Raw genomic sequence first — 62802 nt, forward strand, 5'->3', positions numbered from 1 at the left:
AAGTATTTAAGTTGTATGTTAATGTTTATTTTAAATTTAGAAGTCTACTCTTGAGGTTAGTAAACAATTTTAATGTTGTGTTATTTTGTATTTGTTTGGATTTCCTTAGTGGCTCTGTACTAGGTCCTTCATAAAATGACGGAATTATTAGATGCTTCCTGTGTTGTATTAGATAATGTATATATGATCCTTTTATATAGACCTGAAATGAAATAAAAGGTGAGATGTTTATTAATGAAAATGATATGTTTAATTCTTATTACACTCTACAGTACTGTAAGGGGTACTGTGGAGTATTACAATTTCATAGACAAGAATCTTAATACTTTGTGTATTGACCGTCCATATACTCCACTCCATCAAAATACTTCCTCCTCCGCTAGCATCCTTGGTTCCACCGGCTGAATCCTCTCTCCATAACTATCTCCTTCTATGACATGTTTCTCTTTTTTTTGTTTACATATCATCTGCAATTATCCTATTCTACCTTACCCAAACAATCTCAGCATTTGTTTAATCCACCACAAGATTTACCTCAACCTGACCATCTTTTTCATCTTCCATCCTTATCTCAACTAGTTAACATATGTCTTTATCATGCCACATTTTCAGAAGGATGCTAATGGTACTTGGCATTTTTGCATTAACTCTAGAGCCATTAATATATACCATTCAAGATAATTTTTCAATTCCAATAGTAGATGAATTTTTAGATGAACTACATAAAACTTTTTATTTTTCAAACTTTATTTTCATTCTACCTTTAAGCAATAGAAATTAAATTTTTGGATGATGTCACATGAAAATTTTGTGCCACCCTCTCTTCATCTTTTCCTTCTCTCAACCTTGGGGACAAGATTCCTTTCCATGTGATAAGAGTGTTATGCATCAACAATATATCTTTAGCCAAATAAAGTGCAAATTAAATAGTAAGCACTAGTTTTTTTCTTGTATTATATTGTAAGTTTGTCTTAGGTAGACCGATTATATATTATAAACTTAATCTATTTTGTAAACTTGGTTTACCTAAGCATTATAAATACCCCTCCTATTATAAGAAAATTGTGGGCTCCAAAAATTCGGCCCCGGCCTCCCCGCCGCGCAACTGATTGTTTTGCTTTTTGTTTTTGGCAAGGGAGTTTTAACGGAATTAGTTCCGGGGTAAATTTTGGAAGGCATATGGGTTTGTAGATAAGACACTACCTAGAGATTTCGCCCTCATTTTGTGAGGACTTTATGATCTGAGTTCTGGTTTCCTATAGGCGCAAGCCCCTATAGTTAATTACCCCTCCCGATCACGAGAGAGAACTTTCTATTAAGGCTAGTCGTCAATCAGATACATTGAATATACGTGTTATCTGGCATATAGTAGCAGCAATAAGTTTAGATTTGGAAATTCAAAGGGTTTGGAATGTTGGAAGTTGAATGTTTGATATTTAAAATAACAATTTTTACCATATTGTACTTAAAGCAGATGGTGGGGGAATGGATGATGGGCCCGATCAAGATCTCATGGTTCCGTCGTCCCAGGCCATCATGGTCCATGATCTACTTAGTCATAGGAGGTAGTCGACCTAACCTGACAGAAGGATCCTTGTCGGCAGCCATGGGTTGCTTCGTCCAAGGGGATCTTGTAGACCTGGGATGAATGTTTGTCTAAAGGGACAAATTTGAATCCACCTTAGCTAACAGAGGGCTTTGTGCCTTATCGATCATATCCTATTGATTCATATCTCAAGGATTTGATGCCACTAAGGAGCGTATCGGCTCTGGCCATAACCGGTATTTCGTGGTGCCATTTGGCGGCAAAACCACTCGGTTCAGAGGGCCTCGGGTCATAACCGTTTATCCTACGGTGTCATTGGGCGGCAAAACTGCCGGTTAGAGGACACGTACCACGTCCTCCCTAGAAGGAGACTGTTTGAAAATGGATCATAGTGATATTTTCGACTAGGCATTATCTCTTTGTGAGCTGAAGTAATTTTCAAATTTATCCACCTTGGCAAACTGTTGCGGAGGGTGGATGGATTTTGCTTTAAGTGATTAATGGTTTGATTTCAATTTTAAACATTTGGATTTGGAATTTTTTGGGATTTTGGATTTTATGGGTATTTGTGTGGAGTTTTGAAAAGCATTTTTAATGGACCTCTCCAGTTGAGATTTGCGTTCAACACGGCCATCATCGGGGTGTTATGGGTCATTTGAAAATATTTATGTCTTGAACCTTTTCGACCCTATCGACTTGCCGATAGGGGATCAGGTTTTGTAGTATTTGTGCCTTTATTAGTGAATTCATATTGTTATAGATCTTGAATGCCTAATATGAATGTATTAATACAAATATATCAGTCGCCATAATCGTATATTTGTTTGAAGGTTCGAACCCTGTTGACTCCTATAGATCCGTATAAAAGGATCGGGTTCGAACTTGAATTCACTTATCGACCCGCGCAACATCCCTAGACATCACGTGTGTACTAATAACACGCTCGCTGGGGCCCATGCATGTGTTTGGGGGTATTTTGTAATCATTTGCTGAACCTTATCAACTCCTACCTACCTGGCTTAGGAGGATCGGGTTCAACTTTAATAACCCGCACAGCATCCCTAGACATCACGTGTGTACCAATAACACGCTCGTCGAGGCCCATGCGGGTGTTTGTTAATTTCATTGATTTAACATACCCTTTTTGTGTACCTATGTGTATACAAGCTACGGTGCACGTGCATGGATATTTTGAAAGTATTTGTAGACGCCTTCTGTCCGCTTGTATAAAAGTTGCGGATCTGGTGGCGTGGCGTTGTAGTTGTGGACGCCTTCTGTCTGCTCGTACGAATGTTGTAGATCCGGTGGCGTGGCATTGTAGTTTGTGGATGCCTTCTGTCTGCTTGTACGAATGTTGCAGATCTGGTGGCGTCGTGTTGTAGTTGTGGACGCCTTCTATCCGCTTGTATAGAAGTTGTGAATCTGGTGACGTGGCATTGTAGTTGTGGACGCCTTCTGTCTGCTTGTATGAATATTGCAGATCCGGTGGTGTGGCATTGTAATTTGTGGACGCCTTCTGTCTGTTTGTACGAATGTTGCAGATCCGGTGGCATCGTGTTGTAGTTATGGACGCCTTCTGTCAGCTTGTATGAATGTTGCAGATCCGGTGGCATCCTGTTGTAGTTGTGGACACCTTCTGTCTGCTTGTACGAATGTTGCAGATCCGGTGGCGTTGCATTATAGTTTGTGGACGCCTTCTGTCTGCTTGTACGAATGTTGCAGATCCAGTGGCATGGCGTTTTAGTTGTGGATGCCTTCTATCTGCTTGTACGAATGTTGCAGATTCGGTGTCGTGGCATTGTAGTTTGTGGACGCTTTCTATCTGCTCGTACGAATATTGCAGATCCGGTGGCGTGGCGTTGTAGTTTGTGGACGCCTTCTGTCTGCTCGTACGAATGTTTTAGATCTGGTGGCGTGAAGTAGTAGCTTTTGGATCAGTTATTTGCTGTTTTGTACAGGTAGATTGTCGTGCACTACTTGCATGATTTGCGCATGTAGATTATATTGCATTAACTAATCTCCTGCCTTCAATTGTAGATGCTTATATCTATTGCGATTCTTTCACATTTGCCCACAGACAGCATGTTGAATGTAGAATAAGTCTTTGACAATTTGTATTTGTTATATATTCTCTATTTTTGCTAGTTGAGGACAGGTGTGTTTGTTTGCGGCTGAATAATATTAATTGCATGAAAGCTATATCCTTTTTGAATTATTCAAAGAGGTCATGCCCTTCAATTCAACACATGTTGAATTTCCCTTGCTTCTAGGAGATATGTGCATCTTCTCGCATTGTTCGTTGGCATTTGCATTTTGATGGGCATTAGTGTATATAATGCTTACTGGAAGCTTCATGTTTTTGATTATGAGCATACTGATTGGAGTGTCATTTCCTTTGTCACATATCTCTGCCTTCTACTCATAAGCATGTTGATGTATTCATAAAGAATCCCTCCTTCGTAACATCTACAAATCATTTATAACTTGGTGGATTGAAACATGCGAGCCGATTTACTGTTCATTATCCACTATTCATACACATTGGGATTTTACTTTCCACTTGCTCATTTGCATAATGACACCCGCCTATGAAAATGTTATTGTATTTCTCATGTTTGTTTATTTCACGAGTCTTGCACTGCTTCTAGAAATAGCTTGTAGCTGTCATGATAAATCTGCTCGCCATCATGTGCGCACAATCAAACTGCATATGCTTTTCAATCATTCATTATTTGCAAGATCTCATTTGCTTGTTTAGGTGATGATATTGACTATAAAGATATTATCATATCAATCATGTATCTTTGTAGTCGTTGCAACTATCTCAAGTCAATTCATTGCATGAATTCCATTATCATTTGTGAATGACTTGTACTTGCAAGAGTTTGGTATGTTAACTTGCAAGCTCATGTTTGAGGACTTGTTCATTACAAGTTTCTTGTAGTTTTGTAATGTTGCTTATAAGCACATTGCCCCTTTTATTACAATTCTTACTGATTGTTGCTTGGGAATGAGTCGTGTCTAATATAACAAGTCAATTATCATGACCCCAAAAAGTCTCTATCTCATGGCTTTGAAGTCAAGCATGTCTTTCAAGCTCTTCTTGTCACTTGCAAACAAATGATAATTACAAGTTCTTTATTTTTAAAAGCAATTTGTAATTTATATGGTGTGCTTGATACTAAAATTCTCAATATCTTCATTCTAACCAAGGTGATCATCACAAGGCAATTATTGTTCTTCAAAAAGAAACTCCATGCCAAAGCTTGTAATTCATATTCATTGCTTATTTGTTCATTTCCTTTTGATTTTATAATTCTTATAATTCATAAACTTAATTTTCAAATGTTAGGATTTTGGCTCAAGTTCTTATTAATCTTTTCAAGTTCTGTTCATTTAATGTTCAAATCAAGCTAATTCAAGTCCCCTGTAAGTATTTATTCAAGTTTGGATTCAATGTTTTTCAAGTTTGATTAATATTCAATTTGAATTAAAGTCCTTTTATTAGAGTTCAAGTTTGAGTTCAAATTCATGTCCAAAATTGTCCAAGTCAGGTCCCCAATTCACTGAAAATTTCGGCAGCCTCCCGGCATCTCCCCTGTTTAGGGGAAAACTAAGGAAAATTGAGCCTCCTGCCACGCTAGAGAAAAGCGTGTACGGTAGGTGCCCTCGTACGAGGACACCGCGGCCGTGAAATCTTCAACCCCACCGCGCCAGAGAAAGACGTGTATGAGTCTTCGGTACCTGTTGCAACACAATCATTTCCCCGCGAGCGGGTACTTATGAATATCTCCGTCTTGCCATAGGCGTCGCACCAGGTTCCCATCCCACCACGCTAGAGAAAAGCGTGTATGGGCAGTTTTCCGGTGCGCCACGAACGCCAAAAAAGAGATTTTAGATGATTTCCGGTATCGTCGTAGGTGCCGCACCGGGTTCCCTTCCCACCATGCTAGAGAAAAGCGTGTATGGGCGGTTTGCCGGTGCGCCGCAAACGTCGAAACGAGAATCTGAGTTGGAAATTCATACCTTCGCGAAGGTTGGCGACGATGGTGAGATGCACACAAACAACTTTCTTTCCTTCTTTTTTTATTTTTTTTGTAAACTCCACTCTTTTTTTTTTGACTTTCCACACTTTTCAATTCTTTTTTTTTTTGAAACTTTTCTTTTTCTTTTTGAAACTCTTTTTTTTTTTTTACTTTCTTTCTTTCTTTTTTACATAAACATACATACACGTATATTTACACATTTACATATGCATAATCATTGCCAACAAAAATAACAAGTGTTAATAGATACATCAATTAACAATCATAATCAGCATATCTAAAAGAAGTAAAGTATATGTAAAAGGGAGCTCATTTTTTTTTTTAAAAGGGATTGGATATTTGCTGTTTGGAAACGTAAGTGGAGTTTCTTGGGCTTGAGATGAGTTGTGGGAGCTGATTTGAAGGTAGTTTAGTACAGGTTCTAGATTAGTTTTGATGGGTATATGGGCTGTTTGTAGCAGGTTTAGAAAGTTCATGAAGTGGGCTTTAGATGTTGGGCTAGGTAGGCTGATTTGAGGTTTTGGGCTGATTTTGATGGAGTTTGGGTTGCTGTTTGGGCCTTGTAAGTATGCTGGTTTCAAGTGTATCTTAGAAGGGTTGTAGTGGGCTGATTTGTAGATTGTTTTTTTGGCTGGGCTTTGGGTTATGAATATGGGGTTGAAGGTAGTGGACTTCTGAGTGGTGAATGTGGGCTTGAAACAATATGCTGATTTTGGGATAATGGATGGCCATATGAGAAGTGGAGAACTACAGGTGGGCGGTTTTGAATATGGTTTGCTGCAGATTTTTTTTTTTTTTAATTTATGAGTGGGTTAGAGATGGATTTATTGTGGGCTGATTTTGATACCACAGTGGACTGTTTTTTTTTTTTGAATTGCTGTTTGGATGAAGAAACCGAGTAAAGGTGGACTGATTTTGATGCTTTAAAGTGGATTATTTTGATGCCCCAAAGTGTGCTGTTATGTGAATGGATAAATGGAGGAAATGGCTGCAGTTTTGGGCTGTTTCCATTGGAGATTTGGAAGAAAAAAAATAGTGGGCTTTTGAAGTGGATATTCTCTTTTTTTTTTTTGTTTTTTTTTTGTGTAATGTGCTGTAGGTGATTGTTGGCCTTATATGGTTGTGATGCAAGTAACGGATGGGAACCTTGATTATCAGAACAAGACAAATGATAATAAAACAAAAACCAAAAGCTGCTGTATGGATGATTTGAGGCTATTGGAGCAGTAAGTGGAGGTTCACGTGAGGCATTTCTGTAAAGGAATAGAGAAGAAGACAAACGGCGTGATCAGGTATTGGAAACAAATAATATTAATAAAAAAAAATCATGCTGCAACCTTTTCTTTTTTCTCTTTAAATAGTGGGGTTCCTGAAGACCTCCACGGCAGCAAGCGAGAGGAGGTAGACGGACAAGTGGAGCTTCACGTACAGGGATTTGTGAAATACCGTCTGGAGCTCTAGAGCAGGCAACGAAAGTGAAGTGAGAAGGAGGTTGGGTTTTGCCGTAGAGAGTAGGGATTTGGCTCTTGTAGGTGGTGCGGTTTGAAGATTTCAAACAGGGTGGGAGCTTTTGTTTAGAGCAGGAGTTCTTCTATATGTTGGGAAGCTATTGGCGGATGAGAGGCTTTTGAACGAAACAAAAAAAAAAAAGGCTCCCCCAACCATTCATTTTGTTTTCCATTTTAACGAAAAGTCAGAGAGTTCAACTGAGGCAAGGCCAGCTGTTAACAAAGATTTCTTGATAGACGACTTGACAAAGCGACGTAATACAATCAATGCGTATTAATCTGAATTTGACATTTTCCTTATTCGGCACCTGATTTCTTCATTATAATTTTATAATTTAGATGCCAAATTAGTGATATATTATAGACTGCATTAATTTAACATGATAACACTGCACTACGAGAGTCAAAGACTACCTCGATTTGCGTGCAACTTTCTCGTTTAACGTGTCGATCGCCTCATTAAACGTGTCAAATTTGCCAACTATCAAAATTATACAAATTAACAGTGCAATTAGGGTATTGTTGATGTTCCGGTCGCAACGACGCAGTCTGTTTCGAGATCAGACGTCGTTTGGGTGACGCCGAGGGTAATTTTTACATAGGGCCGCCTTGATTTGCGTGCGCCACCTCAATAGAACAAATTGATAGTGCATTTAGGGTATTTCGATGTTTCGAACACAACGATGCAGCCTGTTCATCAATCCGACGTTGTTTGAGCACTGACGAGGGTAATTTTTACATGGGACCGCCTCAATTTGCGTGCACAATCTCAATTAAACAAATTGATAGTGCATTTAGGGTATTGTCGTGTTCCGAACACAACGACGCAGTTTGTTCGTCAATCGGACATCATTTGGGTAGAGTCGGGCGAACTTTTCTTGAAATTTGTGCTTTGCCTCGGGATTCGTGCCACCAAGATCCAAATTGAACAAACAAAATGTAGTTTTTTTAGTTTTTTTTTTAGAGGTTCACAACATCCCAGATGCAATGATGAAGTCTGTTCGTCGATCCGACGTCGTTTGATCAGTCTCGCGCTTTAATTTCGAGTGTCGGTCATCCCTTTTGATCGATCTCATTTGGTTCAATTGCGAGGGGCCTCGACCTAACAGAATTCGATGTCCTGATCGTAATGCCACTGTCTGTTTGACAATTAGAGGTTGTTTGACCCTTCAAGTGATGAGTTCCGTTAAAGTGTGCATCGCTAAATTTGCCGGTTTCGCTTCCCTTGAGCGTAGTTTGAGTGGTCAACAAAAATATTATGGAATGAAAAATTCTGGTTTCTCCCTCTCTAGTCTCTCTTCTCCCCCCCTTTTTTACACCTACTCAGAAGGTGTCTTCCCCTTCATGTAGATCAAGAAACATAACATAAGCTTACTAGTTGTCTCATTTGTATCTTTGTCTCTCCAAGAAATTGCCATTCCAAAATATAATTTTAGCTTCATTCTAAACAAAGATTAGTTATTCATATCAATTCATGGCAACTTTGAAGTAGCTTTCTAAATGTGCGCCAATGTTCAGAACATGGTGTAATTGTAGCAGGCAATTGCATTATTCTTCTCAAAATCGTTAAGAGTAATGAGATTGATCAAGTTGGACAAATGTTGCATTGTTTAACTTGGAGGTCCTATCCATCCGATTATATGTGGTGCTAACAGAAATGGTTGGGTGTATGGCAGTCGACTAACATTGGTTCACGCCTAACAGATATGATGTGTTCTATTTGGTCGTGATTTTCTTCATACATAGGCGGAGCGGATGATCGTTATGGTGAGTTAGTGCGAGAAAAGTTTGTTTGTGGCCCGCAATGGTTATAGAGGCACCTATAATTGGCCCCTTTTGTCTAACCTCATAAATATTCACTATTCAACAAGGGTAGGGATCAACCATCTGATCATTAAAGAGCTGCAACTTTCGAGAGAGAATTGAGCTCCAAAGCCTTGTCTGAGTGGTTCTTTGCCATGCTCAACAACAATGTGGAGCTTTGATAGTTTTTGGCCTTTAGTTGCTTAATTTTTTCCTTTCTTTTGCTTCCATTTTCTCTCTCTCTCTCTCACTCTGTCTCCACTCTTATCTTCAAGTAATTAAAACTTGATTTTGTTCTTTCTCTTGCTCCAGTTCCCTTTTTTTACCTGACTCTTGGCCTAACAAGATCTTGAGTAGTTTTAGGTTTCTAAGCATGTTGTGCTGTTCCACCATTCAACGTATCAGGAATATTGGAGTAGGATCTTTTGGTGCACTTACAATCAAGTCACCATAATTATTTTCAGTCATTGAGATTCTCTATATAAGCACCAAAAGAAGCATGAATGTGAGTTTTTCTTGATTATGAGATGGAAATGTAGAATAGTACATGTTTGGTGCTGTTAATAAAATTTATACAACTTACTTCTAGTTAGTGGGAGAGGAATGAAGAACATATGAAAAGAAAACACAAAATAAGGAAATAAATTTTAAGTGGGTTGCTTAGATTATTTAGTTTCCATTGTGGATAGTAAAGGTGATGTCACTATATTGAAGGAATATTTTGAAGAATTGTTTCTATAGAATAAGAATAATAGAGTTTAATCTCCATAAGAAACTTCAAATCATAACTGAAGAGTGAGAGCATTGTAGAGGACTCCTTCGAGATCCCGAAAATGACATATAGCCAATTTTATTCTGAGTGGCATGAAAATTTTTCATGTGATGGGACATCTAGATGTAACAGTAGAAGATAGCTTGGATAGCAAAATCATGACATGCAAGATAGTTAATGCAATGTCAGAAGCACGATCATTCTAGAATTCGACATGTAGAACCACCAAAGGAGTGGTAAACAAATCTTTTGGATGATAAAATGCTTTTATAGTGGTGATTGGATAAGGCAAGCCTCCGGTAGAGGCAATTAGTTAAGATTTGATATCTGACGTGTCAAGCATGTATGAAACTTTCGTAGAATGGTAGATAATGGCGTAACTATGATTTGATATGGCAATAATGACTTGATGATAATTGTGAGACTCACCATGTCATAGTTTTAGATTGGACTACTTGGTCGAATAAAAAATATTGGTGGCCCAACTTAATAATTTGGGCAATGTAGTTGTTCTGAAGATCATCAAAGTGAAATTAAAGTATTTGATTTGGCTAAAATAACAAAAAAAAATCTCATTTAAGATCAAACTTACATTTTATCAGGATACAGAGGTGGATTCCCATATAACTAAGGGCAGGCAAATGTCCACCCTGAATTATTTTAGTTAATCTTGAACGTATCTATTCTCTCTATCCTAATTTATGAGACTAAATATTGAATTATTAAGTAAGCTAATATATGTATGCCATTTAGATTAAGGAATTCTATTTTTTTTTTTCATATTAGGAGTGATTAGAAGATTGTTAAATCCCAGCTATTCCTTGACATTTTTATCTCACGGCTATGGGAGGCTCACTTGGATTGCGCCGATCTCTTCCGTCCCTTAGCATTTTGATCCCACGGCTAGGATGGTGATCTGTGGGAGGCTCACCTAGATTGCACTGATCTCCTTCTATATTTAGGTGGCTGATCCAGGAATGATTATATTAGAACAATTATTTATGATTATGTAATTCTTTGTTTCTTTATTTAGATATATTGTATAAATCTATAAATAGGGACAGGTTTGAGCAATAAAATTAAACATTTTCCCTCTAATTCTCTGAATTTAATATGATATTAGAGCCTAAAGAGATACAATCCATGAGTTCCACCACTCGCCTTCATTGTAGTTCTCGTTGAGAGACTAAAGAGAAGGAAGCAGAGAGGAGCAAGCGGCCTTCATTGCTGGCCTTCTCTTATTATTGCTACTACTCTTATAACCAACACAACCTTCATTGTTATACTGCACCTTGCTGGCTTGATTAATATAGCCTTCATCGCTATCCTTTGCCACCAAAATGTTTGCAGCTAATTCCTCCCAAAGCTCTATGAAGGATTTTGTGGTGCACCAAGGAAGATGAGATTTCCAAAATATGCAACATTTCTATCGCTTAAATGGAAAAAAATACTTGAAGTGGTCTTAATTTGTGAAGACCAATTTGAAAAAGTGAAAGGAAATATGAATCACCTCCTTAAGGTTGGACCATAAGAAGAAGATCATAATTTTTGGGCATTGTATGAAGCAGACTGTGGGCTTCGAAAATTCGGCCCCGGCCTCCCCCGCAGTGTTTTTTTTTTTTGGAGTTTTAACATATTAAGTTCCGAGGTAAATTTTGGGAAGGCATCTGATTTGTAGATAAGACACTACCCAGAGATTTCGCCGTCATTTTGCGAGGACTTTATGATCTGAGTTCTGGTTTCCTATAAGCGCAAGCCCCAATAGTTAATTATCCCTCTTGACCCAATAGTTAATTATCCCTCTTGATCACGAGAAAGAACTTTCGATTAAGGCTAGTCGTCAATCAGATACATTGTATCCATAGATACATAGTATCAGGCGCAAAGTAGCAACTTGGGCATTTGAAAATTGAGGATTTGAATATTTGATTGAAAATTGCACAATCTTGCACTTAAAACGGATGGTGGGGGGAATGGAAGATGGACCCGATCAAGATCCCATAATTTCGTCGTCCCGGACCATCTTGGTCCTTAGTCTACTAGTCAGAGGAGGTAGTTGACCCAACCTGATAGAATGATCCTTGTCAGCAGCCATGGGTTGCTTCGTCTAAGGGTACCTTGTAGACCTGGGTAAATATTTATCTAAGGGGACAAATTTGAATCCACCTTAGCTAACTGAGAGCTTTGTGCTCTATCGATTATAGCCTATTTATTCATATATCAAGGATTTGATGTCACTAAGGAACATATTGGCTCTAACCATAACTGGTATTTTGTGGTGCCATTTGACAGCAAAACCACTCGGTTCATGGGGCCCCAGGTCATAACTATTTATCATGTGGTGTCATTTGGAAGCCAAACTGCGGGTTAGAGGATACGTACCACGTCCTTACTGGCAGGAGATTATTTTAGAATGGATATTCGTAATATTTTTGATTAGGCATTAGCTATTTGTGAGCTGAAGTAAATTTTAATTTGTCCTCCCTGGCAAATTATTGCGGAGGGTGGATCAGTTTTGTTTTAAGTGATTAATGCTCGGATTTCCATTTTAAATATTTTTGAATTTTGGATTTCCACGGGTATTTGGGATGATATATTGAATCATTTGGAATTAATCCCTCCGGTATGGGGTCATTCATTGACTAAACCTTGTTGACCCTATAACTTGTCGATAGAGGATTGGCGTAGGCTTTATGATTTTATTAATGAATTTTTTTTTGCTGGAGGCCTTGAAGGCCTTATATGAATGCATAAAATAGATATTTTTGTCAACACTCTAAACGTATATCTGTTTGATAGTTCAAGTCGTGTCAACTCCCATCTACCCGCATAGAAGGATCAGACTCTAACTATGTTGGTTTATTAACCCATATAGTATCTCTAAACGTCATGTGTGTACCCATAATACGCTCGTCGGGGCCCATGCGAGTGTTTGGGGGCATTTTATAATCATTTGTTGAATATTGTCGACTCCTATTTACCTGCTTAGGAGGATCAGGTTCAAATTTTATTGACCAGCGCATCATCCTTAAACGTCACGTGTATTCCTATAACACGCTCGTCAGGGCCTATGCATATTTTATGATTGCACTCACACTTTTTGTATACCTATGTGTATACAAATTACAGTGCGTGGGGGGTATTTTAAGATGTTTGCATGCAATGCGAAGGGGTTTCCAACTGAATAAGTGATTACTGAATGTGTGGGGCTTTATTTCAGACTTTGTTAATGCCTTTTGTCTGCTTTTACGAAGGTTGCAGATCCGGTGGCATTGCGTTGCGCTTTAGTAGCCCGTGGTTCTTACTATCGGTCCCCTCCTTTTGCTTACAAGTGAATCATATCGTTATTATCTGGATGTCATGAGGCACCTCATTATCGTGAATTTGACTCCCTTTTCTCATTCACTGGAAGGTCTTTCTTGAAATCAGTGACTACTACCTTGAAAAGAACTCCTTTCAAGATCTACAGTGTAGTAGACCTCTACAACCACATAGTTGGCCTTCAAAATGAATATAGGTATCTGGATGCACTTGTCATTTCCAGTATTCATGGATGTCATAACTGTTTTCTTCCCAAATATAGAACTAAGAAGAAATTTTGGAATACCAGGAAGTTTAGTTCGAATTTGCTCAAACATCTCTTCCATTTTGCCAGGAAGAAGGGTGTCGTCCTCATACAAGGGTTCTCTCCGAAGAGTTAGCCGATGCTTATATTTTTCATATGCTCTTGTATACTTTTGTGTGCACAGCGGTCTTCCACAATGTACCCACTGTTGTGGATCACGTTTACTTACAGGGACTGGTCACATTCAATACGATCTCCTAAAAGTGTTTGTAGAAGAGCCATTGTTCCTACATCATATCCACCTTTCACCAATCTCAGGTGGTCATTGATTGTGCTTGTTTGTAGGGATGGATTTTCCACTATCAATTGCCAGTGTTGCCATCTCATTGTACAAGCAAACTCTTAGGAACTGTTGTGGGAGTCCGTTGTATTCATCCGTATGCTGACACCGACCGTTGTAGGTTATTGATTGTAGGCACACATCTCCAACAGTTATTTATAGGTTTTGTGTGTACTTGTGTCCACGGGGGATTTATTGTACTTATGATATACCCACTGTTGTTATCCACAAGCGTCATATCAATTGTACTTGTTCGACTACTCATTATTATCGGCTACAGTGGTGACTTAGCACCTACTATGAGTTGCTTCGTTGTCGTCCGTAGTTAAATCATTGTAGCCTGACAGACTTCCTATAGTCGCTTGTAGGTGTTTTATATTTGCTGCGAATTAACCATCCCTATTTACAGGGTATTGGTGTGCTTGCTTGCATATGATTATAACTCCTTCAGATGTACTTGATTGGCCATTCGGTACATGCTCGGCTATTGCTGTTTGTACGGCTGAATATACTTGTAGGGTACTATCGTTGTTGGTTGTATGGGCATCCCACTATTTGCTGCATGCTACATGTACTTGAATCATAGCCACCTTCACCATTCACAGGTGGGTTTTGTGTACTTCTCGCAATAGCATTAGTTACATACAGGTTGTTGATGTTGACTTCAAGGCATTACTATACTCAGCGCCTATTATATGTTTTGTAATCGACTGATGTCGGTTCCAAGTCAATCACGTATGAAAGTTCTCCACCACGAGTCCCCTGTTTGTTCATCGTATTCATTTGAATGCATCATGTTATTATTTGGCACTTGAATTTTGATCTTGATTGTGCATTTTAGGATTTAGAGTTTAGTTTCTTGTAATTCAGTTCAAGTCATGTTCCCTGTTGTTCGTATAAGTCCTCTGCACATTTGATTCAAGTTATATGCATTTCTGTACAAGTACGGGTCCTCTGTATTGCTGCTTAAGTGAGGTCTTCATATTGTTCAAGTCTTGTATACTTCAGTATAAAGTTCAGCAGCATCCCGACATATCCCTCATTTGAGGGAAATGTAGGGAATTGGGCCATCCCACCACGCTACTAGAGCGTGTATGGTAGGTGTCGGGGGGACACCAGGCCGTACATCTTTTCATCCCACCATGCTACAAGAGCGTGTATGGGGTCTTCAAAGTACACAAGCGGCTTTCCCACCATGCTACAAGAGCATGTATAGGGCTTACCCACCTCGCCGTATGCGTCGCACTGGGCTCCCTCCTACCATGCTATGAGAGCGCATATAGGTTGTTCTCCGGTCTGCCGCAAACATTGAAAATGGAATTTGGAACATCATACCTTGAATAGCAGTGTCGGCGGTGCTGATGTTGATGTCGAGGATTGAGGTCTTGTGGTACTTGAGGTCGTTCCCACCACGCTACAAGAGCGTGTATAGGACCTATCCGTCTCGTCGCACCTGTTGCATCAGATTTGCCCCCACCGTGCTACAAGAGCGCATATAGGGGGTCCATCGGCTCGTCAAGCACGTCAAGGATGGGATTTAGAACTTTATACCTTTGCAGGAGTCGTCGGCGGCTGTGTCGGTTCGTGGATCGAGGCAAAGGAGGATCATGTATTATACTAATTAATTATAATTAAGATTAATTAGAATTAATTATAATCAATGATTAATTATCTTTAATTTATTATATTTACTTATAATCAATTATAATTACTTAAAATAATTAATTATAATTATTACAATTATTTAAAATAATTAATTATAACTCATTAATATTAATTAACTTTAATTAATTATAATTAATTAATAATAAACAATTGTAATTAAAATGTATGAATTATAATTAGAATTATTTAATTAAAATTAATTGTAATTAATTATGATAATTATAATTAATTAAAATAATTATAATTGAAATTGATTATAATTAATTAAAATTAATCTTAATTAAAGTTAGTTAAACCCCTCCCTCCTCTCTGGTTCGGCACATACACGGGATTTAGCCGAAGAAGCACAGGAGAGGGGAGAAAGTTACCTTTACAGCAAGGGAGTTCACTTCCTTGCTTCCGATCAATGTTGTAACTTACGATCCCACAGGAAAGGAAAGTCGTCGAAGGAGGATGCCGACCAGCAACGAAGAAGGTGAAGAAGGGATTAGGGCTGAGAGGTTCGTCGGCTTTACGGGATTCGGCCGAAGAAGCGCTCGACGGGGAGAAAGTTACCAGTGAGCTAGCTCCCGTCGCTCCTTCCGATTAAAATGTGTAACTTCCAATCCCACAGGAAGGGAAAGTCATCGAAGGTGCGAAGTCGAATGACCATGAAGGAGTCGAAGAAGTGCTTGGAATGGAGAAAGTTACGTTCACTGCATGCGAGCTCCCATTGTTGCTTCCGATCAAAGTTGTAACTCCTGATCCTACATAAAGGGAACATCACCGGAAGAGCAAAGTTAAACAGCAACAGAAGAGCCGAAGGAGCGTGCGGAAAGGAGACGGATCGCGAGTTTTAGCAGAAGAGGCGGAACCTCTCTTTGCTTTTTCATTTAATGACGAGTCAATCGTGTGGGATGTGATGTCGACATGCATAGGTATGGTGAAAATCATGGTTGGACGTCCGAACATGTACATTAATTAAGCTTTTTTTTTTGTATTTAATTACATGACAACACAAACTCCATGATCATGTCATGATTGTGGAATTTCATAACTCCAAAAAATAGTGATACTTTCATGTTCCTATCTATTGCAAAAGTCATATGGGATGCTGACAAGCAAATCTTCTCAAAAGCTCAGGATGCTATACAAATCTTCAAAATTAAAGTCAGGGTCAGAAGCACATAACAAGAAAGCAAGATCATGACTGAACATGTCACTCTCATTCAAAGCTTGTGATAAGAACTTGATCACTACAGATGCATAAAGACCAAGTGTCTAGAATATGTTGCCATCCTGAAAAACTTTATTGAGAAAGATAAGAGTGAGAGAATTTCTTGTAGAATTAAATGTGGTGTTTGATCATGTAAGAGTCCAGATCCTTGGCAAAGATGAGGCACCTTTATTAAATGAGACCATTTCTCTCATTCATGCTGAGGAAGCCGATGAGGGGTAATGCTGGAGCCAAAGGTAGTTGAAAGTTCAAATATGGTGTCAATCAAAGAGGCGCCATGGAAGGAAAAAAGATAAGGATTACTCAATCAAAATATAAAGACTTCCTTTGGTGCAACTATTGCAAGAAATCAATATACGAAGGAGACATGCTGGAAGATACATGAAAAGCCTCCAAGTAAAGAGTGGAATAAAAAAAGTAAACAAAAGAGCACATTATAAGCCAACACTACAATAAGTTAGCCCAACCGAGAAATGCAGTCCATCTTCAGAGAGCTCAATAAAGAAGATATTGATAAGCTAAAATGACTCCTAGTATCTCTTCAAAAATCACATGCATCTTCTTTTCTTACACTTTCAGGTAAGTTTCATATATCCATTGGATTAAGTTCCTCTAGAAATCATTTGAAAGGATTATAGATCATTGACTCATACATATCGCATGACACACTTTACTACCCACTTCATCAACTATACTCTTTTGCCCAAGTGATAAGAAAATCATCATTACTGATGGTTCTTTTATCATAGTAGCAGACCAAGAAAATTCTTTCTCCTTCCTTCACTCTAAAAATGTGCTCCTCGTACCTTAATTATCCACAAACCTAATCTCCATATAAAAACTTACAAATACCATAATTGTTAAGTCTTATTTAACCATACTTGTTGCTTATTTCATAACCAGGGGTCAGGGAAGAAAATTGTATTTGCTAAGGAAAGAGATGGATTGTACTACTTGAAAGAGCTGAACAAATCTAAATTATTAATAATGAATATTCTATGTCGTTCCTATGTGATAAAAAATCTACTATTTGGCGTCACCATTTTAGATTAGGACATCCATCTTTTGATATCTTAATAAATATATACCCAAAATATTTTATGAGTTGAAAAATGAATATTGTCAATGTGAAATATGTGAGTTAGTCAAGCATAAACGAGATTTATTTCCAAACAAACATGAGAGATGTAATACTTCATTTTATCTTATTCATAGTGATATCTGGAGACCTTCACAAATCGCTAACATCTCAAGGGCTCAATGGTTTGTATCCTTCATTGATGACTGCTCTCGAGTCTCTTGGATTTTTCTCCTCAAATATAAATTCGATGTTAGCACTATCTTACTCGTTTTTCATACTATGATCCAGAGCCAATTCGGGATAAAAATTAAAAAAGTTCATTCTGATAATGTTAAAGATTACTTTAATTAAATCCTATCCTTATACTTTCAAGAAGAATGTATCATTCATGAGTCTTCCCGTATTTACACACCACAACAAAATAGGATTGCAGAACAAAAAATTTGTCAGCTTTTAGTCTATACCCATGTACTTTTATTCCACCACAATGTACTCAAATCTTATTAGGGCGAGCTCTTCTAACTGTCACATATCTCATAAATAGACTATCTTCAAACACCTTGGTACTAAAATGCTTATGGATATTTTGTCTTCTTTTTCTCCAAATTTTGAACCCATAATAACCTTACACCCATAATCTTTGGGTGCATTGCCTATATTCACATTCACAACCAAAATAGAGAAAAAATATTTCCAAGAGCACACAAATGTATCTTTGTTGGATATTCATCTACCCAGAAAAGTTATAAGTATTATCATGTCTCCATCAATAAAACTCTTGTATATGTTGATGTTATCTTTGATGAACAAAAATCCTATTTCACCAAATTTCTTTTTCAGTGGGAGACAAACTAATGAAGATGAGAAAAGTGAGCTTCCCCCTCTTGACCTTCCAGCTCCACTGCAAACTAATCCACCAAAACCTAAAATCAATGCCAACGAAACTGAGGATAAAGCTATTATGGATAATATGATGTTTGGGCAAGAGTATTCTAAGCATACAAATCCAAAATATGCTCCTAAGCTGATTCAAGAATCTGAACTATCTCCTGAAATTGAGGTAAATAGAAGTTCACCAAAAAAATCTTTCTCATAACCAACTTTGTATCCTTCCATAGCTTCACATTTACACAAAACTTTTATGTGTACACTAAATGATATTCATATTCCTAATGATATTTCTGAAGCCTTTTCTGATGAAAATTGAAAGTGCCATGTAAGATGAAATGCAATCCCTGGAGAAGAATAATACATGAGAGATCATCGACCTACCAGTAAAAAAAAATCAATTAGATGCAAATGGGTATGAAATATAAAGCTGATGGTACATTGGAAAGATATAAAGCAACACTGGTGGCAAAAGGGTACACTCAGACGTACGACATTAACTACCAGGAAACTTTTGCACTTGTGGTCAAGATGAACACTGTGAGAATCCTGTTCTCACTAGTAGCTAATTACAACTGGCATCTTGAACAGTTGAATGTCAAAAATGCATTCCTACATTGGGACTTGGAGGAAGAAATATTTATGGAGATTCCACCATGATTCAAATAGTAATCTGGAGATGACAAAGTGTGCATGTTAAAAAAAACTCTATATGGGCTAAAGTAATCACCTTGAACTTAGTTTGGAAGATTCTCAAAAGTCATGCTACTTAATGGTGATTGGCAGAGCCAAGGCGACCATACATTATTTTTCAAGCACTCAAACTCAGGAGAAGTCACAATTTTATTAGTTTATGTTGATGATATAATCTTGACTAGAAATGATGAAAATGAGAAAGTGATTGTAAGGAAATGTCTTGTCAAGGAATTTGAGATCAAAGATCTTGGTAGATTAAAATATTTCCTTGGAATTGAAGTGACCCACTCCAGCAGAAGAATCTTCATTTCATAACAAAATACATTAATGATCTTCTTAAAGAAACGGGCAAGTAAGCTTGTAAACCAGCACTAATATCAGCAAAACTAAATCTTAAATTGGGGTAAGCTAAAGAAGATCTAAATATAGATAAGGGAGCTTATCAAAGACTTATGGGGAAATTGATCTACCTTTCTGACACCATAACAGATATAGCATTTGCTGTAAGCACGGTCAGCCAATTCATGCAAAATCCAAAACAAACTCACATGCAAGTTGTAGACAAAATACTACACTTCCTTAAGGGGAACCTAGGTAAGGGGATTCTTTTCAAAAGAGATTGTAGAATAATCCCTGAAACATATACTGATGCAAATTACGCAGAAGCACCAATAGATAGACGATCTACCTTAGGATACTGCACATTCCTAGGAGGAAATTTTGTTACATGGAGAAGCAAGAAATAGAATGTAGTGGCAAGGTTTAGTGCATAAACAGAATACAATGCTATGACATTGGGAATATGTGAGCTACTATAGATCAGGATGATTCTAGAAGATATAAAGATAAAGTGGGAAGGACCCATGAAGCTACACTATAACAACAAACCAGCAATCATTATAGCTCACAATCCGGTTCAGTATGACAAGACAAAGCATATAAAAGTGAACAAATATTTCATAAAGGAGAAACTAGATAGTGGTCTTATATGTATTAACCATATTTCGTCAAAAGATCAGCTTGCAAATATTCTTATCAAGGGATTTGATAACTCTACCTTTATGGGACTTATTACCAAGTTGGAAATGATATATTTGTATTCCCCAGTTTGAGGAAGAGTGTTAAATTCCAGCTGTACCTTAGCATTTTGATCCCATGGGTAGAATGGGGATCGATGGGAAGCTCACATGGATTGCGCCAATATATTTCCATATTTAGGTGATTGATTTAGAAAGGATTATATTTGTCACGACCCGGCCCAGTTTGCTCGCAAGTGCGAGGTGGGAACGAAGGTCGGACAGTAGGAATGAATAAAAACTTCACATTGCTGAATAAAATGACATCTTCAAAGCATAATGAAAGAGCCATTAAAGAATATTCAAGTAAAATTTTTCATTTCTTCCTTTCAACACATCAACATAATAATTTAACATAAAGTTTACAAAAAAGTGAAAGGTGCCCAAAAATCAATTCCTTACATTCCATCTCTAATCCTTCTAATCAAAATAACAAAACAAAACCTTCGCCCATCGTCTCCCTACGACGGTACGTGATGGGAGGTCTATCCGCCATCTATCCTTTACTGAATCCTCCTAAAAAGTGTCCCACAACATGGGTGAGTCACAACTCAATAGGTGTAAATGGCATTCAAATAAAGTTAGAATCAAGAAAAGAAAACTATAACATGTTTTGAGATCATAGTAAAAGAATAATCATCATACTATATTATTTTGTCTAAGAAGATGCATGTTTATACTTCAACCTTCAAGTTCTTATTCCTTTCATAATCTTTTCATTCTTCCTTTAAAAATATTTATGCCTCAAATGATAGTCTCAAATGCATATAACATGGATATGAAATGTTCATAATATCTTAATATGTAAATATAACATCCATCTCAGAAGTATCACTTGTATTGATCAGACACATAATTTGGTCATTCATTTACCATTTGGCTCATAAGAGCCTCCTTTTCCATTGCTCAAAAGAGCTCTTTTACCATTTGATATTTCTGCGCAACATGCACATACACTTAATACTTACATATTCATAAGAGATATTTAAGTAAACTATTCATAAACTATTCAAGTGTATGTTTTCATAAGGATATGCATGCTTTCTATGCTCATATGATTATTTGCATGAAAAGTAAAGACATGTGTAGTACAAGTAAAGAAAAGAGCATGAGACTCATTTATAAATTCTAACCTTGCATAAAAAAAGACTTTACATTTACATCACGTGTTCATGAACTTATATAAGGAAACATGAATCATGAGGATATCATAACGAGCATAAAAGAAAAAATTGGCATTTCTATGTATTAGCATGAAATAAGAGTTTTCTAAATTTACAAGAATGTCCATTTCACCTATCTCAACTTGTGCACCACAATGCGATCCTTCAAAAATCCTTACGTCCCTTTTCCTCTTATGAAATCAAACTCTACAAGTGACAAACACAAGATGTAAACATAAGTTTTCTCTCTCAAACCTTAAAAAAAAAACCCTAGGTTAAGCATGTAACTATTCAACACATCAAGCATTAATTTTTTCTATAAAACCCCTCACTTAAACCATGCTAATTCCATTTTATTTTCACTAGAATTAGGATTTCATCCTAACTCTAGCTTTTGGAAAACCTAAATCAATTCTTTGCTCACCTCAAATATACAACCCTCCTCTTTCCCCTTAAACTCAAGTTACCAAACAACAATTCATTGGATTTTTCTAATTTAAAATTTAGAAAACAATGAATCATTCTAAAGCTAAAATTCTTGTTTTAAAAATCTCCCTAAATTAAAAAGGAAACAACACACTCATAGGGTTTTCATGATTTTTGGAAAACCCTAACTATTAGGGCATGCAAAAATATCTCCTAAAAAGAATCCATCTTCACAAAAAGGCTTTCTAACCTCAATTAGAAACTTTTCTACAAATGTATTTTGATAGAAAATCAAAATCGGATAAAATCCTAAATTTATAAAATCCACATTTTCATAAAAAAAACTCACATTAGGGTTTTAAAACATCACATTACCCTTCCCTAAACTTATCTCAAGGAAATAATGAGTTTTCTCAAAACCCTAACTCTCATTCCTAAGAGAAAACTCATGGAAAAGAAGAGAAAACCTAAGCAAAACACTTACCTTAGACTTCCCTTGGATTTCCCTACGATTTCCTCCACGAATGACCGCCGGAAACCGCTCCAAGACTTGCCGGATTCGCCTCCTACCTGCGCCCCCTTCTCCCTCTCGTGTTCGGTTCGGCCAAAATGAAGAAATGGGGACCGAACCATTCGGTCCCCTATTTAGAGTGGAAATGCTCTCATAAATGTATAATTACCTATATGCCCTCACTTAAACATCTCAAGCTTAAATAAACACTAGGGATAGAATATGTATTATGAGATTTCCCTAAATTTTAATTCCAAATCTAGGCGAAATTAGCTATACGTTTTATATATCAAATTTCTTAGAATTTTGCATAGAATTTATAAAAATATTTTCGTCGAAAATCGACAACCTTGAATTTTTCACTTAAAACTCATCGCGGTGCTTTGAAAATCATGCGATGTCTTAAATGGCATTTTTGCGGGTTTTACAATATTAGAGCAATTATGCATGATTCTGTAATTATTTATTTCTTTATTAAGATATCTTGTATAGATCTATAAATAGGGACAAATTTGAGTAATAAAATTAAGTTTTTTCTCTCTCCAATTCTTTGAATTTAACAAAGATTAATAAAAAAAAAATTGTGAAATATTGGTTTAATTAGGTTTATTAAGATCTCAAAATCATTTTAGGTTTGTTTATATAGTTGAGGTGCATAGTACAAACTTTTATATATTATTTCTTGCTACATGTAAATTTGTTATTGTTGTATATTTTGTGAAATTTAATTGCATAGTGATTCCTTTAGCATGCTTGTTGCACATGGTTAGTTATGTACTTTTTTGTATTACAATGTCATTGTCAATCTTCATATATGTTCATGTTTGCTTAAATTATCAATCAATTACTAACAAACTTTCACTCTCATTTTGATGTGTTACATTTTTATGAACATAGCAATGGTATATCAAGAGTTTTAATTCAATACATGTATTGATTATTATTTTATGATTATTATGTAACTATGCTCTTTAAATTGAATTTCTTTGTGACTCAATTGCTTACTTTGATATTAGGACTATTTGTATTCTTTAGGATCCATTAATAAATTGATTGATATTTGAAGAGGAAAAAATATGTAGAGATTAATGTTAACAATCTCTCTAATGACCCTAGGCTTCAACCGTCACTTTAGAGTTATGATATAAATGAAAAGGATAAAATTGGTGAGTGTATTTGCTGAAGGGATCCCATTAACAAAAAAAAAATCATTATTTTCCCCAAACAATAATAAGAAATATTGCACGCAAATTTAACTCAAAAAAGTTTGAAGAATATCCTTGTTGAATCCAAATTTGTTTGGTGGATAATGCCTGACTGTATTTTATGAATCTACCTATGAGCTGAGGATCTGTATGCGAGGATGATAAAATTAAAAAGAAAGAGGGAAAGAGAGATAATGGATTTGGATATAATTTTTATTATCCTAGCCAAAATTATAAAATAGGAAAAGCAAGGGCTCTATCTTGTAGAGCTTAAGCTAAAAGGGAAAAGCTGGCACAATATCTCTCTATAATTTATCTCTCTATTTTGGTGTTTCTGTTGATATTCTGGTCTTTTTCTTGTGTCCCCCTCCCCCTATTTATAAGGTTTGGAGAGTTACAATAGAATATGTATAAAGTACAGGAGTTTTTTTTTTTTAAAATAAAGTACAGGAGTTGTACAATTAGTTTTTGATACAGCTTGACTGGATGTGCGAGTGGTGTGGCGATCTTGAGATATGATGTGGGTGAGATGTACTCGTGGGTGTCTGGAGATCAATTCGGCATGACAGGAAGTCGGTTTGGTGTCACCCCGCTAGAGCGAGAGGGGGCAAGTGATGATTTGTTGTTGATAGCTGAGCTTAGTGATGCTTTGATCACGAGATATGTCTTGTGGATGCGATGTTGTGCCTTTAGCTTGGTTCTTGGTAGTCTCACATAGAATATTTGACTTTGACTTAGATGAACAAAGACGTGTCTAATTGAGAGAGGAACTTTTGAGGTCGCCCCTGCTGGGCTGGGCGACTGTATGAAGGAAGCTCTTGGAGTATGTCTGTCGTGCTCCATTGATAAGTTTATTCCCAGCTCCTGAGCGAGTTCCTCGATCTAACTGTCCAGAGTGAGTTCTCCTTCTATGCGATCTGAACGTAACCTGTAAGATACCTATGATAAGGTACCTACACAAGTAATAGATGTACAGTCCTAATTATTTAGAATACAATATGCAAATAGATGTTGTATTTTATTTTTATTGTTATTTATTTAAGTCTCAAGAGCAAATTATCACACGATAAGATGGTTGAGAATCATTTATTGGTGAAGAGTTTAAAAATTGAAAGAGGAAAGAAAAACTTTTAGATCATGTTTCAGAGCATAATAGTGTATATAACAAGGCAAGACAAACATAAGAGGATTTAATAAAGCGTCAAGAATAGAGTCATTCAGCTTTGTGGCTAAGCAAGGTTGATAATAATAAAAAGAATATATTATCATGTTGACTCTAGTTGTTAATTGTTTAATTTTTTGTATTTCATTATTCATTTAATGAGTTTGCCCACTCTTAAAAACAAAGTTGTTGGTTTCGCCCCTGTCAGCGAGGGTCGATTTAATTGAAGATCAAGTTTACTCTTTTTATTCTGATTGACCTACTTATGGAACATGATATATGGATTTTTTTAGCATGTTTTGATAAAAACATCTTGTTTTGAGAGTAACGATTTTTGGTACTCTTGGTAAAGAAATTAAAGTACTTGATTTGTACTGAAATGCATCAAAGAATTTAATACTTTGGGCAATGTAGTTGTTTGGAAGAGTATCAAAGTGAAATGAAAGTATTTGATTTGGTTGAAATAATGAGAGATCTCATTTAAGGTCAAGCTTACTCAGTATCATGGAGGAGCGATCTCATTGAAAATCAAGCTTACTCTTTATTCTGATTGACCTACTTCATGACCATGATATATGAATTATTTTATTTTCTTAGCATCAAAAAAAATATCTTGTTTTGAGGGTAGTGAGTTTGGGTACTCTCTACAAAGAAATGACTATTCAGATCGTTCAAGGACAAGCTAGATGATTATTGTGGAGAGTTCAAGGTTTAAGTAGCGAGCGTGATCAAGTTTAGTTCTTGTAATCAACAAATGATGTAACTAAGCATATTTGTCTAGGATTACACCGGTTGAATTGAGCTATAATGAGGAAGATCAACCATAAACATTAAGCCTGGCCTGAATATGATGCTAAGCTTGGACATCCCCTAAACAATCCAAAAAGCTAGGTTTGGTCTTACCTAAGGGGTGTTACACCTTGAAGGGTTAAAAACAGGGAGAAAATAATGAATAGATTTATAGGAGATGAGAATTGAAATCTGAAATTATATTGTCGAAATAAACACTGGAAATTGATGCTAGAACACCACAAGATACAAGTGATCTAGTATTGGAGAGGTGGATCGGCTCTCCCACATCTAGGCGCAGCTAGGAACCTAGAATACAACTCCTCTCTAAAAACAGCAATCAACGCATGGCTTAGCTCTTTCATCTTGAAATGGTTGACTGAGGGTTTGTTTGGGGCGAGTGCAGTATTTTATAAAGTTGATTGTGAAGTTGTTGTGGAGAAAATAATTTTTCTACCATGATTGCAAAAAATAGCTTTCTATCACAATTAAAAAAATAATAATAAGAAAGCAACTGGTAAAAGCACTACCAAAATGTTAATATTATTGCAGCATTTTGTAGCAGCGGTTTTAAAACCGCCATTATAAATAGATATAGACAGCGGTTTTAATCGCTGCTAAATTCACATTAAAAAAATTGATGTTAGTCGAATATTTTGTAGCAGCGGTTTGCAAACCGCCGGCTAAGCACGGCCACTCATAAATTATCTACTCCTTTCGTGTCGTACCCTAGCCGATTGATACCGCAAGTTCGTCTTCGTATATCTCGTGATGATACCCGATGCCGAAGCCACCATCTCTACATCGAATCCACCCATCCCGATGCGGAATTCTGCCATCCCGATGCTGGCGGTGAGGGGAGGAAAGTGCAATGGAGAGCCGATGCCGTCGGGGGAGGTGGTTACGATTTCTAGTTAAGAAATAATATCTGAAAAACAAAGCATCAAAAAAGCTGTCCTAAGCAAACCCTGAGTTTGGTTTTAAAAATGATACACAGCTCACCTTGGTCTATTGGTTGAGAGCTTAGACTTTCAACTAAGAGATCTTGGGTTCGAGTCTTTGTGTATACGTTGTGTGCATAAGTTTACCTTAAATGACCTAAATGTCCAAAAAAAAAAAATATTTAAAAATGAGTTTTTATACCTCCATCCCAATTTTTTTCTGCCACTGTGATCAGCTTTGTATAAAATTGGAATTCAATATCGGATTGCAGAACTTCTACTTAGTTTTCATTTTATGTGCTGATGTCGTTCTATACGAATAAAATAGAATTCTCTTCGAAACTTTAGCGGCACTAGAGATGGCTGTCATAAAATTGATAAGCAAATTAAAAAATAAAAGAAAGAAAGGAGATACTAAGTAATATCTGAAATACATTGAGAATATATTCAACATTTAGGACAGTGACGAGCAATGCTGCAGAGGGAATCGGAGTGATTGTGAGTCCTAAAATATCAATTTGCTGTGGAATTCTTCTGTTCATTTGTCAAAGTTCCCTCTTTTTGATTGTTTCCTTGCACATTGTTACGTCATGCCTGAACAAAATTGATTGATATTGTTATCATGCTTATTATTTGGATTGAAATACTAGCATTCTACTGAGACTTTTCATGCTTAGCAGATGGATAAGAAGCATGTAGATTTCTACTAGTTTAATTAATCTGCTGAGAAAATGGTGTAAAGAAATTTCTTTGAGGAAAATCATTTCTTAATGGCGGTTCTAAAGTGAGGCGGGGCCGTAATAGCAGCGTCCGACCCTTTCCCATATTAGCCAAAGTCCAAGGGTTTGTTTGGAGCGACTTTTTTACTATTTTATAAAATTCTTGTACTAAAAAATTGTTTCAAAAAACAGTAAAAAAGCTGTCCCAAACAAAACATAAGTCTATTGGGTGGTGAGAAACCTTTCCCACAGGGTAGTAAGGTTGAGCCCAAGTAGGCTAAGATCCACTCCGTTTTTGGAACTTTTATTAGGTTCGGTGTAAGGATGTAGAGGAAGGTCCGGTCGGAGGTAAAATCCCGCGAAAAAACTCGGTATTTGCTCGGTATTGCTAGGTATTATTTGATAATAACGAGGAATACCGCTCTGTGAAGACCAATACCGAGTTATACCGAGCTATACCGAGCAATACCGAATTTTTCCTAGGAAAAACTCGGTATAGCTCGGTATTTGGTCTTCACGTGATGATATTCCTCGTTATTTTTTGGTATTGCTCGGCATTTGTTCGGTATTTCTCATTTTTTGGCGCGATTTGGCCTCCGACCGGACGTTCCTCTAGGTCCGGTCGGAGGACGTAATAATTGTTCAATTGAGTTTAGGCAATTGATTCATAAAGTTTGGAAATTCATGACAGTTCGAGTAGCTATACTTTCTCTTACTCCAACGGATGAGAATTTTCTTGAAGGAAAATCATTTCTTCACGGAGGTTTTAAAACGACGTATCGTTAGAAGCCCCAAATCAACAGATGAGCATGATGTGATATTCATTTATTAATAGACTATTATCAATTCCTATTATCATACTTAAAACTTATTAAATCAAACTTAAGAAAAAAATTTACAAAAAATCTGATTAAGCAGCTTTAAGGAAAGCAAAAAAAAAAAAATTGATGCGAGACAAAATCTAGTAATTTTTGAATGCACAATAAGGTATAAAATTACAGCTTTTGTAAATTTCCATCAGCCAAAATTTATTATAGAACTTAATTTCAATTCATTTCAGACAAAATCTAGTAATATGATTTCTAACTTAAACCTTTAGCTACACAAAATTTAGGCAATATATAAACATAAAGCTTAAACCAGACCAACCCCAACTCCGCGTAGACCTTAAGCCGGATCCACTCGGTCTCATCGCCACCACACGAACCCCACCATCCAACCCACGGTGGCTCGACTGAGTAAACCCCGAACCGGACCGGACCGCGGCCTAAACCGCGGCTCACTTGTCTAAACCCACTTCTCACGTGCGGGCTCCTAGAATGGCTTCTGTAGATACATCATCAGATCCTGAAACGAGTTCCCCCGCAACAACGGCGAGAACATCCCGTCGTCCATGGAAAACCCGCCTGCGCCGGCGCCGGCGCCGGCAGTGGCGTCGATGTTATTAATTCCAAGTCCGAGGGCTCTCTCTATCTCCCCCCACTTGGGCTGGCTTTGCACCTCTCGCTCGCACGTGAAGTCCGGGGACAGCACGTGCTCCGAGCAGCTCGAATCCGCATGAAGCCTGGGAAGCGATTCAGACGTATCGAAGTATAACAGGTCCGTATACTGCTGCGGCGGTGGCGCCGACGTCTGGGGCAAGATATTTGGCTTCTGCTCTGGAGTCTCCGGCGTCGCCGGCTGCCGGAAAATCCTCGCCATCGAGGACTTCCTGTCCGACGCCGCATGCTTAGCTATTGCGCCGCCCTTTTTGTTGTATATGCGGCACAGAACCCAATCGTCCAGCTGTAAAATACACGCGGCAAAATATTACTCGTCAGCAAACTCTAATTAAAATATGTGCGTAGAAATTTTATTTTATTAAGTCCTTCGTTTTCCGCGTCTGATTGGGATAAAGACACGGAGGTAATGGAATCTGATTCCGTTCACACTGAAAGCAGATCGGAACCTGTGCATGCAGCCATGAACACAGGCACGACCGGAATCAACTTTATGCGGAGGAACTCACCCGAAGGCTATTTTTCCTGCGGGCGGAGCGGTCGACGTCGGCGAGCCTGTACTCGTGCATTATCCAATTGGACTTCTCTCCCTTAGGGGCCTTGCCGGCGTAGAACACGAGCGCCTTCTTGATCGCTACCGGCTTGGGGGTACCGATTGGCTTATCCGCTCCGGTCGCTTTCCAGTACCCTGAACCGGCTGCCCTGTTCGGCCTCGACCCGTTCGGATACTTACGTTCGCGTGGGGAGAAGAAGTACCATTCCTTTTCTCCGTATGGCGCCATTCCTGCCCAATATCAACAAAATTGTGTAAAAACCTGTCAGTTTCCCGAATTCCAAATCACAGAAGATTGAAATATTGGCTTTGATTTTATTTCTTTATTAAAATGAAATCAATCAATTATCTAGTTCGACCTAAACCGGTCTAAATTGCCTGAAATTTTTACAATCGAAGTTTGTTAAATAGGGTCGAAATTTTTACAACCCAGATGATTGAATCCAATCAGAAAAGTACTCGAAACCAATAAGTAAAATTTCATCGAACAAATGGAAGCGAGCCAAACTTAAGCTGAAACAAGCTAGGCGGAGAATTGAAAGCTTGCCTGGGAGCTGCCATGGGTCGAACTTGTAGAGATCAAGATCAGCGATGATCGGCACAGCAATCGGCAGTCCAGCACACTTCCGGCAAAGATAGTGCACCACGAGCTCATCGTCGGTCGGGTGGAAGCGGAATCCCGGCGGCAGCTGCAGATCTCCGGCGTTCATTTTCGACTCCTTTTCGGCCCTCTTTACGTTAGAAAACCCTCGCCCGCCTTTATTCTTCGACCTTATCTCTAATCTCTTTTCTATAAGAAGACTAGAAGCTTGAAACTTCGAACCTAAGCGCGGCGCACGATTTATAGGCTCGTCATCCGATGGTAAAACGGACACGTGTTACCGGGGGACGGTGACTTCCAGAAGCACACGTGGGCATGACCGCACGCTTCGGGTGTACAAGGGTTGCAAGGGCCACGTGGCAACAAATAACTGGTGCTGCGTGCCGCTTAGCGATAAGCTCGTAACTACGCTTGTGTCACGGCTTACGTCAAGATTTTTGGATTGGGCTCTATTTCGCCATCGCGGGGCCCGCAAAGCGGCCCAACCCGCCGCTCCGGGCTTTGGCGCCCGCCACGAGGATAGCCGGACTTGGAACAGGGATGACATTAGCCGACTTCGGTGGACCGCGAGGCACCAACACGTGGATTTTGATTTTTTTTTTTGCGCGTTGTTTCGCGGAAAGTGGATGTGGGCCCCACCTGCACCCTTTCCATGGATATGTATGAAGAGCCTTGGGAGGTGAGCATTTGGCGTCCAACCTTCAACAAATATTTAGGCACGTGCGGGAAATGATGAGGCTATCGTGGCCGTCGGTTTGGGGACAAGTGGTGGATCGTGCGGCGGGTGGTGATTTTATGGGGTTCGAAGCGGCGCAGGTTATGGTGACGTGGGATGGAGTTAGGAGGGGGGCGATGCGTAGCGTAGGGTAGTCCACTCCTGTATTCGGGTGGGCCGGGTTTCACGGCGGGTGACCCGTTGGGTGTTGAGGGGGTACGGAGGGAAGGTGTCGGTCGGCAGCTGATTCGTCAGCATTTTCTTATTTTTTTTCTTTATACGGAGTTTGAGGGTGCGTAATGTATTAAATAAAAAAAAAAATTGTACGCATGAAGCAGAGAATGACTATTATTTTAAGTCTCGAGAAATTCGTTCTTATTCATGAAGGAATAAGCTTAAAAAAAGCTACTGCAAGGTAATAATAGGGACCGAGGGGGGATGAAACTCAGAGAAGAGCTATCTAAAGACGGTCAAGAATCGTCGACAGGCTTTTAAAAGTGATGGTAAAATAAATGATGATATTATTAGTAAAATTAAAGTTGGATGGTTGAAGTGAAAGGAATGCATCAGGCATGTTGTGTGATTGAAAAAGAGGCAACCAGGGGTTCTTGTTCTGACCAGACCCTATCGAGAATGGACCCTTTTCGTGAATTGGCAGAACAGCCTGAGTCCTTTTGGCTTTTAAGCCACTTTTGTTTTCTCTTTACTATCATGTATTTTCCAGTTTTTTAGAACTCCTCTACTCCTTTTTGCTCTGAGTTTTGGAGTTATAGTTTTACTTGTAAGTTTTTATGATTTATGAAAGGGCTTTGCCCCAAAATTTCCCAAAAAAAAACAAAAAAAAAAGAATCTGATTAGGAGAGTATATGTATTAAATTTTCTCTATATTAAGAAAGGTAGAGGTAGACCTAAAAAGATTTGATTAGAAAATAATAGAAATGATATTTTTTATTATATTTAAATAAAATTTTGATTGTTAGCATAACACAATAGAGAAAAAAGGATTCTTGTAGCTGACCTCATGTAGTGAGATAAATGTTTGATATTATTGTTATTCTACTAGTCTGGTCACTTCCAAAATTTATAAATATGCTCCAATACTCTACATGAAGAGGACCTTGGCTAGATATTGAAGAGACCTTAGTGGCTTGAAAATTTTTGAAACTCCACCCAAGTACCACTGCCAATGAACTCCTGCCAGCTAACCTCTGACATTGGACTTCTGCCCGATCACAGTTGTTGGACCTTTTGTCGACTGATTGCCGTCATTAAACCTCCGCCTCCCAACCGTCACTACTTAATGGAACTCATTGGCCCATCATCCAATACAAGTTAGTCAGTCTCCAACCAATGTCAATGAAGCAATTTTTTCTTTATCATCACATATATTATTATCACATTATTATAATAGTAATAGTGATTAGTTATTACCCAATCACATACCCATTTTCATTGTCATTTTCAATGTTCATATTAACAATATGCTTATAGTAATAATATCCAATTTTTATATAATATAAATCATTTAAAATTCAATAACTTCTATTTTAACTAGTGAAATGCATAAGTATTGCAATAAAAATGTTTAGGATAATAAGTATAATAACATATAAAAAGTTGTGCTATAAAAGTTTAATAAAGCCGGGATAAATACAATAAAATTAGTTTTTAGGGGAATTCAACAATCAAAATAATTTTTTTTTTAAACAGAGATATGATTAGAATCATCTATCTCGATCTGAATAATTATTCCAAAAGCAGTAAAGTGATCTGAAGATCAAAATTTAGATTTTCCTTTCTCTCCTCCGATCCCTCTCCCCTTCTTTTCTCCCTTTCTTGGCAAGCCGATGCTGGCTAGGGAAATGAAGGACGGTGAGTGGAAAAAATATTATATAAAAATAATTTTTAGTTTGTAGCGCCGCAACACCACCGCTCAATGTCGCAGCACTGCATGTCAAATTTAGAATTAATGTACAAACAATGGCTTCAGTATCACGACGACATTTTCTAACACCGTTGTGAGATCTCTTCTGACATCATCCCATATTCCCAAGTCATTTCCCTTCGTTCAAACCTACATATGTTTCAGAGTGCTAATCAGGTAGCTCCTGTATATAATTCTTCGCCGACAGTTGGTTCAGATACAGTTTCACAATTTGATACTTTGATGGCTTATATATGATAGGTGAGGCACATAACATAGTTCATGTTGTCAGATCTTAAGAGGTAGACAGATATCTATATATATTTTTGATATTGAAGTCTCCAAGATTATTAGGGCACTGTTGAGTGTTGACCTTATTTTTCTCCAAATTTTATGTCAAAGGAGTTGACTTGGTCAAACTGACCTTAATTAGGGCTACTTTTTTAGGACTTTTTACTTTTTCTCTCTCCCTAAGCCCTCTCAGCCCGAGTCCTTTGGTGTGATATCTCTTTTGACAACCTCCCATATTCCCAAGTCATTTCCCTCCGTTCAAACTTTATCGGTGATGGGATTCTAGTGAACTTGAGTCAAAATCCTCCCATGACGATTTGCCATTGATCCAAGGCGTATAAAGCCTAAATTTCAACTAAGGAAATGTACGAGAACAATCAACAAGCTCAACCGTGTCGAGAATTTGAACATCCAACAGTAAAATCTCTCAAAAATCCTAGACCTAGGTCACAACACGAAGGACTAAAAAACTTTCTACATATTGCGATTTAGAGCATAGTTTTTATACCCGATGAATGCTTCATGTCTTGTATCTTGGTTTAAAATTTTATTCAATTTGGTCTATCGAATCGAGAGATCGAAGTGAAATATGTTTCTAGGGTTTGGGTTACGCCAGCGTATGCTAAGGAGTGATCGAGACTGTTGATCCTTCGATCAACGACCACAATCTGGTTGTTCCGTAGTCTAGATCGACCGCAGATCTTGATCCCGCGGTCCCACTCGCCATCTGACGAGATTTAGGTCGTCCACCCTAAATTGCGGGCAATCGAACGGTGTCGCGGATGCGTCCGACGTGTTTAAGTGGCAACGTCGATTTCAGCGCCGTGGTAATCATTGCCAATAATTACGCGGTGGCGCAATCGTTAGAATTGATTGCCAAAATCACGTTCGCAATCCCGGAGCCTAATCAAGGTCCGCCACATGTGCCCATCGCCGTTATTAAATAATAATTAGTTTTAAATTAATTTCAATCCTTTTTTAACACAAAATTATTAAGTTAATCATTTGAAATTATTTTAAAACCTAAAAAAATCACATATTTTTTATCAAAATTTATAGAAATTTATTATCTTTAACTTAAAATTATAAATTAGTTTTAAATTTTAATTATTCATTAAACTAGTTTAAATATTAAGTATTATTTATTTTAAATTAAATATTAATCTTAAAATAATTAAATATTTAATAAAATTTTACTTTTTTTAATAATATATTAGAGAATACTAAATTATTTTAATTTAAAATTTAATTTTTAATATTTAATATTTTAAATATTTACTATGTGTATTATTATAGAATTAATATTAAGTAATACTATTTTAATAAATTATTTTTAAGTTAATATAATATAAAATAATAAAAATAGAAAAATTATATTTTAAAATTTATATTATGTTTATTATTATTTAACCTTTTAGTATATCAACTTATTATATATTATTTTTTATTATTACTATTGTATTATTATTATTTTATTTTATTATTTAAAATATATTTTATTCATTGAAAATAAAAAACTTAGTTTTTTCATTTTAATTTTAAATTAATTAATTAATAATTAAATGTAATCTTATTACTATATTAAATTGTAACTATATAAATACTTATTATTTAATTATTAATAAATAAGATAAAAAATGTATTTTAGTATAATTACCTAATCATTAATCTTTTGAAATTATTTTTAAAAACAGAAAATATTTTTTTATTATTTAATTCAAATTAATGATTCTTTTTCTTTATTTTAATTTTTTTTAATTAACAATCTACTAAATATGCTTAATTATAAATAATTAAAAAATATATTACTTTCCAAATTACAATTTTTTTTTTATTAATTTATTCTAATATAAAAATTTTAATATTTATTTTAACCTAATTTAATAATTATTTTAAATGGTAATTATTTTAAATTATTTTAAAATCACCTTTTAAATACTTTAAACTTCGATAATTTACCTTAATTTTATTTTAAATCCAATTTTGACGTAGAATACCTTGTATTTTTTAGAAAAATATATACTTTCATTCAAAATTACTTTCAGTAACCAAAAATATTATTTTTTTGGATTATTTATCTAATATTTTATTGTTCCTACTATTTAACTATTATTTAAATAATTAATATGCTAATTGTTTTATTTGAAACCTTCTTGGGTGGTCAATGGATTTCCAACCTATTTATACATTTATTTAAATTGATTATATTTAATTACATTATTTTCTAAAATTTCTTTATTTATTGGTATTTTAAATACTTTAAAATTACCTATATAATTAAATCCCTAATTTTGGGAGATCCACTACTTGAAATTCTAAACATAAATCATTCTTATGAATAATATTCATGGGGGATAAGATTAGTGGGTGGTTGAGCTCCAATCACTCACTAATCATATCGTTAAGCGCACTTACTTTTTCTTTTATCATATTTTGTATGTATATGATGCATGAGCACTTAGCCTAGACCCTCATAGATCTTAGGATTAGTGTGTTTACTATTTTTATACATTTTCTTTCATGTTACCCAAGGGTTAGTCTAAAACTTGCTTTAAACCCATTCAACATAATGACACCCTAAGGACAATAATTAAGGATATGTCTAGCAAACTTAAAAAAAAATTTAGGAGCTAGGATAGAACCCTGATTGATATGGAACTTTAAACACTTAAACTTTGTGACATTCTAAATCTCCTCGAATTTTCTATGAATTTTTAGGACACTTTAAACTCCCTAATTAACAAACCCTTATTTAGCCTATAATTAGGGCCCGATAACTTCAGAAAATTTTAATAAATATATTTTAACTCAAAAAATTACCCACAATATCTCCAACTATTTAGAATTCAACTTTTAACCTTAGATAATTAGGGCCCATTAATTGGACTTTAATTTGAGCCTTAATTTGACTTTAATTAAAAATTACCTTTTTGTCCTAATTAAATTATTAAAATTTCCAAACTCTCCCCAAACACTTGGAAACACTTTTTTAGGTCATTTTTGACCTTTGGGGGTGATTTCAATCAATTTGTAGCTGATTTGGATCAAAATCATAAAATCCCTTTTTATTAGACAATTTTGAAAATTCATTAATTGTTCAAAAATTCTAGAATTTATAACTTGGCCTAGAAAAATCCAAATATAGCAAAATTAAAGCCTAACTATTCTTTGTAAGTCCTAATATTTAATTAAAATGTTAGAACTCCCAAACATATCCCATTTCTAATAGTGATATTTGGACTCCCTTAGCCTAGTGTATAAGAGGATCCGAGACCTTCTAAAATTTGCTAATATAACTTAAACTTCCAAGATTATTACCCTTAGCATTAAAATGGATCAACAAACTAAATTAACTAAAATGAGCTCTAATTCATTAATACTTAAACTTTAACCAAATTTTCCTTTTTGGCCTTCAACAAACTTGAACTCAAACAACTTGAATTAACTACCACATATATGACCTATCTGAAGCCACACAAACCTATTACACACACATAGGTTTGTTAGGGCATCACTTCTAGCTCTAGGATTAGGGCCGATGATTTCCTTTTTATGCTTTCTATGTTGTGATATTTTGTGTGTGGCAAGTATGATTGATTGATGTATTTTGATTTATTATGTTATGATTGAGCTTTACTCATTACACTTTATATACATTGATTATACTATAATGTGTGCGTTAGATTTCCCATAAGTTAGGGTCGCTTTTATACTAATCCAATCTTATGTAGGTGGTCATGCTCATGCATCACTAAAATGAATGGGACAATAATAATTAAAGATTTAAAGACTAACACTATTTTTTGTAGATGCTCCAAAGACTTCTTAGCCCCCTTTAAAATTAAAAGAGCGTGGACAAACGTGTTTACTTTTTTGTATATGTATAACTATTTGTGATGTGGTATATTAAACTATTTGGGATGTTTTCTATTAGAATAACCATGCAAGAATTTGAGTAGATTTTCTTTTTTAAATGTAATATAATTTGTATTCATATCAAGTTGTGAAAGTTTTTAAAAAGTTTGGCATTTTAAACACTAGGTACCCAAAGAGAATAAAAAAGGACCTTTATCGGGAATTTCTTAATCATTTGGGTACCCTTATGGAGGACGAACCATATGGAGTCCGAAGGAGATAATCCAAAGGGAGATGATCCGGGGAAAGACGATCCACTCAAAGACGAAGGCTTGAAGATGAAATGGCTTGTATTTAAGACTTGTATCATTCATTAGGATTAGAATCCAGGATATTATCGGTGAAGCCTAATCATTATTATTTTTTTATAGATACTTATACGACACTTATCATGGACTATGGACTTTACTTTTCTGTGTTGTGGATTTATATTAATGTATTTTTTTTTGTACGTAGTATAAATTGCATGCTTTTTTTAGGTTTATTTCTTGCATGTGCTTGGCCTGTTCTCGTTAGGCTCTATAGGATAAAATTATTTTTCTACTCATAATTAAATTATAAAATTTTAATAATTAAATAATATAGAAACTTAACAAACTAGGGAACTATCAGAATCGTCCGGGATCACATGCATATTATTGCATTTCTCTCTCTCCTTGATATAAGACACATCCCCACCTGCGGGTAGAGTCTAGATAATCTAGCTAACAAGGATGAAGTGTTAGACTAGGGAGGTCCAATCTTTTTCTACAAATTATTTTCACTTAGCAATTTTTAAAATCTTAAGTATACTTGATTTAGACCTTTTAACCAGCATGCATTGCATTACAAACTCACTATATGAAAAATTTAATCGCATTAACTCTAGGAGAATTCATCATACATAAGTTCAAGGTCAATTAGAAAACTCTCTAGATGTCAGTTTTACTTCCAAAAAACTAAACTACCTACCTATTTCTCATAAAGACCGAACAACATAGATTTTACACGCTTAGGTGGTTAGCTAGCTTTTCTTTTTAGGTAGGATATAAGCCCAGATGCATTAGCTAAGACACGGGTATTGGTGTTGGGTAAAATAATAATCTCACCTTAGATCTAAGGTTGAATGCTATTATATTGGGTGTCTCATACTATGCATCATTGGTGGGTAAGTTTTTTTTTTTCAGGGACTACAAATCATACTTATTCGCGTCACACGAATGATGCCACTTCCATCTTTTCCTTCTATATATTTTGAGAGTTTGAGTTTCTTTCTCTCCTCAATACCTTTGTCCCTCCGGATGTCCGTGTTTGTCGTGCATGTTGACTAAGCCATTTAAGTCCTTTCTTTCCTTTAAATATGAACTTCCTGGTCACCATTTGTGTACCAATCCCTCTTTTGGGAAGAATAATATCGGATCCTTAATTGAGAGTTTTCTTGAGCCCTAGGCTCGAGATATAATTAACCACAAGGGCTTGTGTTCGTGAGAAATGGAACTCCACCATCAAATAAGCCTCACTTGAGCTGTTGTATCGGGTGGGAGAAAACTGTTATTTTAATTAGGTTGTATATATTACTATCCATCAGGGTGCGCTGGCGAGAGCCACTATCCTCAATGGTTAGTCATATGTACGATCTAATTTGTCATTTCATTGGTTCGTTTGCGAGGAGCATGAAGGCCTACAATCATTTCTATCCCTCAGGATGGTGCGATTATATATCCTATGTACTCTGTTATAGCACAGCGATGTCCTTTCAGAGGTCCACATTAAGGCCAAAGCAAAAGAGGATTGGTTGAGTATACTAAAAAAGGCATTTCATGGTATGTAATGTCCTCCTAAGAGAAAGGTACAATTAGCAGACTTTCTATTGAATGGCGAGGTAAAGTGCTGATGGATGGGTAAATAGGAGGAAAAATTTAAGGGAGATTAAACTCTCTGATTACCTTGGAGGAGTCCTCTGATGTGTTTAGAGTCTGTTTTCTTCCACCTTCTACACGATAACAAATATAGGAGACTTTTTTGAGATTGGTTCAGGGGAGCATGATAATTATGAAGTATAAGGCAGAGTTCACTGTTTTGGCTAGATATGCTCCATAGTTAGTTATTACTCCTGTGAAGAAGTGCTGCAGGTTCCTGAGAGGACTTCGAGATAGTCTGAGATAACCTTTTGTATAATTTCACATTTCTAATTTCTTTGAGCTTATAGAGAGAGCTTGATTGATAAAGAATGACCTGATGACTACTCAGTAGCGATGGACTGCTAGTAGGAAAGATTTATTGGTAAGACTTCTGGTTATGACTCTTCTGGGAAGAAAAGTAGATTTACACCTGGAGATGTTGGCAGCCAGCATCTACAACAATCTATGGTAGTGGCAGCATAGTCAGTTCTAATTTTGTTAGTGGGGCGCCATACTAGAGTTATGGCTGACACCAATCAGGTCAGTGCTACAGGATGACTGACCAACTGTGTTTTAGATGTGGCCAAATAGGGCATCGGGTAGCAGAGTATCCACATGCAGGATTTATCTGACATTTTGAACCCATATAGGAGAGCTTTATCAGATCGGTAGGGAGATCAAGGACAGTTCCTCTCTATATTTTTTTTGAGGGATCATCTGGTAGAGCTGGTGGTTTTGGTTTAGTGGCAAGAAAACCATTTGGCAATAGTCAGAGAGAGCCTAATAGTTCTATTACTCCAGCTCCAATTCAACCACGTATATACATTTTGACTCAATAGGAGATTCGGGATACTTCAGATGTTGTGACAGGTATGGCATATATTTTTGAGCATCCATGTCATGTTCATTCGATTATGGAGCTAGTCATTCCTTTATTTCTGAGCGTTTCTTCGATTCACTACACTTGGCTTCAGCTGCACTACTTGTTTCCCTTTTTGTTATTTTGTTGACTAGAAATAGTATGATAGCTAGTAGATTTAATTTCTGTGATATTGAGATTTCTAAAAGGAAGTGAAAATCTAGCTTAATTTTGTTATATATTTCCTCATATGATATTATTCTAGGTCAATATTTTCTTCGTCTGCTAGGGTTTCGCCCTTTTAGGGCTTCTTCCTTTGCGCCGCCATCCTTGGCGACGGTAAGTTTTTAATGGAGAAAAAATTGCTGGATCCCGGTTTCCTTTCGGGTAAGCATCCTAAATCCTTTAAGGATGCTCTATCTGGTTCCGTTGATTCGAATGTTTTTCCGGAATTTTGCATTTCTTCGAATCTGGGAATGCCATCTCTGTGGTTTTCAGAAGAGGAATTTTTGCATTTAGCTAAGCCTTTTGAGTTTGCGTTGGTAGGGAGATTTCCCCTTAAACGTCCTTCTTTAGATTCAATCCGTAGGTTTTTCGTTATCTTAAAGTTATCTGGGGAATTTTCGGTGACTTTGTTGGATCAAGCTAATGTTTTAATCAAGCTTGCCAATGATATGGATTATGCTAGGGTTTTTGCTCACAGGTCTTACTTGGTTTATGGTTGTTTTATGAAAGTGATAAAGTGGTCTCCGGTTCTTGATTTGTCGGAAGAATCTCCGATCGTCCCTGTTTGGCTTTCTTTTCCGGGATTACGTCCCCATCTTTTCTCCTCCCGTATTCTTTTTAGCTTGGGTTCGGTCTTTGGAAGGCTGATTCATACTGATTCTGCTACGGCTACTGGTTCACGTCCATCTGTTGTGCGTGTGCTTGTTGAAATTGATGTATCCAAATCTTTTTATGATACTGTTTGGTTGGGTCCGAAGAAGTTTGGGTATGCCCAGAAAGTCATTTTTGAGGGCATGCCTAATTTTTGTTCTTTTTGCAAAGCTATAGGTCATAAAAAATTAGAATGTCCTAAATTTTCATCCAAAACTACCCCGGTTGGTTTCTCTGCCCCCCTGGATATTCCTCCTGTCCCTGTTTCTAATGAAGACCTGATTACTGCTCCTGTTTTTGATAATTCTGTGAATTTATGTAATGTTGTAGTTGAGCGAGATGCTTTAGATAGTGAAAATCTTGTTAATTGCCAGTCTGCTGATGTGGAGGGTGTGGTCTTGCCTGATGTTTATTGTCAGGTTGGTTCTCCTGATGCGTGTGTTGCCTGAATTGGTTATGGGGGGGTGTTTCTACTATTGGTGATGTCTCAAATTGTAATGGTGTGGATCTTAATAATGCTAATGTTTTACTCCCTTCTTCTGTCGATGCTGTGCGGGAAGGAGTTGTTTGTACAGTGAATGTTTGTGGTGTTGGTGAAAGGCTGGAGAAGGATTTTGATAAAATTTATACCTTATCTCCTAATGCTGTGCCGTTTTTTCTTCTTATATTACCATCTGACTGTGTTGAGGTATTGCCGGAAAATTCAATAGGTGAGCCTGTAACTGGGGATCTTCCTTCGGTTCAATGTTCGGGTGTGCCTCAAAAACGCTCTACAGTTTCTAATAATGTCATTGAGGTTCACGTTAATTTGGTTGATACGCGATTTGTTGGCACTTCTTTAGGCGACAGTTCTGGACTGGATATTAGGAATCATTTGAATTGGTTGGATTCATCCGAGGGTGAACCTGACTCCGAATTCTCTGATGGAGCTGAGTTGACGTCACCGAATTTCTGAGGTGGGTCTGACCCGGGTTGTGATTTCACTCTTGTTAATATTAGACCCACTTCTTTTGTTGGCACTCGGGGTAGACCTCGTGGTAGAGGCAGGGGTCGCCGTTTGCGATATTGATTTCTGCAAATCCTTTGTTTTGGTTTTGTTTAGTGTTTTTGTCGTATGGTTTTGTTGTTCTATCGAAGAATGGGCAATGATGGGTTGGTGCTCGCATCATTGTATTTCGCTGGAGGCAACCATTGCTGTGGAGTTTCGGGTTGCTTCGGGTCGGCTGTTTATTCTCCACCTTTTGGACGGTCCTGGTGGGGTGTGGTGGTGCTCGAAGCCTCAACCACTAACTGAGCCCACGGTTTCTTTGTATTTTTTCGTTTCTTTCCTTGCTCTTTCTTATTGTAAGCGTTTTTGTTTATTATTAATATATGCTTCTTATATATATATATATATATATGAATTAGTTGAGTCAGTATGTGGGTATGTGGCTCAAATTGATTGCTTGAAAAAATAAGTTATATTATTCATGGGTAATAAAAGTTATGTATTCTACAGATTTAAAGGTGTTTTATCTTGTTTGATCTCTATGTTGGAAGCAAATAGATTGTAGAAGGACTCTATGATATTTCTGATATCAGTTGGAGATAGAAGTATAGATCCTAGTTCTCTTTTTGATATCCTAGTAGTATGAGATTTTTCATATGTATTTCCTGATATGTTAATCAGTTTACCTTCAGATAGAGAAGTAGAATTTGGTATTGGAATATTTCTAGGTACGACCCTGATATCTAAAGCTCCATACAGTATGGCACCAAAGGAGCTTCAGGAGTTGAAAGTTTAGCTTCAATAGTTAGTTGATAGGGGATTTGTTCATCCTATTATTTCTCTCTAGGGAGCACCTATTCTATTTGTGAAGAGAAAAATGGTACGATACACATATGTATTGACTACCAAGAGTTGAACAAAGTTACTATAAAGAATAAGTATCCATTGCCACGGATTAATGATTTATTTGATCGACATGCTTGATCTTTTATATTTTCAAAGATTGATCTGTGATCTGATTACTATAAGCTGAAGGTGAGAGAGGCTGATGTGATGAAGATATCTTTCAGTATTCGGTATGGACACTACAAGTTTTTGTTCATGCCATTTGGGGTGACTAATGCATTAGCTGTCTTTATAGATCTGATGAACAGAGTATTCAAAGATTATTTGGATCAATTTTTGACTATTTTTATAAATGATATTTTGATATATTCTACTTCTGAGGAAGAAAACACCAGACATCTGAGAAATGTATTGAAAATTTTAAGTCAGCACCAATTGTATGCAAAATTCTTTAAATGTGAGTTCTGGTTGAGGAGTATTTTATTTATGGGATGTATGGTGAGTGGTGATGGTATCTCTGTTGATCCCTAGAAATTTCATGCAGTCACTAATTGGTCGAGACCTACTATAGTATTTGAGATATGTAGTTTCTTAGATATTGCTGTATATTATAGGAAGTTTTTTAAGAGGTTTTCTCATATTTTAGCACCTCTGATAAGACTGACTCAAAAGTTAGTAGTTTTTTTCTAGACACTGGAGTGTGAGGCTAATTTTCAGAGATTGAAGGATTGTTTGACTTTTACTCTAGTTTTGGCTCTTTCTTCTAATATAGAAGGATTTTAAGTATTCAGTTATGCTTCACTGAGAGGTTTAGGGTGTGTTTTGATGCAGCATGGCTAAGTGATAGTTAATATTTTAAGATAATTAAAGCCACATGAAAGAAACTATTTGGCGCATGGTTTAGAGGTAGCTGTTATTATATTTACTTTAAAGATTTTGCATCATTATCTGTATGGTGTCAGATGCGAGATTTTTACTGATCATCAAAGTCTAAAGTATATATTCACTCAGAATGATCTGAATTTGAGGTAGAGGTGGCTTGAGTTGATTAAATACTATGATCTAACTATTTAGTATCAACCAGCTGGTAAGGCTAATGTGGTGGCAGATGCTCTAAATAGGAAGTCTTCTAGTTTATCATGTATAAAACTCATTTATATTGAGTATTTGATATGAGATATGGAGATATTATAGTTATAGGTGATTTCTTCTACTGATTGAAATTCTTGTATAGTGACTCAAATGATCATTGAGCTATCTTTAGAAGAAAAGATTCATGAAGCTAAAAAATTAGATGCAAAATATTCGAAGTTGATTAACCAGATCTAATCTGATAAAAATTATGAACTATGAGTTTTTTATTATTGTGTCATTTTGTTGTAATGAAAAACTTTGGATTTCTATTTTTTAAGATCTGAGATAGGAGATTTTATATGATTCTCATTATTCAGGCTATACTATTCATCCATAAAGTAGAAACATATATGGAGATCTGAAGAGAATAATATGGTGGTCTGGATTGAAAAAGGACATAACAGAGTTTGTATCAAAGTGTGAGGCATGTCAGCTAATAAGGTAGAGCATCAGTGATCAAGATGACTTCTGTAGTTATTATTTATTCCAGAGTGAAAATAGGAAGAGATAACAATGGATTTTGTTATGAGTTTTTTTAGATCGAGACAGAGGTATAATGGCATTTGGGTTGTTGTCGATTGGCTGATAAAGTCTGCCCATTTTATTCGGTTTCAATAGATATATCCGATGGACATGTTAGCACAGATCTATGTTAAAGATATTATCAGATTGCATGGTGTGTCGAAGGTGATTGTATTCGATTGAGATGGCAAGTTTACCTCCAGATTATAGAGAGGTATTCAACAAGGACTGGACATGAAATTATACTACAGTACGACTTTTTATTTACAGATGGATGGATAGGCTGAAAGGACTATTCATGTATTGAAGGATCTTCTGAGATTATGTGTTTTAGATTTTGGGGGTAGTTGAGAGGATCATATCTCATTGATAGAGTTTGCTTATAATAATAGTTATCAGTCTAGCATAAGCATGACTCATTATGAAGCTCTATATGATAGAAAATATAAGACTCCTTTGACTTTAACAAAGGTGGGAGATAAATAAGTGATAGGATTAGCTTTTGTTGATGACACTACAATAAAAATTTAACTGATCAGAGATAGATTAATAGCTGCACATGACATGTAGAATAAGTATTACAATCAAAAGTACAAGTTGGTTGAGTTTCAGATTGGCGACCTGGAAAAAATTAGCAAGCTCATTCCAAGGTACATTGGACTTTGTGATATTATTGAGAGGATTAGTAGTTTTGCTTATATGTTATTGTTAACTAATCATATGTCTGACATACACAATGTGTTTCATTTATCTTCTTTGAGAAAGCGGGTATCTGATTCTAGGAAGAGATTATCTATTGAGGATGTTGAGGTCCATCCGAATTTATAGTATATGGAATAACCCAAAAGGATTTTGGCATATGATATGAGAAAATTGAGAAGCAAATAAATTCTTATGGTTAAAGTACATTAGAAGCATAAAACTGCTAAAGATGTTACTTGGGAGAAGGAATATGATATGAGGTAGTTGTATCTAGGTTTATTCTGACTTGTTCTACTTTGGGAATGTCGAGGATGATATTTTTCTTAAGGTTGGTAGATAGTGAAACCCCTAAATTTTCTATTAATAATTTTTGACCTATAATAGTCAATATTTATTTCTAGAGTCATATTAAGTTTAAATTAAAAACTCTCTTTGCCATAATATTTATAATGTTATGTTTTAGCATCTCTCAAATTTTCATAATTTTTTTAGCACTCAAAATTTCTTAAGAAATCAGCACCTAACGGTACAAGTGAAGTTTTTGGGATCATTAGTAGCCCATTTTGCAAATTGATTTCACCAAAAAATGAGGATAACTTTATATTGGTAAAACTTTCACCGCGTAACCGTTTATATATTATAAAGATTATGATTATGCACATCATAAATATTTTCTAAAAATTGTTGACATGGGTTTTGAAATTTGCAGGTTATTTATTGAATACAAAATTATCTGAATGTTGAAAAATAGTATTGTATTATAATAAAAGTCTTAAAACATTATTTTACACAATCCATGATAATTTGATAATTTTCTGAAAATAAGTATTTTTGCCTTGTTGGATTTTCTGTTTACTATTATACAACACTACAAAATTTTGATGCATGTTTAATTACTCTCTAATTATTATAATGTTATGATATATATGTATATGTGATTAAATTATATCTGTTGGGATCTATATGAGGTTAGAAACTTTTGAGATTCTATCTGTGTCAGGAAATTGCTACGAGTTATAAGGAACCAGAATCTTTTGAGTTTCTATCTAAGACAGGAAACTCTGATATATTCTGGTGCTATAAGCATAAATAAAAAGAGAGTCATAAGGGGCCAAAATCCTTTTGAGATTCAATAAATCCAAGAAATCTAATCTGAACTACTCTTTGATATGAATTTTAATTTATTTATTTATTCTATACTATTATTTAAATCAGAAAATAATTGCTATGCATTTATTACATTTCTCGATTTTCTAATTCTTAGTTCAATGATTTATTTAAATTGTATTTAATTGCTTTTAAATATTCAGCAAAATATTTGATACAATAATATTTTAAAATTTAGATTGGTTTTCGTGGCTTGCTGAGCTGTTGTAGCTCACTACGGTTTTACTTTTGATTTTTAGGATCATAAAAGAGGAAGAAGTTTGTGGACTAGACATTTAGGATCATATATAAAGTCATAGGTTTTTTACTATTTTGATTTTTGTACAATTATGGCTAATTTAATTTTTAGTTATGTAGTTATTGTTTGTAGTCATGTACTGTAGTGTAAATATTTATTTTGATGAATGAAAGAAACTTTATAAATGAGTTTTCAGTATTCGAATATTTTAGTATCTTTGTAGTTTGTCATTTATTTCAATAAATATTGGTAAAAAATCTGAAAAAAAAATCCAAAACTAGAACTTGGGTTTTGCCTGTCACAGCTTAATACTATAGGACTTATCTTAATCAAGTTGTGTTGTGACACTTTCTAATCTAAAGCGGTCTTTGCCTGTCACGGTTCAATACGATAGGACTTATCCTAATCAAGTTGTGTTGTGACACTTTCTAATCTAAAGCGGTCGCTCGTCTGTCATCCTAATGTAAGTGAACATGTCTTGCAGACGAGTTGCCCCGTGTTTCTTAAATTTACTCTGATTCTTATATATATTTTTTATTTTTTTTATTCTTTATTAGCATCTCAACCTTAGGTTCTACCATTCCCCCATTTTTTAAATTTACTATTCTTTTTTTCTTCACAAAAAGTATATGACATTAGTGACTTTATTGTTTAAGCTCCAAATAATATCGACAATAAAGCTCTAATAATTACAAGAATGTCAATAATGCTACCACATCTTAAATAACCACATTATCGATGAAACCCCTTAAGCAAAAAATGTTAAACTCTTAAATATCGAGTCGCCTTTTTGTGTAATGGCTGAAATTTTTACAAGAAACTCCGAAGTTAGGCATGCTCATCTCGGAGCAATTCTAGGATGGGTAACCTATTAGGAAGTTACACCAACATGACAAAATCATGAGGCTCTCAGGCCAAAGCGAACAATATCTCGATAGTTAAGAGTTTGGGTTGTTCCAAATGGTATCAGAGCAATACAACAGTAAAAAAATGAGAACTAAGTGTTATACAAGATAAAGTGCTATGTTATAAGAGCCATCTTTTGAACTCCATATGGGACAAAGTGCTACATGATGGGAGCTACCAGTTGAACTTGTAGGGGTCACCTATAGAATCCTATCTGCCTGGTGGATGATTCTGGATAAAGATGTTGACGATGACATCATTTACTTAAGTAGGGGAGATTGTTAAACCCCTTAAGAAAAAGAAAGCTAAACTCTTACATATCGAGACGTCTTTGATGTAATGGCTAAAATTTTCATAAGAAACTCTACAATTAAGCTTGCTCATCCTGGAGAAACTCTGAGATGCCTACTGGGAAGTTACACCAACATGACAAAATCATGAGGCTATTAGGTCAAAGTGGACAATATCTCGATGATTAAAAGTTTAGGTTGTTACATTATCACCTCGTAAAATCTTTAAGACCACATTTGCTAGAGATAGATGAGAGCTTTCGGTAGCCTGAATCAAAGATCAATTAAGGAAGGTGTGACTCTAACTGGATCAAATATATTGCAATCGTAGGGGGTAGTCCTTTTTTTCTTCAAAGCTAGATCAAAGATAGGATGGATACGAGGCTTTTTTTTTCTTTCATGGTTGGTCAAAGATATGATAGTCATGGCTCTTCAACATCGATTGTAGAATTGAGAGAGGTATAATTGTTATCCTTTTCTTATTTTTTCTATTTGCCTCTGCCCTTTGTTTGATATCTTTCATGTGCAATCTCTCAGTTTTCTTTTCTCTGTTTGCATTCTCCATTCACCTCCTTTCTACTCTTCTTTTTCTAGATTTCAAAGATGGAGGTGTTCAGTTAGTAGCCAACGGTTCTATCAATGTAGGAGATGTCAAGTTATCGATTAAGTCATGGGTAAAAGAAATGAGGCAACAATGTAGGCCTTGACTACGAGAAAGGGGTAGGCAAGATTTAAGGCAGCGAACACAACTCACCTTGATCTGTTTGTTGAGAGCTTAGGCTTCCAACTAAGAGGTCTTGGATTTGAGTTTTTGTGTATGCATTGTGTGTGTGAATTTGCCTTAAATGATCTAAACGTCCAAAAAAAATTTAAGACAACGAAGCATATGGTGGTACGAGTGATTTCAATATTACAATATTATGTGATCATGCCGAGAGAAGTCATGTAGAAATTAAATTTGCAAGTAGAGCGAAACCTAAATGAAAAACTTCACCTAGTAATGGGGATCAAAGAAGAAAGAACAGTAAAAATCTTTTATTATTATTATATATATTGATCTTTAATGGCAGATAATAATTGACAACAATTTGTTATATGCATGAAAAGACTGGAATTTTTATTGCGTCCTCCCACCTAACGTAGAGATACGTCCTCCCACCGCTAAAAAACTCAGTTTTTGCTCGGTATTGCTAGCTATTATTTGGTATTAACGAAGAATATCATCATGTGAAGACCAATACCGAGTTATACCGAGCTATACCGAGCAATACCGAGTTTTTTCTAGGAAAAACTAGGTATTTTTTTGTATTGCTCGGTATAGCTCGGTATTGCTCGGTATAGCTCGGTATAACTCGGTATTGGTCTTCACATGATGATATTCTTCATTAATACCAAATAATAGCTAGCAATACCGAGCAAAAACTGAGTTTTTTAGCGGTGGGAGGACGTATCTCTACGTCAGGTAGGAGGACGCAATAAAAATTCAAAAGACTGCCACAATAGTTATGAGAAGAAATAAATTAATCAATAACACATTAAGCTTTTATCTCATCACGTGGGATTTATTATATGAATCTTTTTTTTTTAATTGTGTCATTAAGAATCAATAATTAGATAAAAGCTTTATGAATAAATTAATAAAGAAATTAATAAATATTATGAACTTCTTTTTATTTTTTAAGATTGAAAAATATTCCATTTAATTAATCAAGTAAAATTAGTTAACTTATTTAATTAGTTATCTTAAAAAATTTTCTAACAATTTGCTAACTCAATTTTTTTTTCAATAGGATATTCACCAACTGCCACCCCCGAAAGGGCACTTTGCGGGGTGACTAGTCTTCGGCTGACCTAAAAGAGGCACCCATCCTAAAAACCTCATGGCCCGCACTTCATTGAGCCCCACTTAAGAGGGTTGCCGCTCGAGGGGAATCGAGCAAGGGTTGGGGGATTTCCAGTAGTACTCGTCTACCAACCAAGTTAAACAACATAACTCAATTTTTAATATAGGGTTTATTTGAGATGGCTACATAATTTTGTAAAAGTGATCATAAAATTATTATAAGAAAATTAACTCTTTTGAAAGTTGCTGTAAAAAATAATTTCTTATCATAGAAATTTCTTAAAAGTAATAAAAAATAATAATTAAATAAAAATTATGACTGTAATTTAAAAAATAAAATAATAACAAAATTCTACCAAATGAATTCTTAATATAATTTTTAATGCCACGAGATTATGCTATTGGCAACATTGATTTCTGCTATAAATATGGCGAAAAGGTTTTTGGGATGGTGCATGACTCTAATCGCCGTTTTATTTTTAATAATATTTTAATTTTTTGATACTTTTTGGGCGGGTACCTAACTCCTTTTTGTTATATGCCCACGTTTTAATAAAGAAATGACAGTTTGTTAAGCCGAGGCGTAGCCTTTTTTCTACTTATTATTTCTGGTACCATTTGATTAGAGGTAAAAAGAGGTGTAAACCAGTGTTTTTAAAATAATATCGGACCGGCCCGGTTCGACCATGAACCGGTCCAATCAAGTTGGAAAACTAGATTTCTACTGAACCGACAACAAGTTTAATAAATATTATTTTTATTTAAATAAATTTTAAGTGGTTCATGATGCTTAGCTTGGTTGGTTGGTACAGTTGGGTACCCCCAACCCGTGCTTGATTCTCCTCGAGCAGTAATACCTATTAAGTGAGGCTCAATCAAATGCGGGCTAGGAGGTTTCTGGGGTGGGTGCCTCTTCTAGGTCAGCCGATCGATGATTAGTTACGTCGTCAAGCGACCTTCCGATATGGTAGCAGGCGGATAACCCGTTCTCAAAAATTAAAAAATTAAAAAATTAATATTAAATTTTTTTATTTAATTAATTTTAAATATATATTTAATGAAATATTATTAAGGAAATAACTTTAACTTGAATATAAAATTGCTACATTGCCACATCATGCCGCTTTAGTTATTATTTGTGTTTAATGCGTTATATTATTGTTGCCGGCTAAAATATATGCGACGATAGAGTTATAGATCTACGTCTTAGCATTGGACGGATATCTAACTCACACATAGAGAACATGTGATTTTTTTACGTGGAAAACTCTTGAAAGTGGAAAAATCATGGGGCCTAGCTCAGTTGAAAATGATTCGTATAGAATTTGAGTTGTGTTTAGTTCACTGACTCGTCCCTAAGGGCGATCAGATTATAAATGTCAACCGTATGGTTGTAGCCTGATGACAAACGGGGATGAAAGCCCAGCATCACTAGGTGGTCCGACGGATGTTTGACTATTAGTTGGTGGTCCGGTAGAAGTCTCGATGTCAGTTGTTGATCTGGTGGAAGTCTTGCGTCAAGCGATGGTCCGACGGAAGCCCTGTGTCAGACGGTGGTCCGACAGAATTCTAGGCGACGGTTAAATGTTCGGATTTTGAAAGTATTAGTATTTAATTTGAGGTAAAAGAAATATAGAGTAAATTTTTTATGTATTTGAATTCTTTAGTCGTAGGTCGCTACCACCTCTTATCATCACTGGCAACCGCTAACCAGCTAACTACCACCACCAACCATTATCATAATCGCTCCCATTTTTGAACTTTACACTATATTTATTTTCTTTCATATCAAATAAAAAAATAATAAAATGTATTTATTTTCCCTCATCCAAACCATTCCAAAGATCTCAAATACATTCCGTTCATTTTTATACTGCATTCAATTTTATTCTGCAATTTTATTTTTTTTCAGCCGACAAAAGGGGCCCTTAACGGCTAGCTGGCCATCCTTCTTTTGAACTCGTTTGTTTATTGTTTTTATAATTTTGTAACCTGCTAAGCTGGATAGCTATGTGTCATTGGTTTCAATGGACAAATGTCCATATTCTGATGTTATATGTCGTCTGCAGGTTCATGCAAGCTAGCTGTTAGGGTTTAGAGTTTCTTGAGGTGATTTGTTTCTTTGGCTGCTTCTCTTCTATTGCTATCATGGCGATTATCTTGATGCATGCATTGGTGCCTATTTTGTTATTTTTCTTTTTTAGTTTGGTAGTCTCTTGACAAATCAAATGTTGTATTTCTATTTGTTGATTTAGGCGACTTGTGAGCCGGCTCAAACTCGACTTATTAGGTAATGTGTGAGCTGAGCTTGATATGCTGACGAATCAAATTTGAGATAGCCTCGACTAGACGAGTTAGCTTGTTTTAAAATATTAATGCAAAATAACATAAAATGTATTAATATTTAGGGCTTTAAGTAAATAAAGTTCAAAATATCAAACTTTATTATATTAAGCGACTCTTCTAATTTCTCATTCATTTAACCATTTATTATGATTGAATTAAATCATTATTTTTCCTTTTTCATAATAAATAAGTCAGCTCAATCTCATCTGTCTGACTCACACCTGAGTAGGATTTGAAAACTAGTTCATTGGAGCATATCCGCCCAATTTGCATTTTACTTGTTATGTACTCGGCAGGAATGGGCGGAATGGAGGGAAGGGGGAAAGGCAAGTGAAGCGATTGCGGACAACCGCTCTTTTGGTGAAGACCAGATGCGCTCTTGTCGCACGCAGATGTAGGAATCCTTAGCTCGATTCACCAAGCTCAATCTCAAGTCAGGGTTGACTCGCGCCCAACTCAATTCGTTTACATTCTTAATCCATCTTATCAGAACATCTTTTTGTGTTGAAACTCTCAGTGTGTGTGTGTGTATTATAATTTCTTTACTCTTTTTCGCCTTCTTACATTGTCTCATTTTATATGTATAACACTGTTTTAAGATTTTAATTGTATCATAATATTATTGTTATGTGTTAGAAAATTTGAGTCGATAAATTGTATATTTTATGACCGAGCATTGTACAAAGATTCTGCATGTACGAATGAAAGTAGTAAGACTAAATATTTTTTACTTGAAAAATTCAAAATGGGAAAAAATCAAAGGGTCTGGCTTAGTTATAAAATCCACTAGATAGTAAGTGATATAATGATTCTACTTTCTTCATTATTAAAGAAGGGGTAGAGTATATAAATCAAATATGACAGTTAATACACAATAATAAAGTCTAATTTTCTCAATATGGATTATAGAAAATAGATGTTCGTAGATGGACTTCAATACCCAATAACAACGTTAAATCTTATCAAAACTCTGGAGATGGTAGAGATTTTTTATGATGATCCTCAATGGTGATGATGGTTGTCGACGACAATAGCTGGTGGTGATCGTTAGCGACGATGGTTGGAAAATACAAGAGAATTATTTCTAATTCTCTATATCCTTCTTTCCTCTCCCCTTTAGGTAAAAAATGTAGGCCTATTTATAGGTTCTTGGAAATGACATGCTCTATAAATATGGAAAAAATCTATGGTAAATTCAGAGTGCTCCATCAAATGGTCTATATTGATTCCGTTGATCATAGAGGTTTATTAATTATTTAAGTGCCTGCATGGTATTAGAATTAAGTGATATTGGGCTCGTTGGGGTTCATCTCGTCGATCCGCTCTATTCGACTATAAGTATGTCATATTTAAAGATTATTTGATTGTCCAATTAATGCTTTCAAGCTTTCAAATATACTTCAATCCCTTGATTTGGGCTCATTTGGGTTTAAATTGAACCAATTTTGATGTATGTTGGTTTGTCTTGTCAAAACATTTAGTTTGACTTTAAGTTAGCTGAGATCGGAGTTCGAGTGGTCCTAAGTTTAATTTTGAAAGTTTTTAATTCAAATATATATCGAGATTAGTGCTTGATTAAGATGGTTTTTTATGATGTATCAATTATTTTTTGGGTTCAATATTATTTTCCAGATGATTAGAAAGGTGCACATTTCAAAACCCCTTGTGTTAAATTTTCTAAAAAATGTATAAATGTCAAGAATCAATGTCTCTACAAAATGCATAAAGTTATACGGTTAAAATTTTGAAGGTGAATTTAACCTCATTTTTTAGTATGAAAATATAAATTTAATCAAGAAATTCGAAAAAAAAAAAATTGTATTTTTTAAACTTAGATGGGCAAAATGTGACATACCTCGATCCGTATAACTTTCAAAACTGGGCCATCAATTGAAAAAAAAACTTGAAGCGGACCAAAATAAACTTTCTCTCTCTAAAATCAAAGAGCACTGGTGCCGCCAAACCGAGCGTCGCAGCTCCCCAAGGAAAAAAATCCAGATTTTTCAAACAAATAAATTCCTATGACACACTTCAAAACACATGCAGGCAGATTCTTAGATACATACAGAACACTCTCAGGCGCATGCAAAAGAGCTCAAATGCATACAATAATGAATTATCTTGAATCTAGTTGGATTAGAACAAGTTGAACTAAACACTGACTTTATAGGTATTACATTATGTATGTTGGATCAAAATTGATGCTAATAATGAACACTTCACAAAAGTGTTTAATTCATTCGCTTATTCTTCTTAGGCCTCACCATTATCGCTTATGCATGCATGATTTACTTGCAAATTCAATCTTGTTTCAAATAAGCTCACTTTTAGTTGCCACAAGCGTTTTCCTTCTATCTACCATGCAATGGATGATGAGGTTTTTATATGCCCTTGTTCTTGTTTGAACCTATTAAAGAATGTACGTCTGGCACAAATTTTGACTAATTCGGGATAAGTCACTTGATTTTCTTGAGTGAATCATTCAAAAAAAGATATGATCAAGTAGATCAAATTGAGAGAGAGAAATTCAGAGTGAGAAAGAGATTATTAGAATAGCTTTTTGGAAGTTATGTAAGGCTACCATATCTATAGATTAAGGCTTTCTTCGTGAGAACAATTATTACGTCCTCCAACCGGATGCAGAGGAACATCCGGTCGGCAAAATCCTGCCTATACTGAGGTGTACCGAGTTTTTCCAAAAAAACTCGGTACACCTCGGTATGGGCGGGATTTTGCCTACAACCGGATGTTCCTCTGCATCCTTACACTGGACCAAATAAAAGTTCTTCTTTGTGACCATTTTTTTATTACTTCTTGAAGCAACTTGCTAGTATAAAAATTAAATTTTTTGTACTAGAAAGTTGATACAAAAAGCAATAAAAAATCGTCCCAAACGAAGCCTAAGTATAACTTCGTTTGGGGTAGCTTTCTTATTGCATTATAAAACAACTTTTAGGATTAGAAATTTTTGTTTTAAAAAAATATTTTAGATAGTAACATCCAAATAAAACATACATGAAATTATATAATCAACATTTTATTTTAAATTAGATCATAAATATTGGAGCCTTTGAGCTAAATGGCCTCAAGGGCTTCCAGCAAACAAGTTCAAATCATCAGAGGGGACAATAGCCGAGTCTAAACATGAAGAAAGTCAAGCAAGGACGAGGATTATTTTTTCTACTGTATGCTTACTCAAACGCTCTAAGGTACAACTAAGAGCATAATTAAATTCAAGATGTTCATAAAATATTATCTTACAAACAACAATGATGATGTTTACACAAAATAATACTTAATATATATATAAGAAAGTTTAATAAAAAAAGAATAATATTGCTTCCCAAATAAGTCTCCATAACTTTTTTTATATTCATTCTCATTTTATATAGAATATAATAACATTCAAGCCCTGAATGAATACTCCTTCATAGGAGAGTCAACATGGGTTAACATGTCGGGTATAGATCCGACCTGACTCCAATCAATCAAAACCTGACTTATTTAATAAATATGTCAAAAAGGTTGACCCAAAGACAACACGGTATCCTATTTTAATTTTAAAAAATAAATTTTTATTAACTTGCTAAGCATAAATTTTAGATAAACTAATAAAAAATAAGGAGATAATATAAAAATATAGAAATGTATTAAACGAATTATTTTTTGATCAAAATCAATGGATCAACCTGGGTTTAATCAGTTTAATAAATAGGTTAGAATGCACAACCCATTATTTTATGTGTCAAATTAGCGAATCGGGTCATTTATGGACACCCCTGGCCTACTCCTTTGTAATATTTTATTTTTTTTTATTCTATTTGTTGAGGGATACGATATTACTCATTAAAAACCAAAAAAGTCAGGCCTAATGATTGGGATGCTTCTATAGTTATCAATTCAATATCACCTTATTAACTCATACTCAAAATAAGAAAAAATGAGAGATGGCCCCATTTCCTTAGTGGATAACGTAAGAATAAATGATAAGATAGACACGAATTACAGCTACCAGTTTCCCATCAAACAGTCTTCCTGCTTTCGTGTGCTTCAGGATTTTTCAGGTCCCCTTCTCACATAATTGAAAGAATAATTCGATTAATTTTTGTGTGGGAAATTGACTTTGCAAAGCCGGCGCTTAGATATTTTCTAAGGACTCAGCTCATCTTGATCTGTTATTTGAGAGTTTTGACTATCAACTAAGAGTTTTTTTGTTCGAATTTTGTGTATGTAATATGTGTATGAGTTTGCCGATTAGGCTAAGGCTTCGTTTGGGGTGACTTTCTTGCTGGTTCTTAAAATAATACTAAAAAACTGTTTTAAGAAGCAATAAGAAAACCGCCCCAAACGAGATCTAAATGAAGTGTAGCTCACCTCTGTCTGTTAGTTGGGAGCTTTGACTATCAATTAAGATATATTGAATTCGAGTCTTGCGTATATGATGTGTATGTACGTTTATTTTGTTAGCCTAAATGTTCCCAAGAAAAAGGTATTTTCTAAGGAGAGCACTAAATGGGATTAGATAGGTATTATTCTCTTAAGCTAAGTTTATTCCATGCAGATAATAGGTTCCAGCTTTTACCGCCGTAGGATATCAAAGGTTTAAGCTTTTATTCTTCTTTTGTGTCCGCGTGGATAACGTTTTTTGCAATAAAGTTTATTGAATAATTTTAATGATGACCGCTTAAGCTGTTCATAGAATTTAGGCTTGGTAGGGACAGTTTTTGGCACCTATTTTTTAGTTACAATTTTTTTATCTGAAAAGCTGCTATAAAAAAATAGTCCGAAAATTATCTCAAATAAAATCTTAGATTTTGTTTGGGATAGCTTTCTTACTATTTTATAAAGCAAATTATTAGTACAATTTTTTTAGTAGGCGATGTATTAGATTTGAATTATGTTAAGAAATATAGAGGTAGACTTGAAAAGGCTTGGTTAGAAAATATTAGAAATGACATTTTTATAATTAGATTTAGATGAGAATTTGACTTTAAATAGGACATAATAGAGAAAAAAGATTCATGTAGCCGACCCCACTTAAGTGGGGTAAATGTTTGTTGTTGTTATTGTCATTGTTGAATTTTTTGTACTAAAAAACTGCTTCATAAAATAGTAAAAAAATTGTACCAAATAAAATCTTAGGCTTTATTTGGGATGGCTTTCTCACAGTTTCTTAAAGCAATTTTTTGATACAAAAATTTTATACTAAAAAATTATTTTAAGAAGCAATAAAAAAGCCATTCTAAACCAAGCCTTTTAATCTATTAAGAAGTATAGTATGTAGAACAATAATAAATATGTAGACTCAGCACTGCTTCTTTTCTGAAAGAGATTAGTTAAGTTCAATTGGGCAAATTATTGCGTCCGGTGTCCTGATTCATCCGGACATCAATCCGGTATCGCCACGTAACCAAAATGCACCGGGACCCAGTGTATTTGGGTGACGTGGCGTCACCGGATTGGATGTCCGGACATCCGGTGACCGGACGCAATAATTCGCCGTTCAATTGAGGCGTCTGTTCTTTTTGTAAAAGTACCTATTGGCCTGCTATTAGAAAAACAAAATTTTTGAAAACTATTCTGAGTATTATAGACTTTGTTTTATTGAAAAGAAATCTAATGATAGATTTTTATGATTAACTCATCAGAGCATATTTGGCAGTAAAAGCTACTTCTAATCATAGAAAGTAGAAACTATTGAGAACTCACAATGAAGTTGTAGCCAATTTGAAACATAGTAGCTATCTAAAAGGCAAAGTTGTGAAAAAGCTAAACGAGAAAGATACTAAGGTTTTATTTAGGACAGTTTTTTTATTGCTTCATAAATCAGCTTTTTAGTACAATTATTAAAAAAAATATTATACTAAAAAGTTGCTTTAAGAAGCAATAAGAAAGTCATCCAAAACGAAGCCTAAGGGCCTATTTTAGACAGCTTTCTAGCTGCTATGTTTTTCAATTAGCAATCACAATTTTATTAGGCTACTATTTTCTTGTTGTTTTCTCATTATTTTTTAAAAACAATTTGTGTGCAGTTTTCATAACCGTAGTAGTGAAGTTGATTTGTCTGTAGCAACTTCACAATTAACTTTATAAAATGATGAAATTGTATCAAACTAAAGCTTCGTTTGGGGCGACTTTCTTATTGCTTCTTAAAACAGTTTTTTAGTTAAAAAATTTAAAAAATTGCTTTAAGAAGTAGTAAAAAAGTCATCCCAAATGAAGTCTAAACCTAAGTACAAGTAGTTTGCTCTTCAAAAGCTAGGATTCATTACAATTATCATCAAAGTTGCTTAGCATGACATAATAACACTATATATAGAAATGAGAAATTAATTTAAGAGACACTAAGGGTGAAAATGATATAGAACATCAAGATAGCTATAAAGGTCCACCTAAAAGATTTAAATCCATTGCGCCAATTCATCACAAGATTAATGACTAGAAGTTCTTACTCAAGCAAATAATCATATGCATCCATTATAGGCCTTAATATAGAAAGAGGAAAAGAAATAATAATTTTTATTTTATATTAAACATTAATTTCAAACTTTTAGCCCAAAATTTAAATTTTCAAACTTTAATCAATGCAGAAAGCTTTATATGATTTTTCTATTATTTTAATTATCATTAGACATGTTTAAGAATTCATATGGCTAGACACTTCTTGTTAGAAGGGAAAATTGGAGTGTATCCACTACCTTTCTTTTTTCTTGTCTATGCAATTAACTTCCCCTAATTTTAGATTTGTGTATTTTGAGCTTTCGAAGATGATGTAAAGTTTAACATATTTTATAGAATGAAGGAGGGAATATTTTAGTACTTTGATAAAATAAGATGACTAATTCTCTAGGATTAGAGCTGTTGAGAGAAATAAAACCACGCAACAAAACAAACAAGACATGAAAAATGCAATGGAAAAGAAAGAACACGAGAATTTAACATGAAAAATTTTGAAACCGGGAAAAATCATAGAGCCACACTGCACCAAAAAATTTACTATGAAAATTTAGAGAAAATAGTACATATTTTATCTTCGAAATAGAATATTATTAATCTATCTCTCTCACTCTCGTCCTTGATATCTCTTCACTCCTGTTAGATCGTTCTCACACTAGAACATACAAAGAGATATAATAAAACACAAGGGATACAATCCTTAATGAGAATGAAAAATAAAAGGGAAAATATTTAAGACTAAGCATGATTATAAATTAATATTTAAAAGAGGCTAGCATGTTAAAAAAATTTAAAAAATAGGACAAAGTCGCCCGTTAAACGGCCGTACTTATGCTTTGACCAAGAATAGTCAGATCCGATACGTGGTGATTGATAGTTAACTGGCGAATCTTTATAAGTCGCCCATTGACGGTCGGAGCTTTAATGCTACTTACTTTAATTTCCCAAATGCCTTCCCCGATACTCATATTCACTTCGCTTTCCCTTCTGCAGGCGGTTTCCCCCGCCCCATAGGGGAAGATTCAGGAGTCGCCGATCTCGCCAATCAGTGTTTAGGTAAAGGTTTTATTTTTAGTATCTGCGGAATTATATTATGTTTAGTACAGCTAGATCTCGCCATCGGTGTTGTAACATTTGGTATAAAAATGATCCTATTTGAGATCTTTATTAGTTTATTTTTTTGTAAATAAAAAAAAGATCTAATTAGTTTGTCCTAATTTTGCTAGAGTTACGTTTATAAATTGTTTGACAGAACTTAGAGGATAAGTTGATATAGAACATAAGGATTATTGTTAAAAACTTGATAGATCTAAACGAATTAGTCTTTGATATAATTGCTATAATTGAGAAGCTATATTTATGTTTAATATATATATAATTATTTTGTTTAAGTATAATTCTTTAAAAATAATTTTTTGTAAGAACTAATTTGTTGAAGTCTTATCAATACTTGAGAATTAAAATGAATTTTAATTATATTTTAGCAAGTCTTTTTAAGAATAATTAAAAATATTAAGTATTTTGTAAATTATGTAATCATTTTGGCATAGATGATACGTAACGGGTTCATAAATGGATGGACGAATGTGCGACATTTGTGCTAATGTAAGGAGAGTGAATTTAAAAGTGGGATCACCAATTTTGACGCCAAGACTAATTTTGGGGGTAGAGAGTCGTCCCCCTTCATGTGCTAGAAAATTGGCAACTTAGAAACAGCTTAAAATTTTAGGATACTATAGAGCACTGAAGTAATGATCCTTCCAAAGTAATTCTGTAAAAGTTAGTATGTTTATCGGGTGCCTGTTGGAAAATGAGTAATGTCGACTTCGAGAAGTTTGAGGATGATGGAAGTTATAGTGAATTTCTGTTTGGCCAAGCTGCAACAGAATTTCTTAATAATGTCAGTTGATAGTCGAAGAAGATATGAGGTGTTAGAGATAATACTAGACCCTCCAAATTTACAAAGATTGAACTTCAAGGGTAAGGCACCGTAGAAGATTTAACTTGCCTGGTAAGTTCTAATATCAGCATATTACAAAATTATTTAGTACAAATTTTTTTTTTCTTATTCATTTGTTAAATAATCTTTCATGTCTCATTGTAAGTTATAAACAGAGAAATCAGGAAACACTCCAAGGAACCTCCACCTCCCCTTATACAAGAATCAAATATCCTTCGGAACATTGCCGTTAGTAAGAAGGTGAATTGTATGTGTGTATAAATGATCCTATTATGTGGTTGATAGTAACTTAAACATTTGCTTAACTCCTGCTATGACAACTACTAACTTATGTGATATTTTGCATAAACTTGTTGAATTTTTTTTAGATGGTAAAATTGAATCAGCGAATTAAATTAGTAGTCGAGGTTATGTCCCAATGAAAAATATGATATGCAATTGTTTATGTTATAGGCCATAAATATATCAAATTCTTTATTCTTTACAAAGAAAATCTAATGAATTGGAAGAACCACAAGGTAAATCGTAAGGAAAATAAAATTCCATTTATTTAATTTTTTTATCAATTGGATGAAATATTGAATTTTTTCTTTAAAACGGTTCTTAGATCTCTTTTTTTGCAAGTCATATTTTTCGAAAGAGCAAGATAAATTGAAGATTAAATGTAGTTAAGAAAAGATAGAGTTTGACCAATTTATAGTTAATGATTATTTGCGGGTTAGGATTGAGATTTTTGTATAGCCAAAATTAACTTAATAATAAACTTGGGCTAAGTTTTGGCAATAGTTGTTGAAAGATAATTAATGTTATAATAAAAAATTTTTTTAATAGAAAGTGCATGCATATAATATATATGAATAGAGGTTAAGTAATTCCAAATTTGATCCAACAAAAGTCAAAGTACTAATTTAAAGGATCCATAAACATAGAGCATAATTGAACTAAATAATCCATAACATAAGCATGAAACTAACATAAACAGCTGAAACATATAAGCGTCGCCATACGATGCCTCTGTGGCAAATGCATCAGATGCCTGAGTTGATAATAGCTGAGAGCGGTCGACGTGGCCTTGTGACGTAGACATGTGTTGTTCTTCTCAGGTGCTTCTTCCTCAAGCTATGTCATACTTGTATGAATTCGAGCCTCGGTACGAAAATACTGGGCGAGGTATGCCTTCCAAATCCGCTGGCACCTGGCTGCTGAAGAGGTCACGTAGAGGGCCCTTGAATAAGGATAAGAAGGACGGTCTCAGCATATCACACTGTAAGCATGGTGAGGAAGGTCCTGGTTCATGGAGAAATGGTGCATCATGCTCACACTCTATCCTCAAAATATCCTTGATCTTGAATATACAACTGCCTAACGCAAACACACGACAAAGCTCTGCAATTGTATTTATGTCCCTCTTGTTGCGGTGTATCATACAGTAAAACCATGAAGTGTTGCTGCATGTAAAGCTTGTTCAATACCCAGGAAAAATCCCTCTGAAATTACAAAAGAGATATGGTTAATATTTTGGAAGAAAGGAAATTTTTCACAGAAAATTAAGAGCAATATTAAGATTGAACTTACCAAAAGGCGCCTCATGAGGGAGCTCATAGGATAGGACCGTTGTTGGAGGCTCGACAGGTGCCATTTAACATGTTAAAGTGTTTGCCCATGACTTGTACCAGTGATATGATACTGAATGAAATTGAGTAGGTGTTATGATGGTCCACGCCTACTCTATATTTCAATATGTGCTCGGTGGTACAACATCCAATCCATGTCAGGTTTCCCACGACCATCTACCCTTTTGAAGCTTGGATCCATTGGTTGGATCAATTGGGGAGAGAAGAAACAGATCGGGAAAGGGAAAGGTAAAGTTGCTGTATTTAACTCTAAGTCGCCCGGTTAACGGGCGACTTACAAGTCGCCTGGTTAACGGACGACTTACTTTATTTTATTCAAACTGCCACATCATCTGCCACGTGGTCCTTGGATTAAACCTAAGTCTCCTTTCAAATGAGCGACTTTGCCTATTTTTAAATTCTTTCTAAAACGTGCTTAATCTTACAGTTTAATTATTAATTATGCTTAGTACGAAAATTTCCCCAAAATAAAACCACCCAGTCAGCCTCCCAGCATTGTTGTGCCAAGTTAGAGTGCTGCGGCGCTCCACTCATTAATTTCAGCCTGCACGACAAAGCCGCAACACCAAGTTTGGAGCGACGCAACGCCAAGGTTTGTACACCGCATCATTCTATTTCTCTGTTTTTTTTTCATCAAACTATGCAACGCCAGAGCGCTCGGGTACACAACATTAGGCAATGGTGTAAAACGCCAGAACCTAAGCATGGGGAGGCCCCTCTGATTGATCAATACAGTTAGATTCCACATAGAACTAACAAGAGCTTAGTGATTAGCCTCTTTAGCTTCTCTTTGGTGGGAGAGCTAGGTATCTTCTTATCTCCGTTTTTTTTTTTTTTTTTGCTAATTTTCTTTCAATCTCTCACCCTCTCACTCCACATATTGTCAAACATCCCTACAACATTCTCACACCATTTTCAATCACTATAGCCACCACACTAAGGAGCAATTCACCAAGGGTTCCTAGTGACCAAATCTTGTACTATATATTTCACACACACACATATATATATATACAAAATTTGTCTTCTTGATGTATATTATGTGTGTATGATTGTTCTAATTCCATCTAGGGCAAAACTTTATTTGCTCTGTGCCTATATTTATTCAACTTAGTTTCAGCCACGCGTGGATCTAAAGTTAGGCAGCTTTACTAATTTATGATCAATCTATATCTAAAGCTATAAGAATGCAAACGAGTAAAGCATGGGAGAGTTGCGACTTTGTTCATAAGCTTAATTCGTTGAGTATCAGACTAAGCACATATGAGACAAATTCATTGATGAATGGAAAAAATCTTGCTGTTACTTAGCTTACTTCTTATAAAGCCAAAAAATGAGTGGAACAGAAATAATAAGTAAAGTTAATGACTATCAAATGTCCCTAATTTCTGAAATGATTGCTTTTATTACTGATACGGCATCACAAAATTATATTGATCGGGCACAAATCTCAAGGCAAAAAGCTAGCTGGAAAATTCAAAAATTAAATCCGGGAGCACCTAAACTCCGATTTCAGCGAGCTTATAGTCAAACTGAGCG

The 62802-nt window shown here is 35.4% G+C and overlaps 1 protein-coding gene and 1 long non-coding RNA gene across 2 annotated transcripts; both read right to left on the reverse strand.

The window, feature by feature from the left end:
• Positions 1–20509: 20509 nt before the first annotated feature.
• Positions 20510–22811, reverse strand: LOC114580547. Its single transcript, XR_003701994.1, has 2 exons — positions 22276–22811; positions 20510–20718 (listed from the first exon to the last, which is right to left on the reverse strand). It is a non-coding gene; the product is annotated as an uncharacterized LOC114580547 (long non-coding RNA).
• Positions 22812–28113: 5302 nt separating this feature from the next.
• LOC110098637 (NAC domain-containing protein 2) lies at positions 28114–29984 on the reverse strand. Its single transcript, XM_020825523.2, has 3 exons — positions 29718–29984; positions 29127–29401; positions 28114–28903 (listed from the first exon to the last, which is right to left on the reverse strand). The coding sequence occupies exons 1-3, from the start codon at positions 29878–29880 to the stop codon at positions 28433–28435; spliced, it is 909 nt and encodes a 302-aa protein (XP_020681182.1). The 5' UTR covers positions 29881–29984; the 3' UTR covers positions 28114–28432.
• Between the last annotated feature and the right edge of the window lie 32818 nt (positions 29985–62802).

This window comes from Dendrobium catenatum, unplaced genomic scaffold (assembly GCF_001605985.2).
Source record: "Dendrobium catenatum unplaced genomic scaffold, ASM160598v2 fragScaff_scaffold_1089, whole genome shotgun sequence".
Lineage (NCBI taxonomy): Eukaryota > Viridiplantae > Streptophyta > Magnoliopsida > Asparagales > Orchidaceae > Dendrobium > Dendrobium catenatum.

Coding starts and splice junctions, on each gene's coding strand:
- LOC110098637 (XM_020825523.2), bottom strand. CDS start 29,880: ATGAACGCCGGAGATCTGCAGCTGCCGCCGGGATTCCGCTTCCACCCG. Junction 29,402..29,717: donor CGACCCATGGCAGCTCCCAG/GCAAGCTTTCAA, acceptor GATATTGGGCAG/GAATGGCGCCATACGGAGAA. Junction 28,904..29,126: donor GCAGGAAAAATAGCCTTCGG/GTGAGTTCCTCC, acceptor TGTATTTTACAG/CTGGACGATTGGGTTCTGTG.